General features: G+C 33.7%; 2 pseudogenes; both read right to left on the reverse strand.

Moving 5' to 3' along the window:
* Positions 1-6,237: 6,237 nt before the first annotated feature.
* On the reverse strand, positions 6,238-34,373 carry LOC101966066 (ankyrin repeat domain-containing protein 12-like; annotated as a pseudogene).
* Positions 34,374-34,517: 144 nt separating this feature from the next.
* On the reverse strand, positions 34,518-52,804 carry LOC144369650 (ankyrin repeat domain-containing protein 12-like; annotated as a pseudogene).
* Between the last annotated feature and the right edge of the window lie 19,285 nt (positions 52,805-72,089).

Raw genomic sequence — 72,089 nt, forward strand, 5'->3', positions numbered from 1 at the left:
CATTTATCAACTGACAGACATTTTGGGTTGCTTCTATTTTGACCATTGTGAATATTGTTACTATGATGAATTTGTGGAAACATTTCAAATCTTCTAGATATATATTTAGAATGGAATTATTGAACAATGTGGTAATTTAAAATTTCTTTTTTATTTGTTGATGGAAACCATACAAGTATACTTTTTATTTTTAAGTTGTGCTTAGGATCTAACTCAGTGCCTCATATGTGTGAAGCAAGCACTCTGCCACTGAGGCACAATCCAAGCCCAATATGATAATTTTTAATGGCTTTTTCTGTTCAACATTTGAGTAACTTCCAAACCCCTTTCCAAAATAGTGGGGCCATTTTCCCACTCCACCAGTAATGAATAAGGGATGGAGTTTTTCCACATTCATGTTTACATTTGTTATTCTCTGACTTTTTAGTTTGGATGTAGTTGTAAATGTTATTTCCTTAATGACTAATGTTGAGCTTCTTTTTGTGTGCTTTGGATATTTGTTTGCATTCCTTGAGAAATGTCTACTCACATCTTATTGAGTTATTGTCTTTTTTGTTTTGACTTTTAAAATTCTTTTTCTAATCTGGTTATAAGTCTCTTATCAGATAAATTATTAAAAATATTATCTGGATTGACATTTCACTTTGCTGATAGTGTTCTTTGAAGCACAGAAGGTTTTTTTTTTTTTAAAAAAATATAATATCCACTTGACCCACTTTTCTTTTGTCATTTGTTTTGAAATATCCAAGAAAACTTTTGTTAACCTGAAGTCATGAAGGTTTATGTCTATATTTGCTTCTACAAATTTTCTAATTGTCTACATGCTCAACATGTCGGTCTGTTACTCATTATGAGTTAACTTTTGTGCAACTTCATTCATTCACATGTGTGAACACATAAGTGTTCCAGCACCATTTATTTGATAAGACTATACTTTCCTCACTAAATTATGACACTTATGTCCAAAATCATTTGTTCACAAATGTAAGCATTTATTTATGGACTCTCAATTGTAACTCATTATTCTATGAACTATACTTAGGCCCATACAACATTATCTTAATTACAATTGTTTTAAGAAGGTTTTAAAATTGGAAACTGTGAGCTCTGCATCCTTGCTCATTTTCAGCTCTTCTGATATGTTAGGCTGGGTTCTCTAGAGGAACAGACACAAAAGGATGTAGGATTATAAATAGGGAATTAATTTGATTGGCTAGCACAACCAGAAGCTGGATAGTCCACAGTGGCCTTCTGCAAGCTGGAGAGCTGAAGAAACCACTAGCTATGCAGTCCAAGATTCTAAAGGATCAGAACTATATGGATCAACCCCAATCTGACACCAGAATCTTCTGGAAACTCCCAGAAGAATGACTGGCAAAATTATCTTTGAAAGAATAAAGGATCAGAATTCTGCAGCAGCAATTAAGAAACTGTTCAAGAAGAATCAAATTTTTATCTGGTGCTGCTTCCTTGTTCTTCCAACTTTTATTCCACCCAAGTATCCAGTTTAATGGACAGTGAGCCCACACTTAGGTAGGGTCTCTATTTTAGTTCACTATCCCACATGCCAATCATTCCTACATATCCACATTGACATACCCAGAAGCCTCTTAATCTTTGCATCTCTTAATCTAATCAAGTTGACTATTCTAATTAGCCATTACATCTGGCTACCTTGCATTTCCATGTTGATTTTAGGAATAATCCATTAGTTTCTGTAAAATTACAGCAGAAAGCTAGGATTTTGAATTTGGATTGGAAATGAATCCATACATCATTTTGGGGAGGACTGCTGTCTAACATTTTTCAAGCCTTTTGTATCCTTTATTTTGTTTGTTCTATATGAGCCTTTTAACATAGAGAAAAAGAATATTAATGTTAAAGTGTAAAAGTCTACTTGTCTATATTTCTTTGTTAATATGACTTCATCATTTTTAGCTACATCATCAAGTGAAAAAACACATAGAATTGGTACTTTCTTTTTTTTGAGGGGGGGGAGGTGTTGATATTTTTAATATTTATTTTTTGGTTTTCAGTGGACACAACATCTTTATTTCATTTTTATGTGATGCTAAGGATCGAACCCAGCGCTCCACACATGCTAGGCAATGCTTTATTGCTTGAACCACATCCCCAGCCTAGTACATTCTTTTAATGAATTGTCCTATGTTGCATTACATATGTTTTTCTTGCTTTGCAAATCTTTATTTTCCTGAGTGTTATTGTTGATAGTATATGGTCTTATTGTGTATATGACATATTTTTTCATGTTTTATATATAACCTATCTATATCCTTATATTCCTAGTAGATTTTTGAGAAAAAATATAGAGTTGTTTTCCTCTTTTTCTTTTTAATTAAATTTGACAACATTTATGTTTTAATCGAAATGTTTAAGACATTTATATTTCTGGTTGAATTTGCCAAATTTGCCTGCCATACTGCTATTTGCTTTCTATATTTTTAATCTCTTCTTTATTCTGTATTTTTTATTGTCATTCCCATAGCAAAGATCAGTTATTTATTTTGAATGACTCCATTTTAATCTAAATTATTAATTTATTTTAGATATATCTCTTCCTTTTTAAATATAACTTTATTTTATTAATTTATTTTTATGTGATACTGAGGATCGAATCCAAGTCCTTACACATGCGAGGTGAGCACTCTACCACTGAGCAATAACCCCACTCCTCTCTTCATTTTTTAAAAACTGGTTGTTAAATATACATCTCTAGCTTATTACAGTCACATTCTATTTTATCATTTCAACCATGCTGTGAGAATCTTCTAAGAGTATCTTCCCATTGTCCTATATTCCATCCTTTGAACTATTGTTTCCATTTACCCCACTAGTATATTTGATATAATCCTACCAGATAAAATATCATTTACATTTAAAACAATAAACATTTCTACATAGAGAAAAATGTGTTTCATATTTACCTGTTCATCTACAATTCTCATTATATCTTCATACACTTTCAATTGTAGTTGCATATATTTGGTCATAATGAACACTGGCCTTAATGGGCTGAAATGAATCTGAATCTGATGTACCAACATGAGACAATTCCCAGTTTTGTCTATTTGAGTTTAAGAAGAATGTGGATGTGGAACCTCACTGTCACTTGTGTTACACTGATATTCTGACAAGTACTTGCCAAATTCCACATATTCCACAATAATGAATACTAACCACATTGTTTCAAAATGAAGAAGGTGAACTTTGTACTGAAATGGGAAAAAGTTTCTAAATCCTTATCTGTGAGTTATGTGAGTAATTGTCTTCTGGAACCTCTCTCACACTTTACCTTTGACAGTTTCTGGAATTTTTTTTTCCAAATTATGCATTTTGGAGAGGTCCTGCCACTTGTATTTTGCTGGTGCTCCTGTAAACCATTTTCACGTTGCATATATTTGACCATAACGAGCTCTGGTCTTTAAAGTGGTGACATCAAGAATGCAAAATTTGTGCTATAAAATAGGCAATTTTCTATGACAAAGGGACAGTTTCCGAGTTCCTTTGGATGAATTAAGTGAAAGTGCTTCTGTGGAACAGCCCTGCCATTTATTTGTATTGCTCTTGTAATCTGTTTTCAAATTGCTCCTAAGCAATCATTATGAGTAATAGACCCAATCCATCAATATGAAGAATGTGAAGATGGTATTGCAACATGAGAAAATTCTCTAAGCCTCCTTTTTGAATGAAGCTTGAAAATTCCTCTGGAACTTCCCAGCCACCTGAAGTTCACTACTGCTCTTATGTCTAAAATAAAAAATGTGAAATGAAACTGTAGCAATGGACAATCCCCAGTGGCACCTTAGAGAATTAAGTTTGATACTGCCTCATAAACTTTTCTGCTAATCTCATTTTACTCCTGCTCCTACAAGCTGATTTCTTATTACATATATTTGGTCATCATGAATACGGACCCTATTGACCCATTTGAAGAATGTGGAACTAGTGTCACAAATGGAAAAAATTCTCTAATACCCTTTTGTGAATTAAGTCTGAAGCTTCCTATGGAATCCCATTGCCACTAGTATAGTGCTATTGTTCCTATCAGCCGTTTTCAAGTTATACATTCAGCAATAATGAACACTGACCCTAATGGGCCAATATGAAGAATATGAAACTGATGCTCTAGTGATGATCAGGTTCCTATGTCCTTCCTATGAATTAAGTGGGAACCTACCTCTGGAATCACCTTACCACTTGCATTTCATTGCTACACTTATAAGTCATTTTTAAAAATTTATTGATTTATTCTAATTTGTTATACATTATAGCAGAATGCATTCCAACTCATAGTATACTTATACAGCACAAGTTTTCATTTCTTTGGTTGTACACAAAGTAGAGTCACACCATTCATGTCTTCATACATGTACTTGGGGTAGTAAGACATCTTTTTAAGTGCACATCTATGGCCATAATGAACACTGAAACTAATGGACCAAAATGAAGAATGTCAACACAGTACAACAACCAGTATTAATTCCCAATGGCCTCTTTGTGAATTAAGTTTGATACTGCCTATTGACACTCCCAACCAGTACTGCTTTACTCCTACTCTAGCAAGATGTTTTCATATTGCCCATATTAAGCCATAATGAGCACTGGCCTTAATGGTTCAATATGAAAAATGAGAACCTGGTACAATAAAGAGAGATAACTCTCTAAACACCTTGTAAATGAAGTTTGAAACTGCTTCTGGAGCCTACCTGCCACTTGCATGTTAATGCCACTTTTATAAGCAATTTTCAAATTGCACATATTTGGGCATAATGACCATTCATGCTAATGAGCTAATATGAACAATTTGAATATGATTTTTTACTAAGGGACAATTTCTGATGCCCTTTGTGTAAGTTAAGTGAGAACCTACATCTCAAGTGGCCCTTCAACTTGCATTTCACTGAGGCTCCTAAAAGTTGTTTTCAAATTGAATATATTTAGCCATAAAGAGATCCAGCCTAATGGTCTGATATGAAGAATGTGCATTTTGTGCTCTAACAGTGAATATTTCCCAGTGCCCTTTATGTAAATTGAGATCTTTCCTCTATATCTGCCTTCAGACATGAGTTTTGTGGTTGCTCCTTTAAGTATTTTTTAAATTGCATATAATTAGCCAAGAAGATCACTGGCCCTAATGTGCTAATATGAAGAATGTAAACCTGGTACTGCAACAGGAGACAATTCTGTGTTTAAGATTTCCTCTGTCACTACCATTGCAGTGGGCTACTCAAATACTACAAATTGCACATATAAGGCCATTTTGAAATTATACATATGTGGCCATAATAAACACTGACCCTAATGGACAGAAATGAAGAATATGAACCACATACTGCAATAAGGGTCATTTTTCAATATAATCTTTGAGAATTAAATTTGATCCTCCATTGGAACCTCCTTGTAATTTAGTATGGTTTCACCTATAAGTATGGTTGCTCCTATAAGCTATTTTCATATTGCACATATTCAGTGTTGTAGTCAATTTTTTCTCTTCTGTGACCAAAAGACCTGATGAGAAAAATTTTTCAGTTATTTGTCTGATAGAGTTTTATAGGTCTCAGTTCATAGATGGCCAACTTCATTGCTGTGCCCAAAGTAAGGCAGAACATCTCAGTAGAGTTATCAGGAAGCAGAGAGACTAATCCTGGCTCACCAGCAACAAACACATGTGCTTTCAAATCATTTTCCCAATGATCTACCTCATCCATCCACACCATACCAGTCTGAACTTACAACCCAGTTAATTTCTATCAGGGAATTAATGCACTGATTAAGTTAAGAGTGCCATACCCAATAATTTTACCTCTAAACTTTCTTGTATTTTTTCATATTCAGATTTTTAGAGACACCTCATATCTAAACCATAACATTTTGCCAAAATGAGCACTTGCCATGATGGTTCAAATTGAACAATGTGAATGTGGAGTTACAACAACAAGTGATAATTTCCATTTTAGTCAGCTTTTTCGCTGCTATGACTAAAGAGTCTGACCAGAACAATTTTAGGTGAGGAAAGTTTATTTAAGGGATCATGATTTCAGAGATTATAAGCCATAGGCAGCCAGCTCCATTCCTCTGGGCTTCAGAGAAGGCAGGAACAATATGGCAGCAGAGTGGAAGAGGGAAGCAGCACACCAAGTGATCAGAAAGCAGAGAGAGAGAAAAACTCCACTCTCCAGATACAAAATATATACTCCATTGCCACGCCCTCAATGAACCGCTTCCTCCAACCACTTCAATTTCCACTCAGTAACCATAACTGCTTTCTTCTGATACTGTTTGGAATTGTTTTGGATGTTCACAAATGACCGATGGCATGCTATATTTTTGAACTTCTACAATAGGTCTCCCCTCATTAATAACTAGTTTAACATTTTCTACAGAAGATGACCTGAGATGGGATGCTGCGAGTCTATTAGCATATTGTGGTTTAATCCATTCTGGCAGTTCAGCAAGGCTGTCCAACTCCCTTTAGTGAAGGCCTGGAGAGTTGGCAATTGGCAAAAATGGTGACTGGGAAAATGATATTTGGGACTTGGAACCCTATAACATAAAGTCAGTGTTATATTCAACCAGAGGCCTTGGAGTTGTCATGGTAGTATGGCAGGAATCTTCTGAATTAGCAACAGAAATCATGGATACAGATCTGGAGCTGAAACCGGGCTTTTGACTTTCTGATCTAAGAGGCCTATTTAAACTACTGTCTGAAACAAAAGATGAATTCCCTAAAGTAATTACATTTTTTATGTCAACAGACTGTGATCTATTAGTTACAGTGTCTTTAGACTGTTTCTCTTTGGTATAAGCATCAACCAGTTTTGAACCCTTTGACCTAGTAAGCTCCTTGTTTTTTGATTCAACTATGGCATGTTTTGCTTTTTCTTTATTTTTCACTTTAAATTCTAAACAATTTTTGATTTCTTAATTGTTCCTTTTCCTTTTGCTTAATTTTTCCTTATTTTTTTGTGTCACTGTTCTATTCCTAGGTCTTTAAGGCTAAGCATTTGTTCAAAACTTGTCTGCATAAAATCATCATTCACTAACCTCTTTTCTTTAGGTGGAATGTCTTTTGATGCTAGAGAGGACTTATATTTAGACTTATCTGTTTCAGATTTTTATTTTGACTAAACTATTTAGTTGAATTTTATCTTTATGTTTGTCTCATTCTTTGTATCTATCTATCTCTTTTTTATTTTTTTCTTTTCCATCTGGATTTTCGAAGGTTCATCTTTTTATTTTAAGGGATGAAGTTTTCTCATGTTGTGCTTTACTACTACTGTCTACTGTACTTGACTTTTTCTCTCCCATTAAGTGTTTGGAGTTAGCTGTATTTATACTTTGTCTCTGGAATTTGCCTTTTTGTCTTCTTCCCTGTCTTTGTCTTTACTTCTGTCTTTTTCTGATTTAGTATACTCACTGTTATCTGATTGTTTATAACTTTTCTCCAAGTGTTTTTCTTTGCTTTTTGCTAAATGCCTCTTTTTCAGTTTTTTCTTTGTCATGTTTTCTATCCAAGTATATTCTACTTTTCTCTCTGTCTGAGGTTTTTTTGTTTGTGTTTTTGAAAGGGGGGGAGAGAGAGAAAGAAAGAGAGAGAGAGAGAGAGAGAGAGAGAGAGAGAGAGAGAGAGAGAGAGAGAGAGAATGTTTTTTTTTGGTAGATGGACACAACACAATGCCTTTATTTTTATGTGGTGCTGAGAATTGAACCCGGGTACCACTCATGCTAGGCGAGCATGCTCTACCTCTGAGCCACAATCGCAGACCCTGTCATGAGTTTTTTTTTTAGTAGTACTATTTTTTAATATTCTCACCTTTTTTATGGCATTTTTATGTGTGATGTGATTATAGCTTGTCCTTTCTTTTATTCTTTCAACACAGTCACTAAAATCTAATTTGTCTTTTTCTGACTTTTGCTCATATTTTATCTTTTCTTTTTCAAATATTTTTCTTTGTCTTTTCATCATCTTTCTCTTTAGTGGGAAATCCTTTCTCAGATTTTTTTCTTACTTTCTTTCATGTGCTTTTCTTGTTTATCAATGTCCATTTCATTTTCTATGTTAGTCCTACACATCCCTCATTTACAGTTAAACGTGCAGAGCTGAATTGTTTCTTTATCTGTAGGTACATTTTCTCTTTCTTTTATATCTTTTATCTTGTCTTCCTTGAAAGAATCTCACTTTTCTTCTTTAATCTTTTCCCTTTCTTCTTTAAAGTTCCTCTGTTTTGAGGTGTGCTTTTCCTTTGTTGGTTTATCATCTTTTATGTTTTTTCCAATTTTGATTTTTTTTCTAATGTTAAGAACTCATGCTCCATATTTAAAAACAGATCTTCAGTGTCATCTCTTTTAAAAATTCTCTTTCCAAAATTCTCTATCAAATTCTACATTCCTCTGCAGTTCCTTAGAGCCATTGCTATTTTTTTATGTTTTCCCTTTTCACCTTCAATTTCTTTTCTGTGATTTTCCCCCTATCTTTGTTTAAATTTATGTTTTTTCCCTATTGTTTTGCCCTCTTTATTCATTTTTCTCAGTGTGCAATCAGAATTTTCAAATGTTCGGCTATGATCTTTATCCTTCATTTTGGTATTTAATTTTTCACCAAATTCTAAGTAAAAATCTATCTGATGTTTGCTTTTTTCCTTATGCTTCTAAGATTACACAGGAACTCTCAGGCAAGAATTCAGATTCTGTATTTTCATATCAAACAAGATCAGACTATAATGACAATTCAGCTTCCTGGAGATAAACATGTTTTACCATGTTCTTGTTTCAGTAGTGTTGACTGTTTTTCACTCAATCCACAAGAATGTTTGGTTGATTTACCAGTGAAAATATGAAATAAATGTAATGAAGTATCATCTTTTGGACTAAAAGATTTCCTGAAATCCCCCTCTTCTCTGGTCTTTTCTTAAAAGTCTAGTGCAGTAGTAACTGTCAATTTTGTTACTGTGGAATTTACGTTTTCCTCTTTTTCTTCATTTAGCTCTTGGTTTTCTTATTTTTGTTCTGGTTTTTAAATTTTCTTTTGACTTTGCCTTTCTGCTTATATTCATATTTCTTTTTGGTTTGTATATCAGAATTTGATGTTTCAGGAATAGAACATGCAGTAAAAACCTTTTTGTTCTGAAAAACTTCATCAGTACTTTCAGTACTAAATACAACCCTAGAGGACATTTTTTTACTTTTAAGTGATTAATATAGATTGTTTTGTAAATAAATTACTCTACAATAAAATTGTTTTGCAAATAAACTAATCCTTTCTGCTTCAGATTCATTTTCTTTTTGTTGTTCTTTCCTAAGAATCTGCCTGTTATCAATCCTTTTATCTAATTTCTTCATCATCATTGTCTTTGAACTCATACTGATCTAGGGCAGATGGAAGAGGTGCTTTAGTGGGAAGAATCTGTTTACTTTCACAGAGGAGAGAGTCCTCTTCTGTTTCAGAGTCAATAAGATCATCAACACTAGACGGATTGACAGATTGAGCCTCTTCAGAATCTAGAATAAGAAAAGTAAAGTCTTGTTGGTTAAAATACAATTATGAGAAAAATAAGACAGATGGAGAAACATAGCTTATATAGTAAATATTTTAAATAACTCAAGACAACACCCTTTCAGGTTTACAAGTACATCATGCAATAAAAGTATGCAAGAACTCTGGTACAGTATTGTAGAACTATTTATAGAGAATGTCCTTTATGATGTTTTCCTTTTGACCTTTCTACAACAAGTATACGTTAAATTCAAAATATATAAAAATGCATAAAATCAAGAGGACTCTATACTCAGGGCAATTGTTAACTACCAAAATGATAAAAATAAAAATCTGCACATATCTTTTCTGGAGAAAGAACAATTAACTTACATAAATCTTTTGAATATGAAAAGAGTAAGAACTATCAAAGGGTTTAAGTAAGTAAACAAGATAAATTATTTTGTGTGTGTCAAAGCACTTGTCAGTAAAAATGTAAATGATCACATGATTCCTATGAAGAACAATATTTTATAAGTAAAGGTTAAGTTTCCTCCCAGTGCTGGTGATTGAACCCAGGGCCTTGTGCATGCAAGGTAAGTTCTACCACTGAAATACACATGCAGCCATAGGAAAATGGATTTAACCATACCAAAACATGATTCTTGGGGAAAACAAACTTTGAAAAACTAAAAGAAATAACCTCCAGTTCATAATCAAGATTGTAATGGATAAATTAGATTGTTATATCATTTGAAAAGAGGTACTCTGTTCCTTAATTTGTTATCTACAATTTTGACAGATACTAAGAAACATTTTAGTTCAACAGGATAAATAATGGGCTAAATTCTTATGTATCTTTAATTACTTGAAAGCTTAATTTTATTAAATTACATCTAGCCTATTGTATAAATATAGCCAAAGTCTTGCTAGATTCTTTTTTATTATATTTTCTTTAACAAAAAAGAATGATTATCTTCCTGGGTTGGCAGCTTTTCTTACCTCAAATGTATTCATGGATTGTAACTGAAAAGAGAATTTAGGACTCTAAGGAAAAAGAAAACTGAGACCTGTGACAGGGGGAAGTTCCCTAAATTCATCACAATAATAATTAAACATTTAATTTACTGATATCATGTGTATGTGTTCTGGGAATAGAACTGAGGGCCTCACACATGTCACTGAGCTGTATCTCTAGCTCCTGGCTTAATAGTTAATAATACAAAAAGTACACCTTGTAATTTTCTCTTCAAAGGAAAATTCAAATTCTAGAAACATTTTTGAGTATCCATAAGGTACCAGGCACTGTATTAGGATCTCTGTGAGATCACAATCTTTCTTTTGAGGACATAGTAACATTCCAACACATACCATTATAACGTATCTTTCAATGATGTATTTACTCTATATGTACTCATTTATATGGTAAACAAAATTGGAATTGGAACTCTGCATACATTTAAAATGCTATTTTTAGTCATCAATTGGTGCAATCATTCTGAAAAGCAGTTTGGAGATTCCTCAGAAAACTTTGAATGGAACCACCATGTGACCAAGTTGGAACTGGAGACCATCATGCTAAGCGATTTAAACCAATTGCAAAAAACCAAAGGCCAAATTTTCTCTCTGATATGTAGATGCTAATACACAACAAGGAGGGTAGGTTTAGGGAAGAATAAGAAGTTCTTTGGATTAGACAAAGGGGAACAAAGGGAAGGGAGGGAGAATAGGAATATGAAAGACAGAAGCATGAATCAGACATTGCTTTCCTATGTTCATATATGAATATATAACCAGTGTAACTCTAAATTATGTATAACCATAAGAATGGGATGTTTTACTCCAAGTATGTATGATATGTCAAAATACATTTCACTGTCATGTTTCAAAGAAAAATTTTAAAATGCTACTTGCAGTCATTAAAATTGCAATATGCATTATGAAGTCATAGAACTTTGTCCAACTAATTTGAACATCTATTTAGGGGCTGTATTTATGTTGGTCCTTGAGAAAATGAATCAAAGAATACATATGTGAACATCTTATTTATAATCTGATCTTGAGAACATTCCTCCCCTTGCAATTTTCAATATTTAGTTTTTCATGGTTTCTATTCACCTTATTTCTCACTAGATTATTAGCTTTCCTGGAAATTGGGATCCCTTTTTATTGTTCCATAAAACACAATGTACAATGCTCTACATTAGACTCAGTCTTGGGTAAGTATTTATCAAGCTCCACTAGGCTGAGCGCTAGGTGCTAAGGGAAGGTAAAATGAAAAGATCACAGTCCCTGCCTCAAAAAGCACTGTACTTTTAAGCGAAATAACACAATAATTGTTAAAATGGCAGTAGATACTATGCCCACAGGATGCTCTCAAGAATGAGCAGCTCAGGAGGAATGGAGAATGAATGAAGTTTTCTCAGAAGTAGTACTGAAATATGCACAGGAATTTCAGGAAAGATTTAAAGGCATGAAAATAACTATGATGTAAACAAGCAGCTGAAATTACAGTAGGTACCATTCCCCTCTTTCAATAGATTGTGGACACTTTGACCCTGTATTTTCTTTGCTATTTTAATAGCTGCATATTACACTTAATAACAACTTAAACTAATTTCTCTATTGAGGCTATATTTAGGTTGCTACCCATGACTTGATATAACAGATATTCAACAATGGAAAAGAATTTTAGGGTGTACTGTTACTTGGAAAAAGCAGAATATCAATATTTGCAGGTATGTAAGAAAAAAGGAACAAGAGAAACATATTGAAATAGTATCTGCAGGAAACTACTTGGAAGGATTGTGACTTTTCTTCTTTAGGATATTCTACATTTTCCACATTCCTAGCACAATAGATGTATTATCATTAGGAAAAAAATATTTTTGAAAAGTTCATGGTTATAAAATGTTTCTATTAAATTTTTAAATTATTGTTATGGCTTATTTTTCCATGTATGTGTTGTTCTTTTTGTGTAATGTCACTTTGTAATTTCCTCACCTCTTTTCGTCTGAACATTTTATACCTATACATATCAGAACAGCTCAATTATACAGTACATATGTTACAATACTTCATTGAAAATATCATAGTGTTTGAATTTTTGAATATATGCATTAAAGTTTAAACAGAAATTCTCTTAAGGGAGTTACTCATACATGTATACACTGAGAGATACATAGTTTGTCTTTTATGTTCTTGATTCATCAATTGAATGTATGTTCTTCAGTGTAAATATCCTGACTCCATCCTCCTAATGGTTCTTTTAAAAAAGATATGTCCTGTTTTAAAGAAAAACTATAAGGTCTAAAATTATCAAGTTAGCAATTTCCCTGGGTGAACGAACTCAGTCTGACCTAGAGTACCAAGTTACATGCTTACCAGCCACACTCTGACAGTTCCTCTGTACCATCTGTGATGATCTTATACTGCTTGCAGAGGCAGAATCTGATCACCAGCCTCTGAACCTCAGCAAAGATCATCACCTCCATGATGTCCTTTCACTTGTGAAATAGACTGAAATCCTTTTCCTTCCTTGAGTATTCCTCAATTTTTAAAATCTACTTTAATCACTGAGAAATATAGTAAACATCTATTTAGGGGCTGTATTTATGTTTATGTTATGATGAACTCAGGTTCTGGATTCTAGTGGAACAGTAGTTTTCAAACAAATAAACAAACAAACAAAAAACATTTGTCCTGCTCTTCTTAGTAGATGGCTGCTTAAGTGAGAAAATCATCTGTCTCCAAATCCTCAGATTCCTATACTCTAAAATGGTCATGGTCATTATTATACTAAGCTACTATTCGGTCACACTTTTAAAAGTCTTTAACACCTGTTTAACCACTATATATGAACTTGTACTTAAAATAGCTTATAAAGTTACTTCTAACAAGAGGCTGGAGATATAGCTAGGTGGTAGAATGCTTGCCTAGCAGAGGTGAGGCCCTAAGTTAGCTTTATTTGCAAAAATAAATAAAGTAACAAAAAAGAACCTTTAAAAATTTTTAATGTATATCATATATCAATTTACTCTCAACAATCCAATAATCATATTTGGAAAACTAGGAAAGATAGTGATAAATAATCAACTGTTATAATGTTTCATTAAAATTTTGTTAAATAATTTATTTCCTATGAAAAATAATAATTAAGCTCCATTTATTACTTAGCAAATATACTTAAGTATATTTGAAAGTTGCTCTTTTATAACTTATGACAATTTTAGATATCTGTGAGTAAGACTGGTGTCATTTAAAGAATGGTTAATGTTATAGGAGATCCCAATTGTTCTTAGGCTTGACTGAATCTACCATGAATTTTCATAATTTCTTGCATATCAAGATCCAAATGTGACCAATTTTGGGAGATCACAATACACATAGTAAATCTATCCCCTTGAAATCTCTCTAAAATAACATGAAGAGAGGTTTTGATAGGCTTTTGAAACCATCTGCATTGTACATTACACATTTATAGGAAATTAATTTTTCTATTAACATTCACATACATTTCAGGAGGGTGTGATTTTGACACAATACTAAATATACCATGATGGTAAAAGTACAGTTAAGTCCAAGTCTCTACCTCCCATTTTTCCTCTGACATTCAGCCAACCAACTGTCTGGACTCCTTTCAATTACCTCAAATTCAAGATTAAAAACATTAACTCATTGTTTTTCTTCCACAACTACTTCCACTTGCTGCTTAAGCCAATCTTCCCTACCTGCGAAATACAAACAAGAAAGTTACTCAAATTAAAAAAAAATCCCAGAGGAATTTTTTTTATTTATTAAAATATTATTTTATTTTTTTTTATTTTTCCAGAGTCATTTTCAACTGTCTCATTTCCTCAACTTCCAAATTCAACCATTCAGTTTCAATCTCTGAAATATCTCTGAAATCCATGTTTTCTTTATTCCCACTGCCTCTGTTGCAGCTCAGGTTTTCACCAGTTCTTGCCTAGGTAAATAGTTGCCTTAAAGCACAATGTGGCCAGCACTACAGACCATATTACATCTTGTCTTATTTGAGCCGCAAGTTAGTATAAATCTTCCCAAGATCTAGACTACCACCTTTACTACTACTAAGTAGTAACTAAGAGCCCTGAGATGAGAGAAGAAACCAGCAATGCATCAGCCATACAGTAAATGATGGCTGAAAACTATATAAAATTACATAATGAATAAATTTATATTTTATGTTGTTCTGTATTCTAAACAAACAATATCTAATATTTACAGTAGCTATTTTAATTCCATTTTAAGAGACAAGCAACAGCACCATTAAGGTTCAAGCTCACCTATTGTAGGATGTAACCCAGGGTATATGACTTCATAGTATGTTCTACATTGCCCCCCCCATGTTTCATTACTTCTTGCTATACTAGGATAGTATTTCATCTTCCTCAAATTTCAATGCATATATATGGATTCTCAATCAGTTGCTTCTCATAATTTTCCATCTGCTTAATCATGACCAGGGAGAAGTCAGTTTAAAGATTTTATACTTGAGAAGGGTTCAATCCCCAGTACAAAACAAAACAACAACAAAAAAAGAGAATCAAGGGCTGGGGTTGTGGCTCATTGGTAGAGTGCTTACCAAGCATGTGTGAGGCACTGAGTTCAATTCTCAGCACTACATATAAATAAATAAAGTCCACTGACAAATTTTTAAAATTTTTTAAAAATACAGAATCAAGAAATCATCTGAGGGATAAATTAATTGGAATGTGATAGATATCATTATCCAAGGTACATGTATGAAGACACAAATTGGTGTCAAGATACTTTATATACAGAGATATGAAAAAATTGTGCTGTATATGTGTAATAAGAATTTTACAACATTCCTCTGTCATTTATTTTTTAAAAATGACAAAATAAAAATAAAAAAATTAGGATAAGATAAAAATATCAAATACAAATTCATTCACTATGTAGTTCTGTGTTGTTTTCAGGTCACAACTATAACATTCATTCTAAACTCATTATTCTAAACTCAGCAATTAGAAGAGATGGCCAACAACTCACATGTGACATGACTTCCTGTGGAAGTACAGTTACATTTGATTAGTTTCATAAGCTACCTTCAGCTTCCACACAACCTGCCCTTTCATAAATTATACACTGAAATGCCTATTTTCCTTCATTGAGATTTTGATTTTATATATCAATTGAACTCAGCCACAAGTTTATTTTATACAATAGCACCATTTTTATGTAGCAGTGTTTATAATTATTTGTATGAAATATTATGAAAATGAAATAAAATGCTTATTCTAGTAGAAATTAAGATAAAGGGGAAAACTGATAAAAGTGTTTAATGTGAAAGAAAGGCACATTGGAGAACCTACATGAAATACTGTATCTATGCATCTGTCTACACAAACAGGTAGGTATAATACTGCATGAGAAAGTACGCTGTACAGAAAACATCAACATTTATAAAAGTGATAAAAAGTGAGGTTTGAAAAGTATGGGCAAAATTAACATGTAAATGATTTTGAGAATGCATATAAGATATTTCTGTCAAAATTATGTGCTGAAAATCTGTGCAAAAGAAATCCAATGTTTACCTCAGTTCTTGACAAAAATTACAATTGATCAGAATAAGGAAAATTAACATTATGATATCCTATTCAATTGTCATTGAAATCTTGCAAAATCATCACAGGAAAGTCTTTTCTTCTGAACACTAAAGTCACCATATGCAAACAGAAAATTTGAATTTGAAAAAAGCAAATACTTTAAAACACATAACTCTTTAAATCACACTATGAATTTGCAATGAATAAAATCTGGACACTGGCAACATTTGCAGACATGATTAGGTTGTTTCAACTAAAAATTGCATGAACATAAGAAGGAAGGATGTATGGATACTCACTAATGTGCATGTATTAATATATCACAGTGAACTTCACCTTTATGTACATCTATAAAGCACCCATTAAAAATAAATAAGTGATTGGAAAGAAGACAATATAAGAGAAGACAGAGATTAGGGGAAGGAAGAAAGGGGAAAGAAGGTGGAGCTTAAGGGACTGAAAAGGAGTAAATTAAATCCATGCATTTATGATGTCAAAATAAGCCCAATTATTATGTACAACTACAAGAAACTAATAAAAGCATAATTGCTTATCAGTCTTTTGGCTAAGATCAGGTATAAAAGCATTACAAAAAAAGACTGGAGACACATCAAATTCAATGTAAAGGATTCATTTGGATTCTGATTTTGAAAAAAAATTAAAAATATGTAATTGCCTTTATTAACTTGCCAAATAGTGGTATATTTAAGTAGGTAATTAGGGAGATTTCAACATAAAGGTTGTCCTGGATTCTGTAAGTTCAGTCAACCTTGGATCATTCAAATTAATTTTTACTTTTAGCAACCATTGCCACTAATTTACATTAAAAGTGTACTGTAAACTTGGGTTCAAAGCAGAATCAGGCTATTCTATCTTGAGACTGAAATTCTGTGATGATGTGACTAGTGAGAGTTCTGATTTGTCCATTCCTATATCATCTTCGTTTCACCATGGTATTCACATGATTAAATAAATGACTATCCAGAATGAAAATTGTCCAGATTATTCAGATATAGTCATGTAGCAGAATGTATGAATAGATAAATAAAATCTAACATAAAAATTCCAAAAACATTCAATGAGAAATGACTTGACACATAGGATTTCAAGAGCTGGCATCTGTTAGCTGTTATTTGCAAACATGGTGGGACTTAAGCAATGGAAAGAACAGTAAAATTTATCCAAATTCTCTTTCTTGTCCTCACAGAATAATTTCTGGACCGATATGGTGATACTGTTTTTCTTCTATATTTCTCAATGAAATATATTTTTGGTTTCTAAACATAGGATCTACTTGGTTTGAAATCAGGTGGTTGGAACTCTGACTTATCTCAAGCATGCTGTAGATTCAATATTTCATTGAAGGTGGTTTTGGTTAACTTGATCTGTGTCATTCTGTAAATGGGAACAGCACCTAATGTTTTTTACTTGCTCTGGTTTGAGAACCTATGCTCAAGGTGGATTTATATTTTAAAGAGTTTAATTAATTTACTTTGGTACTGGGGATTGAACCCAGAGGCTCATTATGTATTAATAAAATGTATTCGCTCATCATGGATTTTATATAATTGATAGTAGTGTCTATGGCAAAATACAAACCAAGAAATACACTAATTCATTTCATTTTTGAGTACGCTTGGGTACAGAAAGTGTTACGTTTGTATACAAAATGAAGAGACTAGTCATGTACACTTCATACTGTGTGATTAAATCAAGTAAATGTACAATTACTAAACCATACTTCAGTTATATGCTTGCATCAAAATCATCTGACTCTGAAGTTCCCATACAGAGTAACAAACAGCCTGGAACAGTAGAAAAACACACAGGTTCTGGCATCAGCCTTAGGTTCAAATGTTTTCTCTGCTACTTAACAGATCAGTAATCTATTATTAGGGATTAATATTTGCAGAGTTGTCATGAGGATTAAATGAACTAATTTATGTGAAGTGCTTGGGACATACCTGGCACATACCATGTGCCAAATCTAATCCCATAACTTTTCACATTTGTTTGATTTTGAACTATCTACTAAAGGGGTAGAGGGTAAAAAAAGAGAGAAATAAAGGAGTAGGGTGTAATAAAAATGTAAGACTTTCATTTGCCAACTACAGTATTGGCAAATTATATTACCTTCCTGCCTAGGAAAAAATGTCTAATAAAAAATTATGTAACATACACTTCTGCCAAACATAATGAAGTATATGACAATTTAAAAAACCCTAAATGTAATCCCATAACTTTTCATATTTGTTTAACTTTGAATTATGCACTTATTTCATTTATCACAGGGATAAAATGAAGGCAGTGGAAACCACCAGACATAATAAATGTAAGTAGATATGACCTTTTTTTCCCCCATGGGATGAAGCAGTGAGGGGAAAGAAGAAATAGAGTGAATCAAAAACATTATATTGATATTCAATTTTCTATGTATTAGTTTTGGTGAAATTCACACATACACACAGATAGTTCCTCCCAGTGGTGGGCCTCCTTTGTATGTTAGGTAAGTGCTCTACCACTAAGCTATACTCCTAGCTCCAATTCATATTTTAAATATGAAGTATTAGTCACACAACCACTTGTGTAAAATATATTTTAGTATTGCTTGAAGAGGAGAGAGTAGAAAAGATAATGAAAAGAGAGTAATAAAGGGGTAGATGGTAATAAAAATGTAAGACTTTCACTTGCCAACTATAATTTAATGCTAGTATGTAATGATTTTACAAATATTTTTATAACTAAATCAAAACTTTTATTGAAAATTAGCCTTGGTAAAATGAACACTGTATTTATACAAGTTCTATTAATTGTCTCACTTATCTGTCCATCTTACATGCTCAGAATGCTTCTATTTAACAAGTTAATACTATTAGTAGCTTTACTGTCTTAGATAAATTTATTAAGTAAAAAAGCAAGCTCTCCAAAGCCAAGTTTCTCTGATATCGGTACTCACAACCATCATCCTGCATGATTAACTGTACAAATGTCCACTAAAATGAGATTTCCATAAGCAATGAAATATCTTCTGTCTTTATGTCATAATATAGCATACTTACTATAATCAATTTACATGTAAAGTGCTTTGGGGAAAAGTCCTACAAATTAAACATATCCATCTGAGGCTGAATTTCAAATATGAACTTGCTATTTATTTATCATTATCTTGATTTTGAAATGTTCACAACTCAGATATAAATGAGTTGGTTTACCTGAATGCATTTTTACATACAGACAAAAATAACTCATTCATCACTATTAACAATTCTTAAAGGAAAATTCATGCCTTGAATACTTTAAGTGACTTAAACTAGTGAATCTGGATGAAATTTTCCATTTCTATAATGATAAATACAAATGACATTTTAAGTTTGAGAATATTAAAGCTGAAAACACTATGTATAATTACATTTCCTTTTAGATAAATGTCTAATGTGATAGCTTATCACTATTTTTAAAGATAATATGTATTAACTGCGAATGCTCAGTCAAGTTTTCATGTGTCCATGTATTAACTCATTGAACTATTACCACACTTCCACAAGGTATCTATGTGATCCTTATTTTATAGATATGGAACCTGCGCACACACAGGTTAACTGATTTGCTCAAGATCCAAGAATGAAGGATGAAACCTAGACAGTCCAGGAGTGCTAAAATATGAGCTCTTACAGTTAATATAGCTCGTTTTTAAACGCACAGTGGGAAAAGATGGCTGTTTGAATTATTTCCATTGTCAAAATCCCTACAACATAAAGTTTGTTCATATGCATGCATTTAAGGCACTCAATTAAGATTTATGTATTCTTTCAATACTACAAATAATAAGAACAAACTATCTTTACAATTGGAATGGGCTAGTGCTTAAAAAGTCATAATCTATACTTCAAGTGATTTTTTTGCTTCATTTATTTAAAAACAGTATATATTGATGTGTTTGTTATAAAAATAAGACAGTTCATATTAGAAAACCATAAAAATAAGAAATGTGTTAAGAAGGGAATCAACCACCACCCTAAATAATCTCACTACCCAAACCAATCATTTTTATAGCTTATTTAAAAGAATTACACTTCAAGATTTGTTTGAATTTACTTAGAACTAATAAACAACTTATTTATTTATTTATTTATTTATTTTATTGTTGGTCGTTCAAAACCTTACACAGTTCTTAATACATCATATTTCACAGTTTGATTCAAACGGGTTATGAACTCCCAACTTTACCCCGTATACAGATTGCTGTGTCACATCAGTTACCCTTCCATTGATTGACATATTGCCTTTCTAGTGTCTGATGTATTCTGCTGTCAGTCCTATTCTCTACTATCCCCCCTCCCCTCCCCTCCCCTCCCCTTTTCTCTCTCTACCCCTTCTACTGTAAATCATTTCTTCCATTTGTATTATCTTGTCTTACCCCTCCATTACATAGTTCTTGATATATCATATTTCACATTTTGATTCAAGTGGGTTATGCACTCCCATTTTACCCCTTATACAGCTTGCAGAATCACATCAGTTACACTTCCATTGCTTTACATATTGCCATCCTAGTGTCTGTTGTATTCTGCTGCCTTTCCTATCCTCTACTATCCCCCCTCCCCTCCCCTCCCCTCCCCTGTCTCTACCCCCCCCTACTGTAATTCATTCCTCCCCCTTGTATTATTTTTCCCTTTCCCCTCACTTCCTCTTGTATGTAATTTTGTATAACCCTGAGGGTCTCCTTTCCTATCAAATGCGTCTCCTGTAGGCAGCATATTGTTGGGTCTTGTTTTGTGATCCATTCAACTAGCCTGTGTCTCTTAATTGGTGAGTTTAAGCCATTAACATTTAGGGTTATTATTGAGATATGGTTTGTTCTTCCAGCCATATTTGTTTATTAATGCTGCTAAACCTGATTTGTTTTCCTCTTTGATTATTTTCCCCCCTTTACTGTCCTACCTCCCACTGTTGGTTTTCATTGTTGTTTTCCATTTCCTCTTCCTGTAGTGTTTTGCCAAGGATTTTTTGAAGAGATGGTTTGCTAGCTGCAAATTCTTTTAACTTTTGTTTATCATGGAATGTTTTAATTTCATCTTCCATCCTGAAGCTTAATTTCGCCAGATACACGATTCTTGGTTGGAACCCATTTTCTTTTAGTGTTTGAAATATGTTATTCCAGGATCTTCTAGCTTTTAGAGTCTGTGTTGAGAGATCAGCTGTTATCCTGATTGGTTTACCCCTAAATGTAATCTGCTTCCTTTCTCTTGTAGCTTTTAAAATTCTCTCCTTATTCTGTATGTTGGACATCTTCATTATAATGTGTCTAGGTGTGGATCTCTTATGATTTTGCACATTCGGCGTCCTGTAGGCTTCTAGGATTTGGGGTTCTGTCTCATTCTTCAAGTCTGGGAATTTTTCTCGAATTATTTCACTGAATAAATTGTTTATTCCTTTGGTTTGGAGCTCTGTGCCTTCCTGTATCCCAATGACTCTTAAGTTTGGTCTTTTGATATTATCCCATATTTCTTGGATGTTCTGCTCATGGTTTCTTAGCAGACTTGCTGAGCTGTCTATGTTCTTTTCAAGTTGAAATACTCTGTCTTCATTGTCTGATGTTCTATCTTCTAAGTGATCCACTCTGCTGGTAGTATTCTCAATTGAGTTTTTAAGTTGGTTTATTGCTTCCTGCATTTCTAGGATTTCTATTTGTTTGTTTTTTATTTCCTCTATCTCCCTGTGAAATTGATCTTTTACTTCCTGGATTTGTTTATGTAGTTCCTTGTCAATGTGATCTTTCATTGTCTGATTTTGCTGTCTCATGTCTTCCTTGAGACTCCAGATCATCTGAAGCACGTATATCCTGACCTCTCTGTCTGACATTCCATCTGTTGCAGCTATTACCTCTTCTAGAGTTGAGTTGACCTGCATTGCCTGTGGTCCTTTCTTTCCTTGTCTTTTCATACTGCTGGCGTTTCTTTCTGCTTGGTGAAACTGTTGTGTTTTTGAAATTTTCCCTCTATTTATTTATATTGCTCTTGTATAGTTTAAAAGTCTCCCTTGCAGGACAGGTGGTGGCTGTGATCCTCCACCAATTGGTGCGATCCGTCTACCATGCTGGCGGGCCCTAGGTCTGCTCTGCTGGTCGGTTGAAGGTCCGCCTACCCAGCAGGCGCGAGGGGAACCTCTGTCTCTCCACAGGTTGCTGGGCCTAACCTCCCGATGGGTCCCCGGTACGCCTACCTTGCAGGCACTGGGGGTGGGGCCGGCTCCGGCCTGCAACAAGCCACTGGGCCTGATCTGCCGGTGGTCACAGTCCTGCCTACCTTGTAGGCACTGGGGGAGGGGACGGTCCTGCCCCTCAGCAGGCTGCTAGGCCTGATCTGCTGGTGGTCACAGTCCCGCCTACCTTGCAGGCACTGGGGGAGGGGACGGGCCTGCCCCACAGAAGGCCGCTGGTGGGTCGCAGGACCGCGTTCCCTGCAGGCGCGTGTGTCAGCTCTGTCTCTCCGCAGGTTGCTGGGCCTGACCTGCCCATGGGTCGCTGGTTCTCCTACCTTGCAGGCACTCTAATAAACAACTTCTAAGCCTCAGTTTTTACTTCTAGGTCCTTCTAAATTATCTCAGCTACTACTGTCATTTCAGAAAGCACGTTCATATATGCCTTCAGCAACAAAATCATGCCACATTCAGCTGTTTCATATTTACCCCATGACACAGTCATTTCCTTATAGTTTTTGCCATTTTCCTTTCTCATCAAGAGACAAATACTTTTGTACCATCAATAGCATGACATAGTGAACTCTGAGAATCTAATTTACACATTGTGTATAAGGGTTCTGGTTGTGGATATGTACAAGGCAGCATTCTTTTGGTGAGCAAACTCCTGGAAGATAACAGGTGCCCTATTATTCACATTTGGGATATTCTACAGTTCTTTTCTGGAACTAATAAGATGACTAATATATGCTCAATGCCTAGCTGCTGTAATAATGTCCTTCAAGAGGAGGCTCTGTGCTAGAGTCTTATCAGCCTTGAAATCTTAAACATTCATTTTCTGGGAATAAAGGAACTCTCTTAGACAACACAAATATGTTACTGGAACTAAACCTGCCCACATAACAGTGACTTTATACAATGAACAAGATGTACTAATGATGTCAATGACCTAATGTAGCCTATGGATATAAATAAAGCTGGTAGCTCAGATGAGCCACCCCTTTTACTCTGACCCTGCACCTTGCTTATCTCTGTCTCTCTCTCTTTTTCATTACAATTGTGTTAAGAATCTAATTTTTCCTTGAAAACATTTTCCACAAATTATGATCTTCTATATTAAAGTAAACCAAGTGCTTATTGCTGCCATTCTTGATTTTTCATCAAAATCCTGAGTTTGTCAACAAATCATTTTTGCTTTTATTTCTAACATTTCTGTTTCAACAAATTTAAAAATAAATCCTTATCCTTAAAGTTGTGATTTGTGTTGTGCATTTTTCCCCCTTTGGTCCCCCTCTCCTCTTTCATGGGGTAGGGGAGAAAAAGAATGAAAAAAATTCCTTTTGACTTGAAAACATACATCTTTCTTCAGTTAAATGTCACTTTTCACAAATTAAATTTTTCTTCATGGTATTTGTTCTTTTTGGAATGTGAATAAAATATGTTCTGGGTGGGTTTAGTTTAGTTGGTTGTTGTCTTTTTTTTTTTTTCTGTTTTTCGTGTCGTTCCAATGTTTTTGTTTTTGTATGTTTCATACACTCTTCTTCCAGATCTCTTATTAGATCTTCAGCAATGTCTGGTCTAATCCTCAGTACTGTATAGAATATTTATTTTAGTGATCATATACTTGAATTTCAAGGACTTTTTGGCCTCTTGTTACTCTCTTTTACAGCAGTCTTTTCTTGATATGGTGGTGGATCTACTGTTTTTTGTTTTCTCAAGGACATTGACAAATTACCTTCAATTTTTGGCTTTAATTTAGTCATTTTCCTCAAATCTTGGTATTTCTTTTCAAATGGATAAAGACAAAAAACCATTTGCTGAAGCAGTTAGTTTATGGAGGAGTATCTCATGAGTTAGGAGGTTTGTGGTTAATAATCTCTAATCCTAGTCTTCCAGCTGAGACTGCTCTCTAAGCAAGATTCTTCTACTAGAAAAAACAGATATAATAAGAAAACCTGAGAACCTTAGTTTAAGAGATTTTCTCTGGGAAAAATGTTTTACAACATTCAGCAGTAGGACCCCCTTAGTTGATTTTTCCTTTGTTCTGCAGTAGTTCACTAACCAAAACTACTATATTTATAATTAAGAATTATATAAACATCGCTATTAGTTACATTAAAAATGCATCAGTATTTAAGAAAGTAATATTTAAAAAATGCATCAGTATTTAAGAAACAAACTTTTACAATTTTCACATCCCCAAATTGAGTCATGTAGCTAAAAAAAAAATAGAAAGGTAAATAAATAAAGGGAAATTAGATAATTTAATACTGTCTCTTCTAAGCTTACATCTGTAAACCTCAATTCTCCATTCTTCAGAATATTAAGTGTTTTATTGGCAAAAAGTAATTACACTTCTCTTTGAAAATAAGTATGTCATGTGAGCATTTATTTTGATTTATTTTCATTATAGTTTTATACTAATAGATATTGGCAAGAAAATTACAACTGAGAGCATAGGTGTGAGATGGAGAGGGAAGAGAATATAATCAATAGCTGAAAATATTAAGTCTGAAAGTAAAATCTATGCATGAAATAGAAATAAAAATCAAGACCCACCATACTCTATTTACACTAAAATTGTTCTAACACAGAAATTCATTCCACAAACATTAAAGTTTTCCTTCTTGAAAATAGGACAAGTAATAAAACAGAAATTTTGATGTCACCAAAGGAAACTGACAAAATCAACCCATCCTCAGATATTTCATCATTAATGTATAACATCACATGGGAATCTTTCAAATTATGATGATAAAACATTTTTCTGCAGGCAGGATGATGGAGCTCAAGCTGAACTCATTCAAATGTAAACACATATAATTAGTGTTTTAAAGCAAAAGAGTATTTAGGGTTCTGCCCAAATATATCCTTTGTATAGAGTTTTTTCTTAAACATTCAGCAATATCTAACTATACTAATTACGTGACAGGCTCACTTTTCATTTCTCACTGATAGAAATTCAGTTAACCATCAAGTTAACATTAAAAACAACTAATCTGGGTATTTGTGATAAATAACTTTTGCATTTGGGGGGTAAATATACTTGACATTTCTATTATTTTAACATGAACTTCCATATAAACATGTACTAATATTTGTATTTTCATAGCATCTGAAATATGAAACTGAGGAAGCTTCACAAATTATGACAATGTATTTGTGGTAAAATAGTACAATTTACTATTTTAACATGGAACAAAATGAAGATTCAAAAATACTGGTTGTTCTGTATATTTTAGGACACACAAATCACTTAGTGAACACCAGTGGGTAATAATATATCACTGTTTTTTACAGGTCTCCCATCTCAAAACAAAAAACAAAATTAAAAAAACAGCTTATTTATTTATTATAATGAAACATTTTGTTACTTAAGGAAAGTTTATAGCAGCAGTTGTTTAAGAAACAAGGCCAGATTGTTGGCAAAGATCAGAAAAAGAAGAATAGCTCTTATGACAATCACTGGCATTTAATGTTTGTACAATGGACATTGTTTTAAAATAATAAAACCAGTGTCTGGAAAAGTTGCTAACAAAACCTCTACTTTGGCAGTTAGTAAGTATCAGAAATTATGTGGGGGCGTTATATGACAGAGAGTTACCCATTTTTCCATTATCATAATTATGGTTTATGAGTAAGATCAGGCTTCTAACTATGAATTCTCAGAATGGTAGCATAAGGAATTATTGGTAACAAACATTTTTATTAGATAGAATTTGCTATAGGAAGGTATTGTGGAATCAGACTATGGGAAAAGACTAAAGAGAAAATGACTACAGAAGTATGCGAATTTAAAAGAACCACACATTTTATACAAATAGGCTATATTAATCAGGGCATGTGTTCCTGTAACACCTTCAGGTCTGATATACATGACATAAAACTTCTGCTCCAAGTGTGGTCCATGGAATGAGGTCACCTGTAAAATAATTCTTGCTTAAATACTAGTAATTCTGAATTTAGAGTGAAAGAAGTTTGATAAAGTTAAGTCTAATAAAGACCTCATGTCAACTAAACTTTCATTATTTTCATGAGTCTTTTTAGCAACTCCAAAATTTTTGTACGATACTTACTGACAATTTCTACATCATTTCTTGAGGGGCTTTGGTTAAGCAATAATTCAGGCATAGTCACCAGGTAAAAAGTAAATATTTGGAAGATCAGTTGATAGCTGATGAGCACAGATAATCATTAAGATCAGTGAAAATCCAAAAGGTTCTAAAACATGTGTTCTGCTCCAATTATACACAGAAGTTCAAATAAAATACATTTGAGAGAAAATATTGTTATAGCACTTCTTTCTATGGAAATGTTTACAAAAGCTTTATGCTTTGCACAGTGCCACTTTTCCAAAAAGACCAAATTAAGAGTTCATAGGTATAATAAATAGAATAAATATGCCATATTACAAATGTTGTAGGTTTTAATCTTATTTTTTAAATTTCTCATGAAAGAAAATGCAATTTTATTTTTATCTCTAAGGCAACAAATCCAAAATTTATTAAATTGTATCATGAACATTCTACAAGCAAATCTAATATTAAAAATCTATTTTTATTTATTTATGTATTTATTTTTATTTCTTACATGACAATAGTGGAATGTATTACAATCATAATTATCCATTCATCATTACACAAAATATATGTATGAAGATGTGAATTTGGTATCAACATACCTTATATATAAACAGAGATATGATAAATTGTGGTATAAAGGTGTATTAAGAATTGTAATGGCAAAAATAAATAAATAAGAGTGCTCGTGTATAATGGCATAATTTGGTGCGAACATATTTTATATACAGAGTTCAAAAATTGTGCTGTGAATGGAAAATGCAATTTCAGATAATATAATCCTGGTTCCACATAACACAAAAAGTGTTAACATTTATTTTCTTTCTTTTTAAGTTTAATGATAGCTACAAACTTTCAACAAATATAGCACTATTTTGGCCTCAACCTGTAAGTACTAATGGTTATGTATACACTATCTACAACACTGAGATATTCATAATATGCTGGGAAAACTGCTGCAGATTCCAAGTAATACTATATTTCTGTCAGTTTTACCTTATATTTCTGACAACTTTATGTTTTACATATTTTGGACAGTACTACTCAGTACTTAAGAAGGCAACACAATTTAATCTCAGGTTTGAATTATATGTCCTTTATTACTACAAAATTATGATCTTTCTGCCATGGATTATTTCCTAACTTTCTTATCTAATGTTAAATATGGTAATTCTTGCATTTTCAATTGCAAAAGCATTTGTAACTGATATTTATTCAATCACCATAGAATAAGTCATTATTATAACCTTCCCTATTTTAAACACAATTTTACTAAAATTTAGTGTCATCTCTTCTCGAAGGTTTTAACTTGATACTTAGATTTGATTTTTTTCTTATGTGATCTCACATCTATAGTCAATTCGATATCTATAGCTACTATTTAAATATCTCTATGAGGTAAATGCTCACTGCTGAATCTCTTATTTCTGAAAACCTTTATTCTATTTATCATAATTTGGCACAATCCTATTCAGTTGGGAGTATATTTACAACTCAGTTTTGTTTAGCAATCAATAAAGATGTATTGTTCAGAAGGTAGGTTCTTTTAGTTGTCTATCAGGTGAAAACTAAAGTTGTGTTGTATCATATAAAATAAAAAGTAGAAATTCTGTGCTTCCAAGTATAGATGCTTTCCTATTGCTTTCTCAAGGGAGATGCAATTCAGTAAATCATCTAATTGTTTACAGGAATTCTCTAAGATTTTATGAGGATATGGCCATAGATTGAAAGAATTCTAATTTTATTGGGGAGGAGGAACTGGGGATTGAACTCAGGGATACTAGACCACTGCGCCACATCCCAATCCCCTTTTGAATTTTATTTAGAGACAGGGTCTCACTGAGTTGCTTAGTAACTCACTTTTGCTGAGGCTAGCTTTGAAATCTCCATCCTCATGTCTCAGGCTCCTGAGCTGCTTGGACTACAGGTGTGCACCACAGTGTCTGGCTTAGAATTCTTTTTCATTGACCTTTTTCTAAAATATGACTGAACCTTTTCTGTTTATGCACAGATTTTCTTCAACAAAATTTTAAAAAATGTTAAATTCTTTTAGTTCTTTCTTTTTTTTTTAAACCATTTTTAAGGAGATCGCCCCTACCCTACAATAATGTCCAGAGTGAAGGACTCATTAATGCCAGAACAGGACAAGATTTGGTTAGTAGGGAAGACTGAAAATAATACAGAAGACTGAAAAGACATCATGGGAGAAGCTATGCATGGGGAGAGGTTCTCTAATATGCTTGAATGTAATAAAAGTATAGTTTAGTAATTTGTGGGAGAAAATACAGAAAAAGGGTGAAAAGCACTATGACGCCTATCATACAATGTATGTGTAGCAAAAACCTAGATTACTAACTACATCATTCTTAGGTAGCTAAGATTCTAGTAAGAGCTAGCAAGCATTATTCTACAGTATTTAAACTTTATATATTAAAATATTAATCCAGAATTAGCTACCAAGTGCTAAACAATTGAATATAAATGATCTAAAAGCACTTGTATAACTTTTATCATCATCAGACACAGGCACCGGTCTTTTTAGTGATAACTCCAATTCTTTTGTTTCTGCTACATCACTAGGCGCTCCCCATGTTTATTAGCTTGAAATGGGTTTCCACCATGATGAAGCAACAGTTTTACTATCTTTAACATTAAGTGGTAGGAAGATTTAGTCTCTTCATAGTTAATATTATTTTGATCATTCTCTTGATAACATAGTGTTCTTCTCAGTGTTATTTCTACTCTGCATCCATTACTTGCATCCTATTCTATATTATTATTTTCTTCCAGTTCCATTTTCACTGAAACCTGCTTCCATATACTGTTTGGCAAATACTAAAATAATCTTCCACCTTTAAATTTAAATAGGACCATTTTATTGCTCAATTTCATTGTTTTCTTCCTGTTTTATCATAAAATCAGCAAGAATTTGACTATTAGTAAGTACTATTTCAGGTTTGGATAAATAGCAGCAAGCTCCATAGCCTCTTGAATTGTGCATTCTAGTAGAAATCACAAAGGAACTATTTCCCTTCTGTTTAGAGCTAATACTACTATGAATGTATTAATGCCCTAATTGTCATTTCTTCCTTATCTCCCAGGAATTTCATCTGCCCACAGGACTTACTTAGAATTAATGAAGCTTAAACTTCAAGGCCTTTCACTTTTATAGGATCTTACAATTCCCTACATCTTATTTTGTATTCATTACTTTAAATTTTTTCTCAAAAGGGACCTCTTATTCCCATCAACATATAAAAACTTCAGGAACCATAAAACCAGGATCTACCCAGTTAGTCATCATTTCTTTTCTATTCATTTGTATATTCTTCCTTTTGATATTTTTGAACCCCTTTTAGTTGTCTTCTATGTAGAAGACAATCTTTTCAGTTCATATTTATTCCAACTTAAAAAAATAATGGCAAGAAAGAAATGAAACACAGGCAAAGAAAAAACTATGTTCAAACCTATATTCCCAATCCTAGATGCTTGGGAGTCTGAGGAAACAGAATGGCAAGTTTAAGGTCAACTTGGGAAACTAAGCAAGATTCTGTGTCAAAATAAAATAAAATAGTGATTGGTGGTGTATCTCAATGGTAAAGAGTTTGCCTAAGATGTACAAGGACCTAGATTAGATCCTTGAAACTCAAAAAAAAAAAAAAAAAAGAAAAGAAAAGAAAAGAAAGAAAGAAACAAAACAACAACAACAAAATCCAAATTTCACCCCAAGGCCATATTTTCCTCCTCTAGATGAATCTTTCTTTAGTCAAATTCCTGAAAAGATGTTTACCCTTGCAACCTTCACTTTTAGAAATAGCTCTTCACTCTTCTACCTGCATGCATCAGTCCTATGAAGAACCTGTCCTGGTCTACTTTTTCAAGCTTTGATATACATCTCTTCTTAGGGTTCTCATCTACACTGACAGAATTTGATCATTCTACAATGCACTCATTCATTTTTGTTCTCTTGCTCCCTTAACTCTAAACCAACTATTCAAATGCTCATTGGATGTTTCAATACAAATCAGCAAGTTTCAAATGAACTTCATTAAAATTTCTACCATTAACCTTTCCATTCTTAGCAACTGGCACTGAAAACTACCCATTAACTGAGTTGGCCAACTGTAATCAATTGTGCCTACTTACCATCTCGCCCTGTTTTGATCTTTTACTTCCACTGACACTGATGTGTTCGATGTGACACAAACCTACATTAAAATTTATTAATATATATTTCCCCCTTATTCTATACTTCCCATCTTCACATGGGTTCAGGTTTTAAATATATTTCTCTCTGTATTCCCAACACTTAACTATGGTGTTTTTGTGAACTTAGAAATTATACCTTCTGAAAGAATCTTTAAACAAATAACATGAACAGATGAGTATTAACTACATTTTGCATTAAAATAATGATTTAAAGATAATGTAAATCAAGAATTTGAAACAAATTATATAAGAATGAAGATTTGCAATGAATGATATGAAAAAATTTTCTTAACTGCTTTGTAGAAAATTTGAAATGTAAGATTGTATAAAGATAATAATTTACTTGTGAATCCAAAGGCTAATATTTTATTTATGTTTATTTTTATTAAAACATCAACTAGCTTTCCAAAGTTGTTACTGAAGGACAATTATTCCTAATCCTTTGCTCCATCTGGGAAACACCTACCAAGGTAGAAGTGAGGTCATCTGGCTATATAAGATTGGGGAGGGCCTATAAAGTAAAAAACAAACAAAACTTTCATTCAATCACATTGTTTGCAGTCCAAACAGGAATTCTAGAGGTAAGTGGTGTCATCAATTCCTGAGCTTCAATTTCTCTGCAATTATGTGTCATAATGGCTTTGTTTCAATGTTCTTATCTCTCCTAAATCACAGGTAGACAAATTATGGCCTATGAGTACAATAATTTTTATATTTTTAAAGTTTTGTTAAAGAGTAAACGGAACAGTGGAAAAAAGGTGCAAAGTTTAAAATTTTTACCATTTGACCTTTATAGTAAAAGTCAGACAAACCCTGTACTAGGTTAGCAACTGTATATATATTATCTAATTTCCACTTTCTAAAATCTTGGTTTTCCATTTCTTCTTATCTTTGTCCTTGTGTGTCCATATCTTTTAAAATCTCACTTAGGAAAGACATTTGAGAAGGTTAAATGAAGTTAAAAAATCATTTAATCATTATAAATAACAATGTAATGAACATTTTAATGATATGAAATATTTTGCATTTTAAGGTTTATTTTCTTAGAAAAGAGCCCAGGATGAGAAGCTAGCAAAAAGGATCTTCACATTGCTTTCTGTTCATCAGGAATTGATCGATGAATATTGAATACATGTCTATGATGATAAGTCAGGTACAGATTCAAGCATGATGTACAAATTCTAACAACCAATATTTTGCACATCATTTTCATATGCAGATACTTATTCTAAAAAGGACTTAAGGGAAATAAAAGTTATTATAACAGGCAACAAACTAGAAGTAGGTAAAATGATAAGACAAAAAATGATACAAATCTAAAACAAATAGAACTAAGGTTGCTATAAAATTATGTATTGTGAGGTACAATTCACTTATATAGCAGGTCAAGGAATAGGTTGTTTAGAAGTTAGGTTAATCTTCTCTTATTCTAAATACTTTAGACCTTGCTACAAAACAGCTATATTTTTGCTTCTTCTACATTAGGGATGTTTTATGGATGGTTGAAGTTGTCATGGCTATCAATGAGTAAAAGAAATATAGTTCTTTAGGGAGAGGCTCCTAAGACCTAATGCATCTATATGCAGAATTGAGAGATTTTGATTCTTCTTAATTCTCTTTTCCCTAGGCTCAAGTCAAAGAAAAAGAACATAGCTTGTTGCTAGGAGGAAAAGCAAACATCTTTTGAAAACAGCATGCCAATCTTGCTCAGAAAGAGTCTGAAAACAATGTTTCAATCTGTTTTAGTATATGAGCCAAAGGTCAGCTTCTACAAATATTTTGCAGCAATGTACATATTTAGAAACTTATACTGGTGTAAAGAAATATGTCTTATTCACAAGACATAATTCTTTCAAATTACACTTGTAAATCAAGAAATCTTTATATACCATGTTTAAAAGAAAGTTATTAATTTATGATAACTATTAATAATGCATTTTTAAAATTCTAAAGTATGGTATTAGCTAGAAAACACATCTCTTCTGATAAATTCAGAGGAAAGCACAATGCCTCCTATAATTTGTCAGGCCTTATGTACAAAGCCTTTGCCCTTCTGCCTATCTTCAGTTATCTATCCATCCAGGTATCTATGCCAAATTTAGTATTTCTTTTGCAACACACATTTCCAGAATCAGTAACAGAAAACACCAAATGTCTGTCCGAATAGTATTCACAGACTAGCACAGGAAACATGACAATAGATAAGTAAAGAGGAAGAAAAAAGTTCTATCCACAGGTATGTACAAATTGTTGATGCATCAGGAAGTTAAGAATGGTTCAATAGTACACAAGAGCAGTTTAGAGAAAAAATAAGGATTACATTTTCCTATTATTAAAACTTAATGAGTAACTTGGAAAAGTATATTATAAAATTATAAATGAGAAAGATAGCATTTTTAATCTAAATTTTAGTTCCTAAAATATTTGGATATATTTAAAATAACATTACAGGTAAATTTTGAAAAAAAAGATAATGCCAAATCTGACTGTGAATTAGTAGTTAGAAAAAATAAGGGAAAATAAAATACACATGAGTTAGTCAAGCAATGAATGAAATATGACACAAGATCATACAACAAAGAACTAAGCTAAATTTTACTGTGATGTAATCTATGATAGAATTGCACATTATTGATTTCTTCTATCGTACTTACCTCTCTGTGCCTACTACTAACAGACTCATGGTGTGGCATGTCATCATCTAATAATCCTTGTGTGTTAACATCTGGTCCAGCTGCTATAAGTATATTAGCAACATCATTATTTCCAAGATTGAAAGCTTCATTCAGTGGTGTCCAACCTAAAGTTAGAATAATAAATAATAATTAAACATACAATTTTAAAATACATACACCAGTTCAAGATATATACAAATTTATAAGAAACATTTACTACCATTACTGATTATGGATATGAAAATTCAAATTTTTTCATTATTATAATAGCAATTAAGTTAATGTCATCAAGTTATAGTGACAGACTCTTGATTGTAGTATAAACTGATACAGGATCTTATTTTGGTGGGAATCTCCCATTACAATTTCAATTCTACTGAAACAGTCCCAAGTTACTCACAACTATGGTTTTATAATAGTGTTGACTATATTAATATTATGTAGCTGTTAAAAATGAAGTAAATTTACCTATATGTATTGAAAGAATTTACCTGTAATTACAAACAGGCCGAAGAACAATAGATGGAATAATAATACTTTTTTTAAGCCTATAAGAAAGTAAATGTTCATATTTACATATGATCATGAAAATACAGTGAAAGAATAACCTACAAATTATTAATGACATTTCTGTGGAAGACAAAAAATATAGAAGTGAAACAGTACTGTGAGATTGAAATTAAGGAGAATTTCTATATTATTCTCTGTCAACATCTATTATTTGAATTCTTCATAGTAGAATACATTAGCATATTATTTGAATAATTAAAGTGAAAATAATGCCACTCTCTTACAATCTTCAGGTTCAGGTTAATGTTTCTCAAAGAATTATGAATAAATTAACTGCTTTGAAATATTATGTACTCAAATTTACTTTGGACAGAACTTAAATTTAATAAAGAATTATGTAGATGGGGCTGGGGTGGTGGCTCAGCTGTAGAGCACTCACCTAGTACATGTCAGGCCTTGGGTTTGATCCTCAGCACCACATATAAATAAATAAATTAAATAAAGGTATTGTGTCCAAGTACAACTAAAAATATTTTTAAAGAAATTATACAGTAATGTCAACTAAAATATAAGTTTAATATGAAAAACTGTAATTATTGACAATACAGCAGAACATGGTTTTATGCACATACTCCAAAAGTTTTATAAAAAATATATTATCAGAACCCTTCTATTCCAGCAAAATTTTTAAAAAAATGAATAACACTGTAACCAAAATCTATTTCAATATTAGTTCCCAAATATTAGTCTTGAGTTTAATCTAATCTACAAAATCTTTCATGTTCACATTTCTCTCTAAATTTATTAATTCTTTGACTTGTTTCACATCTCCTAAAATAGCTGCCATGTGTAAAGGAGATTCACTATGCTCATTTCTTTTGTTAACTTTATTTTTTTGACAAGATGAAGATCTGGGAGTTTTCTTTTGGGCTGTTATTATTTGTGATAGATAGTTTGGTGTGGACCTATAAGAAAGAAGTTCACAAAAGTCCTTGGCTAAATACTGTACATACTTACTAAAAAGGTTCTCCATAATAATGTGTCTATTTCTGAAACTTTCTAACATCACAAAACTTGACTTGGATGACACATCAATAACTTGACACAAGTATATAGAGTAAAATTTACTTTAGGATTATCAATGATAACAAGTTGACTAGAAGCCTTTTATTCTGTCAATTTATAAAACTGGTTTAAAATGATAATAATAAGTACTTGACACAAATATATAGAGTAAAATTTACTTTAGGATTATCAATGATAACAAGTTGACTAGAAGCCTTTTATTCTGTCAATTTATAAAACTGGTTTAAAATGATAATAATAAGTATCAAGTATATACCTTAAATGTATCTGCCTAATGAATAATTCAAAGAACTGAAAACAAATGGTATTTTTTTCCTGGGTAGTTTATACTATTAGTCTAATACCTACATAAAATTAAATGAAGACCAGAGTTTATACCTCTGACCCAAAAGCATTGGAGTTTTCTACTGATGATGTGTACAAATTAAGTTAGAGATGATAGTAGTATGAAAATAAAGCCAAAGATCTGAATTAAAGGCACATGGAAAAACTCTCATAGATATTAGACTTTGCTTTAATCCCAAACTTGTGATTTTTGTTCTCATTTTTATGTCAAAATCCGAAAAGTTAAACTAGATTATGACCAAAGCTCCACTCTCTCTTTCTAGAACCACAGGGCAGGAAGAATGAGGTAATGTTTTCTCAATTAAAGGTATGACAATACTAATTAATTCTGAAATTTTATAGCTATTTAAAAGAGTTAATGCACTAAGAAAAAATAATTTGGAAAATAATTTTCTATCATCATTATTGCATACTGACATCATTAGAGTTCTTAAAGCAATATCAATAAAAAATTAAAAATTTATACTTTGGATTTTAAAGTATGTTGTCTCAGTAACAGTTTCCTATGTATTTCTAGAATGTATTTCCATAAGAGTAAGAATTTCTTATCTCTTATTCATCAACTTATCTCTCAACTGTCTAGAAGACTTCTTGTTACATAGTATAACTCAATAAAAAGTTGCTAAATGAATAAATTTTATTATACTCTTTATACTAAAAGAATAAACAGGTATCTTGTTGGTTTCCTTAAAAGCTAAAGGACCTAATTAATGGATAATCAAACCTAAACTCCAAGTACCTCTGTTTGTTGACACAGCTTAGTTTCAAGCTTTCTACTCCAGTTATGTACATACTAATAATCAAAACTGACAAGGAATTATCCTGAAATGAAAAGGGCCAATGGCACAATAATATTATAGTATAATTGTATATATAGTGGAAAAAAATAAAAAAAAATATGTCTATATGTTTATGTGTAAAAAATTCCCTGGAAATATAGATAAGAGACTCTGAAGAGTGGTGCCTCTCAAAGGGAGTCACTGGAGATACAGATGACTTCTACTTTTTTTCTTAATGTAATAATTCTTTAATATTCTAAGAACAAAATTTCATGGCGTAAGAAAGCCATTTTTTACAAAATAAAAGCCTTTGTAATTCAACATTTTACAGAAACATTTCAAGTTGTAGCAGTATCTAATAATTTGGCCACTTTCTGCCCCAGTTAGTGGCAGAAAAGGTTAGAAAATCCAAAATCACACTATTTGGAAAAGCACAAGGACCTACAATATTTGTAGGAATAAAAGATATTAGGTATGCTTATGCTTTTATTGAAATCAGGATATTTAGAAACAACAATAATTTAACTATAGTGTCCTCAGGTGTTTTTTTTCCTCCAAAGTCAGCATAGGAGAAGTTCACTTGAAAAACTTTCTTTTTCAATACATTTCAACAGTCTTAAATCAACATGTCTTAAATTTGGGCCTCAATTTTTTTCTAGATTCTTTTCCCATATCAGTCAGAGAGAAGCATGTACTAATACAACTAACAATTTATCAGCAGGGTAGCAGTAGACTGAAAGCCTAGAAAACATTTTTATAGAATCTGGGATAAATCTTCAGTAAGATAAAAGCACAATTTTGCCATGAAGTTCCCATGTTGTTAACTTATTTCTAAATGATTCATTTTATTTAGCATTTATCTACTTATGCACAGTAAGGGTAAAAATCCCTACTCTTATTTTTTTATTGATTTACAAAAAATGACAGTGGAATGCATTGCAATTCTTATTAAACATATATAGCATAATTTTTTATATCTCTGGTTGGATATAAAGTATGTTGACACTAATTCGTGTCTTCATACTTGTACTTTGTATAATGATGTCTACCACATTCCACCAGCCTTATAACCCCCTACCTGCTCCCTTTCCCTCCTATCACTCTGCCTTATCTAGAATTAATCTATTTCTCTATGCTCCCACTCCCTACTCCACTATGAATCAGAGACAACATTTGCCATTTGTATTTTTGGGATTTGCTGACTTCACTTAGCTTTTTCTTCTCCAATGCCATCCATTTACCTGCAAATGCCATGCTTTTATTCTCTTTGCTGAGCAAAATTCCATTGTGTATATATACCACATTGTTTTTATCCATTCAACCACTGAAGGGCATCTAGGTTGGCTCCACAGTTTAGCTATTGTGAATTGTGCTGCTATAAACATTGATATGTTTATAGCACTGTAGTATGCTGATTTTATATCCTTTGGGTATAGACTGAGGAGAAGGATAGCTGGGTCAAACTGTGATTCCATTCCAAGATTTCCAAGGAATCTCCATACTGCTTTCCATATTGGCTGCACCATTTTGGAGTCCCACCAGCAATGTATGAGTGTACCTTTTTCCCTACATTCTCACCAACACTTATTGTTGTTTGTCTTCATAATAACCGCCAATCTGAAAGGAGTAAGATGATATCTTAGAGTAGTTTTGATTTGCATATCTCTAATTGCTAAAGATGATGAACATTTTCTCATATATTTGTTGATTAATTATATATTCACTTCTGAGAAGCATGTGTCCAGGTCCTTGGCTTTTATTATTGGGTTATTTGTTTTTCCCTGCTCTTATATAGTTTCTAATCTAGGGGAAGAATCAGATGATAAATTTTCATACAAATAATCATAAAATTAAAAACTGATGTTACAAGTAATTATGATGAAATCCAAGAAAGGATAAAAATTAAAAGCAGTTAAAAGTAACTGTCAACAAAAGGCTAGAATATAATATAAATTAATTCAATGATGATAGGTATCCTGGACTGTTGTCTCTTGCAGTCATCTGCATAAGAAGTGCCATCTGCTTTCCTTCAAAGAGTGGATAATGAAAAAGTATGCTAACTGTTGTGGGTTTCTTATTTCCAATTTTGTCATGTTTTCTTCTTTTCTGAACCTTCATTCTCTGAATTATTAAATATGTTAGAATATGATTAAAAATGTACTCACAGTAAAACATAAGACAACTTTTTTGATAGCTGCTATAAATGTATATGAGAAACAGTTATAATATATAAACTGGTAGTTGCCAAAGAAAAGAGTACTGGGCCTTTAAGTATAAAAGCAATTTCCTCACTAAATGCTTTGGAAAATTATATTCTTGTTTTATTTATTTTAGGCACTTAAAAATTTATAATTTTTAAGATTTATGTTTTAGTGATTTGTTTGTTCTACTAAAATTTAACAACTTCAAAAACACTTCAAACATTCCTTAGTACAGTCATCCCTTAGTATCTGCAAAGGATTAGTTCTATGACTTCTTGCAGACACTAGAATCTGGTGCTCAGGTCTTTGACATGAAGGTGTAGAATTTACATATAATCCGTGCTAATTCTCCCATATCCTTTAAATTAGTTCCAGATAACTTCTAATACCTAAAATAATGTAAGTACTATGTAGTTATACTGTAATGGTTAGAGAATAATGAAGAGTAAAAAAGTATATATGCTATCATAATAGAGCAATTTTTAAAAAATATTTTCAATCCATGATTAGTTGACTGTGCAGATAAGAGTGCTAATTTGAATATCTTTGAAATTTTTCTTCATTATCATTTTATTCTTATTACTGCTAAACCTACATACCAATGCTCTTTCAAATTACTTTCCTTTTTTTCAGTAAAGATTTGCACAATCAGCCAAGAAACTAAGTAAGTAAGAGAAGTCTTATCACTCAGCAGTTAATGAAATAAAGGCATCAAATTAATACATTTGAGTCACAGGACAGTGGAACATGGGATGGTACTAATCCAAGCTAAACATGTGCAAATTAAGGATTCTGTGTGTCTGCATAAATTAAAAAAAATCCTACAAAGATTCAAAACTTTCTAAGGCCATTTTCAAAGAGATTCCATCTATACAAGGTCTGCTTTCAGATTTATTTTTGGAAATTCTTTGGCAATGCAGCCAGCATTCTACCTACGTGCCAGGGAATTCAGACTGAACCAGAATCCAAAGGTAAAATATACAAATGTTTTTTTTTTCTTTCGGAATCCTCTGGAAGTGAATGCAGATGCTTTGTGTAAGTGAATATATATTTCTGACTATTGTCTAGGCAGCTACTTCTTGGAAAGCCAAACAAAAATATTTGATATTGTGGGGTTTTAGGAGTACCTGTTAAGTGGAGTTATAAGTAAATGAGTTCAAAAATAAGTAAAAATGAGTGGCAGAAGGGAAGGCTTAGTAGTCAATACAGTGTTGTTGGTTTTTTTCCCCACCTTCCATCCCCAGCAGAAACTGCAGTCAGCAAGTAGGATTTTTTGAGATAAGCATTTATTACTCAAGTTAATTCCAGTAAGCTAAAATCTGGCATTAGTAATTGTGAGAAATTAAAGTAGTGATGGTTCAAGCATCCCACCTCAGTTAAGATGAACTGGCATCCTAATGGCTTAGAAAAATTGGGGTATAATACTTAAACTCTGATGCCCAAAAGTCACCCAAAATTCAGTAATTCCTAATATAACCATTTTATTGAATTTTATTTTACATAAAATCACACATTTCAAGACATTAAAATAACTTTTATTCATATTTATAATATAATCTTTCATTTTCATATTTCCCATATCATTATCAATAATGATCCAATTTAGTATAAATCCAATCTCAGCACAATATTTAATGTATCACTTAAATTATTTGCAGCCCTAAATAGGTCATTGAAACAGGCTATTGTTTTTCTTGAAATGTATGCTCTTTCTCATCATAATTTTCTGTATATTTTGGTTCTCTAATGTTTAGGAAATAACTACTATTATTATTGTTATTTTCATGGTTTTTTATATAAATACCAATTTTTAAATATAATAATTTAAAAATTATTATTAAAAATTAAATAATTTAATATTGCAAAATTTTTACACAAAGCCGAGACTTTGTTTCAAAGAAAAGAAGTAAAATCCAATCATAGGCAGAAACAAAAAATTCTTAGTATCTATCCTTAAAATATTTACTAAAATTTGGGAGAGGGAGTAATTTACCTTTTACTTTTTTAAGTGACGAAATGGCTAACTTTTATATGCTTTCTGCATTGTAACGTAATTTTAGAAATGACACTAAGATTATATATATTTTACAGAAAAACCACAAGCTCATTAATAGAATTCCATTCTGTCTAATAATCAAATATAAAATCATTATACTCTGGAAAAGAATAAGTAAGATGGAATACTCCAAACATTTAAGCAGAAATTCAAATTAGATTCCTGAACATTAAAAAGTATAATTAGATGCATGAACTTTAAAGGACTGCCCTTAGTCTGAATTCATGTTTTCCATAAAACAGGAAAAGGTGGTTAAGTGAACAGCAGCTGGTGTAAGGTAAATGGGTATGAGATCACTATACGATTCGAAATTTTTAAGTGCTGTAACAGTAAGAAGCAACACTCCTACATCACTTATTTTCAGTTCAAAATTTGACTTCCATGAACTTGAATCACAATGTTTGTTCTGAGTGTCAAATCTACTCTGAAGACATAAGAACACTTTGGACTGTAGTATAATCTAAGACCAAAAACCTTTCTATCCATTACAAATATTTCAATAGAATGAAATACTAGAATCACTACTGAAGAATCTTAGGGATAAAAAGCAATCAAAATAAAAACAAAGTCTATTAGTTAAGAACATAGAATTCTGTTTGACAATTTATGACAGAGAAACAAGAATATGATGAATTGACTGGTGATTTGGACAGAGCAGATATTTTAACATTTAAATAATATGGCATCTTAACTTACAACATTATTATAATGAGCAATCATATTCTCAGTTTATGAACATATACTTTTCATTCCAGGGTCATTCTGATAGACAGGATTCATGATTTCATTTATGTGTAAATAAACAAGTGTTGAAAAACACAAATTTAGCAAACAATTAATCCCTAAAGAGGGTATTCGAAAATTTTAGAGATAATCCTAAAAGTTTAGTGATGAGAAAATTCATTCATTCAAAACAGCAATCATTAATAACATTTAGACCAATTCTAAAGTAAGTAGCTAAATGGACTAGATTATAAGAACTTCAAGGAACTTTATATTCCAAAATTGAAGGCATTAATTTAGTAAGCACAAGAATTCTATGAAAATAGTATTTTACATTTCACATGAAGATAAGCAAGAGACTGAAAATTGCTTCCATACATTCAAAGCAAAGAAAAGGTGGCAACCAATAAAATTACATCAACCAGATTAAATGTTATTGAAAGCAGATTATGTTTTTAAACAAGTTAAAGCACAATGGATAAAATGAATGTTCAATTATATTCATTAACAGAAGGAAGCAGTTTAACAGTTCAACCAACTATTCCTTTAAAAGTAACCAATCACTATGACCTCATACACTCTACTTTAGTTTTCATTTGAATAAGTATGTTTATACTTGGCGCACTCAAATATGTATTCTATTAAGATTTACTTCAGGAGCTGGAAAATAAAGCTTCCACGTCCTGTTCCTTTACTATTACTTTGGTCCATGTTCTACTGAGATGAGGTTGTATGAGACTACTGCTATTTGTATTTGAGGCAAATGTAAAGCACTGTTAGGGAAAGCAATTCTCTCACCCTAATGACTTCAGGTTAATATACTCTGCTTTATGAGTACAGTAGCATGGGAGAAAAACATCAAGAATGATTTTGAATGTCTGTACTACAAGTTGGAACATTTTATAATAAAACATTAGGAAGGGGGCAGGAGTTAAGTCTAATGTAGTATAACATTTGACTTTATCTGGTACCTTAACACAGTTCTCTATTTAAAATTGTTCCCCTCTGCCAATTTATTTGAATCTCATTAATTAAGGTAAATCCTTTAATGGCATCTAAAGCCTCAGGAGAATAGAACATCTAAAAGTGGATATATGGCTAAGAAAGTTAAAATCTTATGAAATCTCAACATGCTCTATAACTGCTCTCACAGACTTTGGGAAAAGATCATACTGAGTCTCTGAATTTTCTCCTATCACATTTTCTAAAAATGCCAAAAGAAAACACTATAGTAAACAAATAATGGTTAGTAAGAGGAGACATTTATTAAAGAAAAAAAGTGAAGCATATTATACCTTTCTAGGTATAATATGCTTCACTTTTATGAACAAATATGCAAATTAAAATGATGAAATACTCCTGGTTTATTTTTATAGGACATGAAATGTATCAAAACTAAGGGAAAAACATACTTCCCAATACTTAAAGAACACTGAGTTGAAGAATATTCATATACTGATGGAAGCTTTTAAAACTTGGTAGTATTATTTTGGAGAAACATGAAGAATCACAGAAATGTTCCCATTTTTAATAAGGAAATAGTTCCAAACAGGACAAAAACACAATCTATAAAGATGGTCTCCATGACATCATTTATATTGAAATAATTGAAGTTTAGTTTGGAGCCCAAGAGGAGACTTTCACGTAGTTCCCAGAAAGCAGCATAATATTTTTACAGGAGGGATTATGACATCATGTTAAGGGATTATGGTTTTTCCAGATACAGGAGATAGGGAACGAAATATGATTTTATGACCGACAGTACAAAAATAAATTTCATTAGATGGAAACCTTAATTGCTAAAGTTAGTAGTTATTTGATTAGATTTTATATACAGTGTAGTAGCAGATATTGTAATCTGCAAACACAACATTCATTCTCCTCCTCTAACCAGAATACCCCAATGAATATTAGGGTGACTTTTTAGATTCCCTTGTAAATACAGTGGCCTAAGCAATGAAATGGACATGGTTTTAGAGAGGTTGTTTTATCAATAAAAAGGCCAAGTTTCATTTGAAAAAAGACATCTTTGTTCTGGTATTTCGCCTTCTAATTTTTGTTAGGAAAAAGCAGCAATTCTGTGACTACAAGTCAAAATTCTCAAGGACAGGAGAGCAGAGAGATGAATCCAGTCTCAGTTACTGTTATTGAGCTGCTATACTGACTCTGGATTACCTATGTCTAGTGCTCTCATTGTATTAAATTTAAAATGTTTTAAGATAAATTTAATTTGTTTAAGATGGTGTTCATCTGTTCTAGTGTGTTTAATTAACCTATCACAATGGGAATTTATGCATTATGTCACTTAAGGGTCACAATTTTCTCAGGATGTTATTACAAGCAGAGGTGGAAACTGAGGCTCATTAAGAAGTAAAATTATCTGGCCAGTGTTGATACTGGTCAGATTTCAAAATCTTCAAAATTAAACACTATTATCATTTATCTCCATTATAGGTATAAAAATTTATTCTATATCCAAAGTTTGGAATAGGACAGAATGAAAGTATATTTCAAAAGCTAAAAATAAGCAATGAAGCAAGTTGATATGGGAAGCATATCATCTACATCCATAGTAGAAGCTTTTAGGCTTCCATATATTCAACGGGTCTATTGGCTTCTTAGTATTCAATAAAACAAAAATTGTGGGAATTTTCTCACAGGATAAGAAAATGTGGATAGATACTGGAACAATGTAACCAGATATGTTGGTGATTTTTTTAAAGAAAGTAATTAAGAATAAAAGGTACTATCATGTAGCTAGCTACAAGGGCCCATTGAAAAGACTTCAAACTGTGCTATAATTCTTTCCAACATTTTACCTGTCTATCCAACCACCTACTTTTCTAGAAAGACTTATCTTTTCAAAAAGTTAATATTAATTAATTAAAAATTTGCAGTTTTAAACACACTGGGTTATCATAAGACCAAGAATTTCTCACTTAGTTGATGGCATTATTTGTGATTTGTGGGCCCCTTGGCCTTCCCTGGATAATGATGCAAATGTTTTTACAAAAGATAACTTTATTTTATAAAAGTAATATATGCTTACTTTTACAAAATACAACCCACACAAAAGAGTACAAAAAAGAAATTGACAATGGGGGCTGGAGATGAGGCTCAAGCGGTAGCACGCTCGCCTGGCATGCGTGCGGCCCAGGTTCGATCCTCAGCACCACATACAAACAAAGATGTTGTACCCGCTGATAACTAAATAATAAATATTAAAAGTTCTCTCTCTCTCTATCTCTCTCTACCTCTTCTCTCTTTTTTAAAAAAAGAAATTGACAAGCATCCTAAGCCCTGAAAATAAACTAGAACATTTTGTGAACATCATGCCAAGGATCCCTCTAAATATATTCAAAGACACAGGCACTAATGGAGAAGACAAAGGAAGAAATAAAATTTATGTAAGAAAAGGCAAATAACATACATATATATACACAAACATAAAAATCCTTAAGATTAATTTTATGTTACTCCAACATAAAAGAAGCTAAATAAATTGCTTTTATTCTGTTAGAGATATTGTATACTAAGATACAGACAAATATACATATAACCTTGGTATAAGAGCATATGAGCCAAGTAGTATTATTAATACTTTCCATTATTCACAATTTTTTGTTCTTTTATTATTTCAAGTCAGGGTTTAAAACCTTTATATTTTGCTCTGGACCCAAAATACACCCACCAACATTAGGCTTAGTTCCTACAGTGAAAATGACTTTCATATTTCAAGTCCTTATTTTATCTTTTCATATGTGTGTTCATATGTTGTACACATACATATATGCATATAAATACACCAATGATTTTAATGCAATGAAATGGTACACATTATTTCCTAAACCTGATTTTTCACTTCCATTAACATAAATGTCTTCCCTATCATTCATTCTGCAGTGATATTTTTCAGTGCAAAAAACTATTGAAGCATGAAGAGCAAAGGAGGAGGAATCACAATATCAGACATTAAATTATACTACAGAGTTACAATAAAAACAACAACATGGTATTGGCACAAAAATAGACATGTAGACCCATGGTACAAAATACAAGACACAGAGACAAACCCATATAAATTCAGTTATCTCAAACTAGACAAAGGCATCAAAAACATACATTGGAATAAAGATAGTCTCTTCAACAAATGGTGCTGGGAAACCTGGAAATCCATGAGTGACAAAATGAAATTAAAACCCTATCTCTCAGCCTGCACCAACTCAACTCAAAATGGATCAAAGACCTAATAATTAGACCAGAGACCCTGTGCTTAATAGAAGAAAAAGTAGGCCCAAATCTTCATAAAGTTGGCTTAAGACCTGACTACCTTAATAATACTCCTAAAGCACAAGAAATAAAATCAACAATCAAATAAATGGGAAGAATTCAAACTAAAACGCTTCTTCTCAGCAATCAATAACGTAAAGAGAGTGCATACAGAATGAGAGAAAATCTTTACCACACAGACATCAGATAGAGCACTAATTTCCAGGATATATAAACAACTCAAAAACCTTAACATCAAAAGAACAAATACACCAATTTATAAGTAGGCTAAAAAACTAAACAGACACTTCACAGAAAATATACAATTGATCAACAAATGTATACAAAAAGTCCAACATCTCTAGCAATTAGAGAAATGCAAATCAAAACTACTCTAAGATTTTCTCTCTTTTCAGTCAGAATGGTAATTCTCAAGAATACAGGCAACAATAAGTGTTGGCGAGGATTATGAGAAAAGGTACACTCATACCCTGCTGGTGGGACTGCAAATTGGTGCAATCACTATGGAAAGCTGTATTAAGATTCCTTAGAAAACTTGGAATGGAACCATCAGTCAAACCAGCTATCCGACGTCTCAGTTTATACCTAAAGGATTTAAAATCAGTGTACTACAGTGATGCATACATGTCAATATTTATAGCAGCTCAATTCAAAGAAGTAAAACTATGGAACCAACCAATATGCCCTGAAACAGATGAATGGATTAAAAAATGTGGTATATATACACAATGGAATATTACTCAACCTTAAAGAAGAATGAAATTATGGCATTTGCAGGTAAATGGATAAGCCAAACCCCAAAAAACAAAGGCAGAATGTTTTCTCTGATAAACAAATGCTGATTCATAATTTAGGGGAAAGAGACCAGGAAAGAAAGGAGGAACTTTGGACAAAGGGTAGTGAAAGTAAAGAGGGCACATGGAGATAGAAAGGATGGTGGAATGAGATGGACATTTTATATATAAATATATTATAATTAATACAATTAATTAAATTACATTAATTAATTAAAACAAATTAAAGAATTAAAAATAAAAAATTTTTAGTGAGCTCATGTAACTTTTCTAAAACAAACTTGTTCAAACAAAATTTTTAAACAAATTTGTTTGTTGTTCTTATTCTCTGCTTTTTAAATTTTATGTTATGACATGCAATAATAAAATCATGGAAGCAATAATTCCATTCATAAGATAATAAAAATAAACATCATTACATAACAAAAAATATTTTATTTTATTTTATTTTATTCTTTAGTATCAGGGATTAAACCTCAGGCAAGGTAAACCAATGAGCCCCAACCCCAACTCATTTTTTTAAATTTTTTAATTTTTTAAATTTTGAGATAGGGTAACACTAAGTTGCTCAAGATGACTGTGATCCCTCTGCATCAGTCTCCCAAGCCACTGGGATTTCAAGTGTGTCTCATACAACCAGGTATTATAAAATGCTCTTAAAGACAGCTGTAACATCATCCCATTAAATGGAAATAGTGGAAACAATTATCAGGGAAACAAGTATATAATTTGATTCAAATATGGATCAGGTTATGTTTAGTTAGTGAGGTTAGTTTACTTCTGTGTAACATTTTTTCATCTCTTCCTAAGTAACATTTTCTCTTTAAATGGTTATCTGTATTTGAATTTAACAAACTCCTGTCTTAAAAATAATATTGAGAAATACCACTGTCTACCAAAAGGACTTCCAAAAAGAAAATATAAGAAGGGTTAAATCCTTAATAGGTGTCTGAAGACACATACAGGTATATAACACTTAAGGATAGGGATATGCTCTGAGGAATGATTCATTAAGAGAGTTTACTCTTGTGCAAACTTCATAGAGTGCCTATATCCTTGGCAAAATGGTACATTATCATTAGGTGATATATTCTTATGGGATCATCATTGTACATGCAGTCTGTTGTTAACTAAAATTTTATTATCATATTTCACTGCATAATAATCATCACTGCATTGAGATATATTCACAAGTATTCCAGGCATCCTCCTCTTGCACAAAAGACAGTTTTGTATTACCTACATGATTTGTAAGTAATATTAGTACATTTTTTCTTTAAAAAAACCATAAAAGTGCTAAGCCAGGCATGGTGGTGCATGCCTATAATCCCAGCATTTTAGGAGACTGAGAAAGGAGGAGAGTGATTTCAAAGCCAGCCTCAGCAATAGCAAGGTGCTAAGCAACTCAAGTGAGACCCTGTCTCTAATAAAATACAAAAATTGGGCTGGGTATGTGGCTCAGTGGTCAAGTGCCCTCAAATTCAATCTGCAACTTAGTTATACCCTCCCCTCCTAAAAAATACATAAGTCTTCACACCATGTCACACCACATTTCTTGCAAAAAAAATTTTTTAAAGGCATAAAATCAGCAGTCTTAGTGCAGTGAAATACAGTCTCTGGCACAAGACTTCTTGTCTACCTGACTAGTGATAGCTTTAGAATACCACTTAAATAGAGTTGGGGTTAAAGAAAAAGGTTCCTGAATCTCTAGAAAAACCAGTGCAACTTAAAATGAACTAAACACATAATTTCTTTATTGCTACAAGAAAGAATAGACTTTGAGGTTTAAAAATGTCATGACTGAAAACAATTTCTAATTCAAACTAAAGAGCAATGAAATACACAGAAGGAGATCTATTTACTACAGTTGTACACTAAAAAATTGAGTATTTACTAAAGCTATGCTAGCTCAGGGTGTTTCAAAATTGTCAGAGTATTTTCATAGTTTCTAGAGTTATGAAAATTTTGGTATTTATTATTAAAGATTGCTAGAAAGATATCAATATGATATAATCTCTGCACAGCAAGCCTGTAATTCCAGTGGCTCAGGAGACTAAGGCAGGAGGATCGCGAGTTTAAAGCCACCCTCAGCTAAAGCAAGGTGCTAAGCAACTCAATTAGACCCTAACTCTAAATAAAATACAAAATAAGGCTGGAATATGGTTCAATGCTCAGTGGTTGAGTGCCCCTGGGTTCAATCCTCAGTACCTGCCTCCCCAAAAAAGTCTTTGCACATAAGCTCAAAATGGAACACTGACTTTCTAAAAGTAAAGCAAAAACATTTTTAAAGAAAGTTTATTAACATTTCACATAAGAACAGAATTCCTGTGGCAAATATATTGAAGTTGACATTAATTTAAAAAATACTAATTAATAGTTTTTAAGTTTAGTTCAGGGCTAAAGAACAACCTGGTAACTTATTAGATAGTAATAATATTAGATAATGGTTCTCACCTATTAGGAATAATTTGGATTGATTGATTTCAAATTTTGAAATACAAAAGTTCTATGAATAGCAATTAAGCAGTGAGCCTCCTTTTATAATAATACATACTTCCAATTCTTTCTGAATTTAAAATGCCTAAAATTCTTTTGTGTGTTCAATCAGTACAAAAAACATTTTTTTTCTAAATATACTATATCCTAGTGGATACTTATTATCTGAGAAAAATTTCATCTTTCTTAAGAGAGTAAAGAATAAATTTTTTGTCTCTGGTGAGAAACACATTTGCGTGACAGATGAATTTCTGCCCCCGAAATGATAAATCTAACATACATATATTTCTCTATAAATTGGGGTATCCAAAAGAGTGATTCATATAAAAGAAATCACAGTATGAAAATAAGTAATATTTTACCAGAAAATAACAAGTTATTTTACCTTGTCTGAATCTCATTCTTCATTTTGTGATGGGCTAATCGTAGATGAATCATGGATGATTTCTCCTTCATCTCCTTGCTGACCTCTCTTTGGTCAATTTTTGGAGTTTTTCTGTAAGATGCAACCTTGTCTTTATTAAAAGATCAAGTATGAATAAAGTTATATCAACATTATATAAAGACACTGTATTTAAAAACTACTCTTTAAGGAAATGTTCAAACAGACAAAACTAGGTCTTCCAAACAATCATTGTATTCAATATACTTATGACCCAGATTCATCATTTTTTCTAACTTCTTTCATATCCTCCTGCTTTTTATTTAATAAAAGGGCTTTAAAATAATAATAAAATATCCTGAATATAACATAGCCTTACATAAATTGAACTCTATCAAATTAATAAACATATAACTCTGAAAACAGAATTCTGTACTGAATTAAATAGACTTGTGTTAGAATACATATATTCTTGGCCTATTATATCCTTGAGTTCATCATCTGTAGATTAAACCAATCTCAGGAAAAAGAAAATAGAAGAGAAAATTACATCTCTATTAAACCTGCAATTTTTTTGTCATTATTATCTAAACAAGAGTATAATAACTATTCATACAGCACTTAATGTTGTATTAAGTGTGATTAAGTAATCATCAGGCAATTTAAAGATAATGGAAAGAATATGTATAGGGTATCTGTGGGGAGTCTTGGAACAAATCCTCTAAGATAAGTTACCACCCAATCATCTATACCAATTCTTAGGGGATGCTAGACTATCAGCATCACGCATCACCTAGGTACTTATTAGAAATTGAAATTCTCTGGCTGTATCCCAGACCTACTGAATTATAATGGCTAGGGACCAGTGATCTATTTTAATATTCCTCTCAGTTTGAGAATCGCTGATTTTAATCAATAAAGAAGAAAATATGGAGATCAAAGGACTAGAGGAAGGGTTCATACTTTCCAGCTGTCTCAGGGCTTGGGATTCAGCAAGATGGGTGATAGAATTCACTGAAATTCAAATCAGATAGTAAGAGATTACTTATAGAGACCCAGAATTTCAGGTGTTTTGGACAGAGGACAAAAATGAGTACACTGGTGCCAAGTAGCCAGTAGTAGTGCTGCCATTTCACCACAGAAGAGAGGCACAACACAAAGTAGAGAAAAATACAGTGGAAAAACTTGGCATAGGGCAAACTATAGAACAGACCAAATTTAGCTGAACCAGATTAACACAAGATGGTGTTTGAAAAGTGCTCTATGTTTCTCAAGTGGCAAGTGAAGAGCTGTAGCATGGAGCTATCTTGAACAGCTCATGATGCAGCTTGTTGATGTAGAAGCCCAGGAAATTAGAGCAAATATTGCCATACCCTTGGCAAGGACCAACTGTGCTGCCTAGGGTGTACCTAGCAGAATACAATGGAAACAAGCAGAGAGAAGACTTTACCCAGGGTTATTCAGGTTAAAGATATAGAGGGGAATGCAACATGCTTCCCTTTGAGTCCTTCTGGTCCATAAACTTAATGGGCAAGCACAAATACACAGACTGTAAGCCTGGGAAGGCAGTGCATGTGTGGAAAGTGTAGTGATACCTGTGATGGATTGGTTATAAGTAGAATTCTCAGGACACCCCTGAGATCCAAACACCCAGAAGAGATCAGCATCCTCTTAGTCCTAGAGATGCGTTGATTTACTCTCTCAGGAGCAGATACCATCCCAACAAATTTTGCAAGGGATATGATCAGAGCTAAAACTTAGCTGCTGGAACTTCCTATTTAGAACTCAGCATCATCCCCACACAGGGAGGATATCAACCTAGTCTGTTCACATGAAACTGTAACGGACAATACATTCTATCCTACTGGTAATCAGGGAAGCTGAAGGCTATTTCAACCCAGTTTGTGTTCCATGTAACTCCAGCTGGCAGTTTGATAAGCAACAATAAAAAATAGCAAAGATTTAAAGTTTCTCAGTTCTTGTTCTAAGCGGTGCCAAGCCAAAGAAGAAATAGAAAGAAAAGCAGTCTGGCATAGGCAGTGAACTTCCATCTTTGTTCTTGACAGTTTTGACCACTGTGGTGGAGATAATCCTATTTTTCCCCTTTGGTTTTCTCGCTGTGCTGATTGATTAGTTCATGAATAAACACACATACATATTCCTTTTTTAATTTTATTTTACTTTTTTCTTCTCTCTCTAATAGCCAAATTCTCTTGTTCTCTATTAGCCCCTACCATCTTTCTCTTTTTACATTTTGAGTATTTCTTTTGCTCTCCTACCCCATTTTCTTTTTTCCTAATGAATTATAATTTTACTATATTTTACACTTCTTTAGTTTATATAATTTCTGCCAAATCCGTTCACTTTGTCAGAATTATTAGTACTGTGGATGGTGTAGTTGATGCCTGCTATTTGTTTTAATACCTGACCTAGTTCTTCATCATTACTGCTGTTGCTATTAATGGCTCACCCTGCCATTCTTGTTTTTGTAGTAGTGTTATAGATGTCATAGGAGGCAATAGATATTTATTTTAATGTTGCTTATTATTCACTTTGTGTGTGTGTGTGTGTGTGTGTGTGTGTGTGTGTATAGTTGGGATTCTACTTGGATGCTATGAGTTCACAGGGTAGAGACTCTCTTGGTGAACTAAATCCAGTTAAGAGACAGCACACCTTGCTCCACACACAAAATACCCCTGGCTTAAGCTTCAGTAGTCCTTTAACACAGAGAATAAATACAAAAGCCCAAAACCAATAACCAGGTCACAAGTGAAAAAGGCTATAGGAAGGTGAGCTTGGATCCCACTAATGGAAATCTGTTTCTATTACAAAAAATAGAGAGAGGCTACAACACATCATCTCAAAGAATATATTGTTGCACAGCTGAATTACATCAGCAGGTCTGTACTGGTAAATTGAGAGCCACTGCAGGTTGAAACTCATACTTTAAGATAAGCACATGTGTCAAAGCTAAAATATACCAAAAGCACATGGCTTATTACAACAGATACTCAATAAAGGACTTCTTTGTAATAGAGGAAAAGAACTTCTTTTCAACAGATATGCAAGTACACACACCAAATTTATAATCACCCAACTAAGAAAATACTGAGGATGAAATTCCAGATGGCATCTATAAAACATTAATTATTGAAATGATTAATAAGTTAAAAAACAGATCTAAGGAGCAAATTAAGAGAGGAAACACAGACAAAAGGCCATTTCTAAAGATAGCAAAACTCATGGAAATGAAATACATAATAAATCAAGTAAACTTACCTGAAAGTATCACCAATAGATTAGATTTCACAGAAAACAGAACTTCAGGCTTCAAGGTATATAAACCTGAACACTTACACACAGTAAATAAAAAATAAAAAAGTAATGGCAAGAATATACAAGAATGCTGGGACAATATGAAGAGATAAAACTTGAAGGTCACTGGAATTTAAAAAAGAATGAAGATATAGGCTCATTTTTAAATAAAAAAATAATAGAAAACTGTCCAAACCTAAGAAATGATATTAACATTCTTATATAGTATGCATATAGAACCCCAAACAGAAAAGATCAAAAAAGAACCTTTCCAAGAGAAATCATTATCAAAATGTCTACCATGTAGAAAAAGAACAGAATATTAAAAGCTGCAAGTGAAAAACATCAAGTCACATTTGGCTGTAAGTCAATAACTCTTACATCTGACTTCTCAGCTAAGACTCTAAATTCCAAGTGGGCTTAAATGAGAGAATCCAAGCTTGGAGAAAAAAAACAACTGTCAAACTAGAATGCTATCTTCAGCAAAGCTATTATTTGGAACTGAAAAGGATATAAAAACTATCCAATGTAAGGATAAACTAAAAGAATCCATGATTACTGAGCCAGCACTACACGACATGTTTAAAGATATACTATACATGGAAGAACACAAAAACAAACCTTAAAACTAACTCCTGAGTGGATGACACTCATAAGAAAAGAAATTAAGGAAATGCGGATTAATATATGAAATAAAGCAAAATGTCAGGAAACAGTAATCACCTCTCCATAATAACTGTAAATGACCTCAATTTTCCAAATAGAAGACACAGCCTTGGTAAAGTGGATTAAAGTCACAAATAAATGCTGTTTGCAAGAGACTCATGAAAGGTAAAGACATGTACAGGTCAAAATAAAATAATGACAAGCCAGGCCAGCTGCAGCTTCTGTCCCCCGCAGGACCCGCGGCCTGGAGCTAGGAGACCCAGCGCATGCGCGAGAAGATGGGCGGGGCCCAGGTGGTGAAGAACCTGGCCAAGAAGAAGGGCGAGTTCTGCGAATCCTGGGCCCCTGGGCGCTAGGAAGAGAGCGGCGGCAGCGCGGGGGCGGGCTCAGCGCTCCTGTGGGCCTGGCGGCGCCAGGCCTTGGCGACTTACCCCCAGCCAGTCGCGGGGACCCGAAAGGCCGCTGGAGAGACCCCGCGGGGGAACTGGCAGATCCCCTCAAGAAGAAGGGCGCAGCAGAGCAGGGCAGGAGGAAGAAGGCCGAGGCGGGGGCGGCCATGGCGGTTCCCGACAGGCCCAGCGCGGCGGATGAGGAGGCCCAGCGGACCCTCCAGGATGAGCAGGTGGCGGACACGGACCCAGGTAAAGGTCGCTTCCTCGCGCGCATCTGTTTCCAGGGTGATGAGGGGGCCTGCCCGACCTGGGACTTCATAGTGGGCGCGCTCATCCTGCGCTCCACCAGCAGGGACCTGACGGACATCTTCGCTGCCATCCCTGGCAGCCGCGAGTTCGACGTGAGCTTCCGCTCCGCGGAGAAGCTGGCCCTGTTCTTCCGCCTCTACTAGGAGAAGAGTGAGCAGGAGGATTGCTGGGAGGACTTTGTGGTGCTGGGTCAGAGCAAGTCCAGCCTGAAAACGCTTTTCAACCTCTTCCTGAATAAGATGGTGGATGTGGAGGACACAGTGACCTGACTGAAGCGCCACTGCAAAGTGCTGGCGATGTCCCTGAAAGTGACCAACAGGTTTGGGATCTGGACCCGGGAGTACAAGATCGAGCTGCGCCAGGGGGAGGGCAAGTTAAAGTACTTATACTCTAGAACACACATTAAAACCTCCACCAGAGGGCATATAGAGCTGATAACTCAGCAAAGTAGCAGGATATAAGATCAACCATCAATACCTTTCCTATACTCCAAGAATCAATCTGCTGAAGAAAAAATTAGACAATTTCATTCACAATAACCTAAAAATACAATCAAATACTTAGACATAAATCTCACTAAGGAAGTTAACGACCTGTGTAAAGAAAAGTACAGAACACTGACGAAGGAAACTAAAGAAGACCTTAGGAGATAAAAAGACCTCCCACGTATTTATTAGGCAGAATTAATATTGTCAAAATGCATATATGACCAAAAGCAATTGACAGATTCAATGTGATTCCCATTAAAATATCACTGACATTTTCCACAGAACCCAGGAAAAAAGTCCTAAAATTCATATGAAAGAATATAAGACATAAAATAGCCAAAGAAATACTAATCAAAAAGAGTGATGATATAGAGCCAGACACATCACCAGTTCAAAGCCAGCCTCAGCAAAATAGAGGTGCTAAGCAACTCAGTGAGACCCTGTGTCCCAATAAAATACAAAATAGCATTGGTAACTTGGCTCAGTGGTCAAGTGCCCCTGAGTTCAATCCAGGTACCCTCCCACCTCAAAAAAAAAAAGTGATGACAGAGGCATCATAATACCTGATCTCAAATGATAACACAAAGTGAGAGTAACAAAACCAGCATGTTACTGGCATAAAAACAGACATGAAGACCAATGGATCAGAAGACACAAGAGACAAATCCACATCAATTCAGTCATCTGATCCTTGAATAAAGTGCTTAAAAATTGTAGAAAAGTTTACCTTTGTAACAAATGGTACCAAGATACTGGATATCCATTTGAAGAATGAAATGATGTACATTCCACTCATGCAGGACGAAGATGAACTCAGTGCTTCAAAGACCTGAGAATTAAACCAGAACACTGCAAGTGCTAGGAGAAAACAGTGTCAACACTCCCCATATATAGATATAGGCATTGGCTGGCTTAGTAAGACTCCTGACTCTCAAGGAACAAAACTGAGATTTCAGTAAGTGGGATGGCATGAAATTAAAAAGCTTCTGCATAGCAAAGGAAACAAAGGCATGAGGAAAGAGCCTACAGAAGGGGAGAAAATATTTTCTAGTCACTCTTGTTATAGGGGATTAATATCCATAACATAAACCAATCAATAATATATGGGCAAACAAGCTAAATTGACATATCTCAAAAGAAATACAAATGACCAACAAATGCATGAGAAAAATCTCAGCAACTTGCAGACAGGGAAATACAAATCAAAACCATACTGAGATTTCACTTCACCCCAGTTAGAATGGCAATCAACAGGAGTACAAATAACAATTATTGTTAAGAATGGTAAAAGGTATAGCTGTGCAGTGTTGGTACAATTGCAAATTGGTACAATTGAAAGGTTAATAGAATAGGTACTTGTCACTCTGTTTTTCTATATGCTTAACAAAACACTGTTGAAATCTTGTTCCCAGAATGTGCTGTACCCAACTGCCAAACGGCAGGATGCACTCCCTCACTCGGTTGCAGGCAAACTGCCCACTCGCCTTGATCCGTCAATGAACTTCCCTCCCTGCCCTCTCCAAGAAAAGTATATAAGCTCTGCTTAAGCTGTTCTCAGGGCTCTTTCTCTTTGCTCTAGTGAGCACTGAGCCCTAGCATGCTGGTCCTCAAATAAACCCTTTTGCTGTTGCATGAGGCAGTCTCTTGATGGTCTCTTCCTCTGGTCCCTTACACAATCACTTTGGAAAGCAGTATGGAACACCTTCAAAAGTCTAGGAATGGGATGCACCCATGGGACCTAATATACCACTATCTGGTTCTTTAGAGAACTAAAATCAGCATACTATAGTGATACACACATAGCAATGTTTATAGCAGCACAATTCACAATAGCCAAGTTTCAAACTAGCCCACGTGTCTATGAAGAGATGAACAGATAAAATGTGGTATACATACACAGAGTAGTTTTACTCAGCCATAAAGAATTAAATTATGTCATTTGCTAGTAAATGGATGGACCTGGAGAACATCGAGTTAGGTGAAATAATCCACACTCAGAAAACCGAGGGTAGAATATTTCCTCTTGTGGAGAAGCTAGAGAAAGAGAACCAATCTCAGAGAAATCGAAAGGAATCCAACAGAGTAGAGAAAGGCAATCTTGAAGATGGGAGGAGGGAAGGAGGGAAAAAGGACGATCTCTGCTTTCAGTCACCTTGAGGTAAATTTTGTTACTAGATATGCTATGTCCATGTGCCACTATACCACAGTGAATTCTGCTTATGTATATAATTTGGAAGTGCTAATTAAAATAATAACAACAATTAGAGGAATATCATTAGAGTAGAGCAAGCAGATGAGGGGGGGAGGGAAGGAATTAAGGGAGAGAAAGGAAACATACTAAAGAAAAAGACTGATCAAATGATGTGCATGTACAAATATGGCATAATGAATTCCACTATTATAATTCACCATAAAAAGATTAAATATTAAAAAAGGAATGAAAGTCCTCATTAACAGATATTTTATATTAGATATTAAACTAAGTTCACAGACATGAGCAACACATGATTTTTAAAAATATTTGAACAAAAGTTTTAAGAAAAGTAAATATATTTGGATGGAAGAGACTAACACACTTGTTACATCAGAGAAACAAAAGTTAATTTCTAATTTAACTTGGAACAAGAAAATATATTGAATATAAATTTTATGTACCCACCCACTCAGGTCAAGTATCCTATTCTGCTCTACATCTAAAAACCGCCATCCAAACAGTACAATGCATCTAAGCTATGAACACTCTGTTGTGAAAAGTAACCAAAAGATTATCAATAAAAGCAAAGGTTATCCTAAAAGAACAACAGAATAAACAAACTTGTGGCATTTTTAATGTGAAAATGAGAGAAGAGGAAAAAGGTATCACACTTAAATACAACTTCAGAGTGGATATTAAAGTTTCAAAACCATGTTGCTTCTTCTTCATACTACTTAAAAACTGAAGGCTGGAAAAACTGATAATTTTCTTAGAAAACCTGAATCACTAAAAACTGACTTATGAACAGAAGAGAAAACCTGCACTCCAAAGTTTCATGGCTTGCAGAGGTGGGACTTTTGGGAAGTGACTAGCTCTGACCTCAACGATGGGTTTGTCCACTGATGGAGCCACGACAGAATGGACTATTGGAAGGTGATGAAATTTGTAGTTGAAAGGAGTGGGGCCTTGAGAACATGCCCTTGGGGACTATATCTTGTCCATGGACTCTTCCTCTCTAGCTCTCTGCTTCCCAGTCACATGAGGTAAGTGGATTTGCTCTACCATGCCCATCAGTCATCATAATACTACACCTCACCATGGGCACAGAAATAATGAAGCCAGCTGACCATGAACCAAAACCTCTGAAAATAGGAGCCAACATAAATCTTTCCTCCTTTGTCTTCTCAGGTATTTTGTCACATTAATGGAGTGCTATCTAGGAACAGGCTCAAATGCCAATGTTCTGGCTACTGTTATTTCTATTAGGTGTAATAAACTTTTCTTTGTCTCTCCTCAGGAATCCTGTGTCATCTGCCAGCATCCATAAAATTGATCAGCTTCCAAGCGGGTAAAATCTCAGATCTCTCATGGTTTTCAATAAGGTAAATTCTATTTTCATTATTATTACATGTATTTTGAAACTCTTCCACAATAAACATGTATTATATTACCTAAATAATAGAATTTCTTTGTAATTATTTGAATAGACAATCAAGGTCTTAACCATACTAATAATTAAAGGATATAACTATTTTATTCAGAAGGTTAAAATTATTAATATTCTCTCCTATTAGGAAAACTCAGGTTTTAGATTATCACATGAAGCTTTTTGTAAGATTCTCTTTTATTAGTTATAAATATTGATTAAGCTATGCCTAATTTAAATGCATTTAAGAAGACAAATTTTGGTACAAAAGCATGCATAAGCAGATTTTGTAAAGGCAATTGTATTTTACTTGCTAAGCCTGTCTATTTTATAATTCCTTGTATCCATCATCATAATCCTCATTGATTCTGTTTGTACCAGACAGCTTCTGTTATGGTTTAGATCTAGAGTTTCCTCCAAAGCCTCATGGGTTGAAGACTTCCCAAAAGCATTCACATTCAGAGGTGGGATTTTTGGGAAATGATTGGATCCTGATGGCTCCAATCTCATCAATTGATGGAGTCATTGATGGAATCATATTTTATGAAATTATTGGAAGGTGTTTGAAATTGCAGGTGGTGGGACATAGTTGAAGATATAAGGTCACTGGAAGTGTGACATGGCATATTTCTTCTCGATAACACCTCCCTCCTCCTCTCCCTTCTCCTTCTCTTCTCCCTCCTCCTCCTCCTCTTCCTTTTCCTCCTCCTCTTCCTCCTTCCTCCTTCCTCCTTCTTTCTTCCTTTTTCCTTCTTCTTTCTTCTTCTTCTCTCTTTGTTGGCTATTATGAGCTACTTCCTCTGCCATGCCCTTCTGCCATGCAGTACTACCTCAGATCAGGCCCAGAATGAGTGAAATCAGCAACTATGGACTAAAAAAATATGAAACTCTGAACCAGAATAAATCTTTCCTCTTCTAGGTTTATTTCCTCAGTTATTTATCAAGGTGATGGAGCATTGACTAGCATAGCTTCTATTTTATGTGGGTATAATTTTAGAATATTATATAGTTCTTGCCCCAAATCTAGAATGTTTAATAGAAATTAAACAGGCATATAGTCAGAACAAGTAAACCCATTACCTTTCCACCTGCTTGATCAAGACATACCAATCTATAAATAATCAGTATCCAGCCCTCTCACCACCCCATTTCCTAATTCAGTAAACCACCATCCTATCTAGAATTCTGGAGTAGTTTAGTCATTTATTTTATTTTAAAAATAATGCTCTTAAAATTTATTTTAATTTATTTTGTACCTCTTTAAGACTGAGTAATAGTCAATTGTGTACATGTACCACATTCTCTTTGTCTGTTCATCTGTTAAAGAGCATCTACATTTGTTCCATACTTTAGCTATTGTGAATTGAGCTGCTATAACATTGGTGTGGCTGTGTTACTGAAGTATGCTGTGTTTAAGTCTTTGGAAATAAACCAAGGAGTGGGATACCTGGGGTCAAATGGTGGTTCCATACCAAGATTTTGGAGGCATCTCCATATTTCTTTCCAGAGTGGTTGCATCAATTTTCTATCCTACCAGCAATGTATGAATATAGCTTTTTCCCCACATCCTCACCAATCCTTATTATTGTTTGTGGTACATGCTAATTTAAAAGAGCTAAGAAAAAATAAACCATAAAAAATAGATAACCAAATTCAATATGTACACATATAGTGTAATTATCTTGCTATTTTCTGTCCAATTTTTGGTTTGATATTTTTACTATGATTTGTTCATTAACATTCCTGGATATTGATTTTTTAAAAAATGGGTAGTTTTCAACCATTTTTTGAGTAGTAGTTTCTGTTCCTGTTTGTCTCCCTCTTTCTAATAGTCCTAATAAGTATATGTTGAGGTACATATGATGTCCTATGTTTCTCTGTAGTTCTATCTATTTTTTCACTTTCTCCCTCTTTTTCACATTGTATAATTTCTATCAATCTGTCTTCAAGAGTTTTGGTTGTTCTCCTAATTGTCTATTATGGTTTAGACATGAGATATCCCCCCAAAAGCTCATGTGTGAGACATTGCAGGAATGTTCGAAGGTGAAATGGTTAGTTTATGAGAGCAGTAACTTAATCCATTTGATAAATTAATGATTTGAATGAATTAGTGATGTTAAGGTGTGGCTGGGAGAAGTAGGTCACACAGGGTGTACCCTTGGTATTGTATTATGGCTGAATCCTTGCACTCCAGCTCTCTGCTTCCTGGCTGTTGTGAACTGAGCAGTTTTTCTCTGCCTTTCCCTTCTCCACTCCATTCTGCCACATTTAGTGCCAGAGTAATGGAGTTGGCTAAGCATGGACTGAATCTAAGCAACTATGAGCCAAAATAAATTTTGAAGTTTTTCTTCTCAGAAGTTTTGGTCCTTTTATGACAAAAAAATCTGACTACCATATGGTGTAAATATGTTAGGCCCCTCTAGTAGATTTTTAAAAAATTCTTGTCAATTCAAATTCATATTTTTTTATTAGTGCTGGATATTGAACCCAGGACCTTGCACATGCTAAGCAAGAACTCAACCAAATGAGCTATGTCTCTAGCCCCTCTCTAGTGGATTTTAAAATTTACTGATTGTACTTTTTCAATCACAGCAATTTCACTTGGCTCCTCTTTTGCTTCTTTATTGATTCTATTTGATGAGACACTGTCTCCCTGCCATCCCTTACTTCATTAAGCTGAGTTTGCCTCAGCTCTTATGCATGTATACAATGGCTGCTTTGAAGTCCTTGTTTACCAAATCTGACCTGGTCCTCCTCACTGGCAGTTTCTGCTGCTTGCCTTTTTGCATATATGCTACCCATTACTATTTCATTTTGTTGTTGTTAAAAACTGGATACGTAGCTTTAAAGAAGAATGAAATTATGGCATTTGCTGGTAAATGGATGGAGTTGGAGAAGATCATGCTAAGTGAAATAAGCCAATCCCAAAAAATCAAAGGCCAATTATTTTCTCTGGTATGATGATTCTAATTCACAATAGGAAGTGGGGCACTAGGGAAGACTAGATTTAGCTTAGATTAGGTACAGGGCAGTGAAGGGAGGGGAGGGAAGAAGATAAGGGCATAGGAAGGATAGTAGAATGAAACAGACATTATTACTTTGTGTACATACATGACCACATGACCGACATGATTCTACAACATGTACAATAAGAAAAATGAGAAATTGTACCCCATCTATGTATACAAACTACATAAATGCTTTCTACTGTCATGCATGATTAATTTAAAAAATTAGAAAATTTTTAAAAAGACTGAACATTTTAGATTTTTTGTGCTAGCTTTGTATACTTACTTCCTTTCCCTTCTCTATATTTGTTGCTATTAGCTTGTTTGTTTTGTAGTGTGCCTAGGCTGACTTGTGAATCTGCTCTCTCCACAGTATGAAGCATTATTAATGTGTGGTGGTAGTGGAGGGCAGCCTTGGCCATGTGCACAGTCATCCTACAATGTTACTAGTTTTGTCAGGGTTCCTTCTCACTGTCACTTTCCCCTATCTTCATTGTGCTGCTTGCTTCATTTGTTGTTATTCCCTCAACATGCTCCTGTCCTTTAGGTTCACTAGTTACTCACTGATTTCTCTATTATTTTCAACAATACTCTTCAGATAAATTATTCAGCAGTCTGATCCAATTAAATTTGGGCAGGGGTAGTTTTGGAAGCCAGTCATCAATTGGTTCTGACCCCAGAAGGGCTCTTTCCCTGGTTCCCTTTGATGAAGCAGCTATCCTGTAGTTCAGTTTGTGAAGGACATATTTTCTAGAACTCTTTGAATGGACCGTATAAAATCTCTCCAAAAGAGCACCAAAGTCTGTTTTCTTATAAACTACCCATTTTGTGAAAACTGTCTAAGTCACTAGTTGCTCAGTTGGAAGTGACACTAGTCTATGATACTCTGTTTGCTTCTCCCCTGCAAGTGAGTTACAGTGAAGGCTGCCAGAGCCCTCATAGTCTCAGACTGCCATGCTGACAAGTCACACCTCCACCGTGTGGGTCCAGGGGTAGAAGGAAGGCTCCAGCTCCTTAGTCACAGTCACAAGGCATTTAGCCCCTTAAATTTAGAGTTGAAAAGGATAAGAAAGGCTGGTGGGCTACCCATCCTGAAATGTACTCTGAGCCATACCCACTTTGAGTGGAGCTTCCTTCAAACTGCTCTGAGTGTTGGAATGGGGAAAGAGGGTGCAAGGTCTAGCTAAATGCAAGAGACTCATTGTTTACACTGATATTTAATTGATTCTCTTGAATAAATATTTTATAGGCCCTTTATAACAGTTTTAGAAATTAAAAAAGGAAAAAACAAAAACAAAATAAAAGACTAAGTGTTTCTGTCAGCTTTTGCTTATTTCCATGAGGTTGGCCCATGGAATTTCTAACAAGTTTCTGTGTATTTATCTGTCAATAAACAAATTGGAGTCCTCACAATAGAGTTGGACATTTTGCTTTTAATAAAATATTAGAAAACAAATTCAAAATATTCTGTTAACATTATTTCCTTTATAATATTAAATATTTTTAAGTCACAATTTTTAATGGTTATTTTGCCATTCCACCCTAGGAAGGTACAACCAATACTCTAGGAGCCTATTAACTCTTCTTGCTACCACATGTTGCTCCTTTTATTTTGCTCCTTTCCCTTTCTCTCTTTGTCTCCCTCCTTCTTTTCTCCCTTGATTGTCCCTTCTTACCTTATTGCTTCATTCCTTTCTTTCTTCTCTTTCCTTTCTTGGTTTCTCTTTCCTTTTTTCCTTCCTTCCCTATTTCATATTTCTCTCTCTCCATTTTCTTTCTCTTCTTCTCTTCCCCATCCTCCTCTCATCCTCTTCCTGATCATCATCATCTTCATCTCCTCCTCCTCCACCTCCTCTCCTATCTATCTATCTATCTATCTATCTATCTATCTATCTATCTATCTATCTATCTATCTATCTCTTTTTTTGGACAAAATTGTCAGGGCTGGCCTTGAACTGCTGGATTCAAGTGATCCAACTCAACCTCCCAAATAGATAGGATTATAGGTACATTCACTGTGCCTGGCTTTCTGCTGACAGTTTTCCCTGCCATCCTATGTTCTTTGAAAAGAGAACAGGTGGAATAATAGTTTACCTGTATGATAATGACATTTTTTCTTCAGATACCCTTTCCCATAGTCCCACTGTTTATGGAAAAAGCATTGCACATGGTGACACAAGACTTGGCAGGACATTCAGGATTCCTCATACAGTATCCCAACCAATTACTTAGGATAAGATTGCCTTTCAAAGTCTTGCCTCTGAGTTGTGTTTTTGTGTTTCGCTAACACAAATTTCTACCTCCCTTCTGTTAGAGAATTATTGCTTGTGGATCTTTCCCTGAACCTCCAGCAAAAACTCCTTGCATTTCCCTTATAGACTGCTCCTTCTTATGGGTATTTGCAAGGTAAATTTATTATAGGTTATAATCATCTCTTTAGAAATTTCTTTAGAGATTATTTGAGACAAATGCTCATTTTTTAGATACAAGCATCCTGATTGTCATTAATGAAAATATGTGGAGAGTGTTTTATTCTTTATTAAGTTGAACTTGCTTATTACTAGTACTTATTTACACTTTAGTAAAAATAAAACTTACAGAGAGGTGACATAAGGATATCAAACAGTGAATGGTCACTTCAAAAAATAGAATGAGAAAGGACACCATGGCATATGATATAGTGGGATATGGGTATGACAGCTTCCTTTTATGAAATTTTAAAACACTGTTTTTCTTTACACAAAGAGAGAAAAGGTTTAGAGACATATACCTTAAAAGAAAACTTTGTAACTATTAAATAACTATGAATATATTCTGGCCCTAGTTTACAGAGAAAAATAAGTAAGATTATAAGCCATAATCAAATTCATCTGCTTTCCAAAGGATCTCCTCAAAGAATACTTCTAGTTTGTTGTATTTCTGGCATTAATGGAAAGGGAAGGGCTGGTGAATCATGAAGCAGGGGCTAATTAATTATATCATGACTGCCATGTTTAGTGAAATCGAGCTTAAATCTTTCAGAATAAATTTATTCATTAATTTGAACTCAATTTTCATTTTCTCTGACCCTGTTCTGGCCATATTTTAAGCCTACTGTATCATTTTCTCTGTACAATCTGTACATGAAAATCTTGAAATAAGAGAAATGATCATGATGGAGGAGTTTTCTATTTACTCTTGGGATAAAGATTTCTAAGTTTTATCATCTTTACTCTGTTATTTTGAGTCCATATATATTTTCAATAACTAAATAGACTAATTGCAAAAGTGGCCAAGCGTAAAGAAGATGATCTATAAGATGCTCAGAGATGATGCGTTAGTCTGGTTGGACTTCCATGACAAATAGTGTGAGCATTAGTCTGCTTGGACTTCCATGACAAAATAGTGTGACCAGTGTGACTGAAACAACAAGCATTTATTTCTCACAGTTCTGAAGGCTGCAAGTTCAAGATCAAGGTACTGGAAGACTGGGTTTCATGTTAGAGCTCTCATTGTTGCTTGCAGAGCAGCACTTATTGTGTCCTCACATGGCACATAGATGGTGAGTGACCTCTGGTTTCTCTTCCTTAAAAAATCAAAAAAAAAAATAAGGACACTGATATCATCATGGCAGAACTTATCTTCAAGAACTTACCTAAATCTGATTTCCTCCCAAAGTCCCCATTTGTAAATACCAAACCTGTAAGTGTAGGGCTCTAACAAATGAATCTGAGGAAAAGTGAGTGCTTGATATACATTTACTATATGATCTGAAGGTAATAGTGGAGCCCTTTCCCCCATCTCTGTGGGCATATGTATTCCTACATATCAGGGAAAGGGTTGTCCTGGATACCCTGAGAATCCCTGTTTAGCAGTACTCTCAGAAAATATAGTCACATGAACCATGCAGGAGTATGTATTTTTTTTCTTTCTCCCTCCCTCCCTCCATCTTTTTCCATATCAGTTGTTTTGGAAACACAATTCACATGCAATTAACCTTTCTGATATATACAATTTAATGGAAGAATCTCAGTAGGTAGGTTTCATGCAAGGATAATTCTTGGAATAAAACAAAAAATATGATAGAGAATGCTTGATTATCTTTCACACATTAAACCAATTAGTGGCAGAGCTTCAACTAGCTAAAAAATAAAGTATGCTTAGGATATGGATCTATGACATTGAACATCTACATTATTTATTGAGAAATGCTTCATGGACAATTCTGAATGAATGCTATTTTTTCTTCATTTATATACAGGTCTCAGTCATTTGTATAGTTGGTGGCTTCTTGTATTCAATTCAATTGAAAGTGAGTTTATTTTCACTGTAACAATGTGAGCAATAATTTCACTAGAGTCTAACATTGAATGAAACAAGTAGAGTAAATTTTATAAAAGGAATCACAAAGATGGGATGAAGGAAGGGAGAGAGAAAAAAGAAAGGGGCATAAGTCAATACTGATGAAGCCTCTAATAGGAAAGCTCTGTTCTTAATAAGGGGTTTTTGTAAAGTGGGATGTAACTTCATTGAGCGTCTTGTTTTGGAATTATGTGTGGAGCTGGTGATGGTCTTCTTCCCTGTGCTTTGTGTGCTGGCACTACACATATAGGCAACTGCAGTGAGAAGGTATAATAAATTAGAGCTGAGCTCATGGCAGGAGTTACAAATTATTCAGGACTCTCATACAGGGACTTTGACTAAGAATATCCAGGTGCTTCTGTGACCAATCTCCTGGTAGAATAACTGCTGCAGCCTGTTAAGAATGAGAGAATGTAAGGCTATCTCAGAATCTTGCCAGAATAACCTCATGGTAGATGAAACCTGCAAAGAGACCTATTGATGAAACTCATGAGTGAAGGGATGCTTTTCAGGTCACTTCTTCTGGTGCAAATTTTGAGCATATTAACTGAATCTTCCCTCATTCTAATAGAAGTAATTGCCATAAAATAATCTATGAAGACTATTATTTGTCAGTTTTTGTCTGTTATCATGGTAAGCACATTTAACATGAGAGGTATCTTCCTAAAAAACTTTTAATACACATTTTACCATCATTAACTATTGGCACAATATTGTGTAGCAGATCTCTTGAACTCCGCTGAAAATTCATGCCTATTAAACAGAAACTTGTATTTTCCCCATTCTTCTCCCCCAACTTCTGGCAACCACCATTATACTCTACATTTCTAAGTTTAGCCACTATTGAAACCTCAAAAAAAGTGGAATGTTGCAGCATATGTCCTTCTATATCCAGCTTATTTCACTTACATAATGTTCTCCTGGTTCATCTGTGTTACCACATATGGTAGGAATTTCTTTCTTTTTTAGGATGAATAATATTCCATTGAAATCAAGTGCCACACTTTTTTATTGATTTATTTGTGATCAGATCAATAATCAAAAGCTTCATAACAAAGCAAAGTCCAGGACCAGTTTTCTTCACAGGCAAATTCTACCAAATATTTAACCAATTAATACCAATAATTCTCAACTATGCGAAACAATTGAAAAAGGATGAATACTTCTAAAGTTATTATATAAGACCAGAATTACCCTGATACTGAAGATTCACAAAGATACTATAAAGATAAGAAATGTAAACAGTCCCTGATAAGTAGAGATGAAAAAATATCCTCAATTAATACTAGCAAACTTAATTCAATAAAACATGAAAAGGATTATGCAACCAGAAACAAGTGGAATTTATTCTTCATGTGGAAAATTTAATGAATACACCACATTAACAGAATGGAGAAGAACATAAACAATACATGATCATCTCAATAAACAATACATGATCATCTCAATAGCTAGCAGAAACAGTTGGAAAGCTCAATTACTAACCCAAGATCTAAAAGGCAGAATCTCAGGACTATTTACTTGATGGTTGAGGATCTCTGTAAAATGCTATCCCAGTTATGTCACTGTGTTAAGGCTAGTTACATTCAGTAACACCAACATGAGGTTGGATGTTATGTAGGCTTCAATCATTCGAAGCACATGCTGATTCTTCTTCTCAAACAGCTGGAGCAGATTATGCTTAGTGAAGCTAGCCAATCCCTAAAAAACAAATACCAAATGTCTTCTTTGATATAATGAGAACAACCAAGAACAGAGCAGGGAGGAAGAGCAGGAAGAAAAGATCAACATTAAACAGATACACTAGGTGGGAGGGAAAGGGAGAGAAAAGGGAAATTGCATGGTAATGGAGGAGACCCTCATTGTTATACAAAATCACACATAAGAGGTTGTGAGGGGAACGGGTAAATAAACAAGGAGAGAAATGAAAATACAGTAGATGGGGTAGAGAGAGAAGATGGGAGGGGAGGGGAGGGGGGATAGTAGAGGATAGGAAAGGTAGCAGAATACAACAGTTACTAATAGGGAAATATGTAAAAATGTGGATGTGTGACAGATGTGATTCTGCAATCTGTATTTGGGGTAAAAATGGGAGTTCATAACCAACTTGAATCTAATGTATGAAACATGATATGTCAAGAGCTTTGTAATGTTTTGAACAATCAATAAAAAAAATAAAAATTAAAATTAAACACATGCTTGCCAAAAAAAAAAAATAAAAATAAGAGGAACTGAATGAAGCCAGCTCACATAGGAAGGAAAGGTGATCTTGGTTTACTAATTTTTTCTTCATAGTTTCATATTTCATGGGCTTTCTGCAGTTAAAATTCATAGAGTTCTTTAAAAAATATTTAAGACATCATTACAAAAGTGCAAGAACATTAATGTCATAACAATACTACCTCAGTTTGATTCTACTCACACCTGCAAGTCTTTGTTTCTCTTCTTCAATGCTTGGTTTGCTGTAGGTTCTGAATAATGACAAAATGATAGCCATAATAATCATGTCAATGAAGTAAGAGATGATTTTTATTTGTACAAAGCGCTTCCAAAGAATGAATCAGTTCATAAATATTCTTTGTGAAAATATTGATACTTAAATTAATGTTTGGAAGAAAAACTTGTAACCTTTAAAAACTGTTATTTTAATTACTGGTGCTAAAGACTTTGACACTCTTCCTAACTCTCTGATTCAGCCTTTAGAAAAATTCAATAAAGACGTGGTTGAAAGATGTGTGAAGCTAGTTAAAATTTCGGATATTGAAGTTCAGACTGATTATCAATGTGTCTTTTCTGCCTGTGGAGCTGTGGGCAAGGTGCCTATGGATCTCTGGAAGAGACTGCTGTGAAGGCTGGTCCTATACATCTGTATCCCCTGAGTCAGTGAAGGATTTTTCTTTTCTTGAACGTATTTTAGAGAATTGCTCTCATTCTGAAAATATATCAAAATTGCTTCCTGGCTGTTTATTTTTTAATAAATAAAACTTTATTTATTTATTGGATGGTTTTATGTCATATCTGCATTTCTCCTATAAGATGAAAGTCATCTTGGAATGAGCTGTGATTTAAGAACTTTCTGTGTGGAAACAATTTTGACTTGATAAAAATCAATGGCACGAGTCATGTCTTAGATAATCTACTTCAAATTTACTGAACAGTGTTTTCTTATGTAACCAACATTGAATCAACTAGGTAAGGAAGATTACTTTTAAGGATAGGAAACCATTTGTGGAAAATTCCATGCACATGCTATTCCAAATCTCATTATGTACATTATACACACAGGTTAGTTTTAAACATCATTCTTGTATGATTATCATTCTACTTACTTTAATTATTTTAGTATTATAAATTTAACTTAATTATTTTTATTTTTTAATTGACTTAAGTTTGATACCAGGTATTGAACCCAAGGATGCTTTACTATTGAGCCACATCCCTATTCTTTTTTGTTTTTATGACAGAATCTCACTATATTGCTAAGGGGCTTGCTATGTTTCTGAGACTGGCCTTGGACTTGTTATCCTCCTGATACAACCTCCTGAGTGATGGATTACAAGTGTATGCCAGGCTGCCTGGCTCTACTTCTCTTTAAAATAAAATGATGTTCAAGCTGGGTGAGTGGTGCAAGACTGTAATCCTAGTAATCACAGTGATTTAGGAGGCTGAGACCAGAGGATTCCAAGATTTGAATTCAGCCTGAGTATCTTAGCTCAAGTTTGAGTTCAGCCTTAAGCAAATTATCAAGATATATCTCAACATGAAATAAATAAAATAGTTGGGAATGTAGCTCAGCAGTAGATTGCCCCTGGGTTCCATCTCTAGCACCAAATAATAGTGATGATGATGATGATGATAACATCTTCATATTTCCAGGATGCAGACACCAACATGAGAACATGAGAAGGCTGTTGCAATTTCCCTTTCCTAAAGGCCCTACCTTAACTGCATGAATATATTACAAGTATAATGTTTTTTTGGATTACATTAAAGTGCCAAAAAGTGGAAGGAAACAGGACTTTGTCCCTGACAAAATGATGTGGATAAATTGATAGTATCATTTATACTATGCTTTCCAAAATTAGCATGATTTATACTTTGAGCTATGCTGTTTAGGCATCAAAAATTTCTTATTCTAAAACACTCCAGTTACCCCAAAATACATTCATCACAAATTTCTGTCCCAACACTGTCAATATTGAGTCATCCATAAAAGAAACCCAAAAGAAAGCTCTAAAGAGCCCAGAGCCCTCTCTGAAAGTAATGTGATCTCTTTATGCTTCCATAATGGCATGTTGAGATGGAAGTGCTGTGGCCCCCACAAAACAAATGGCTGGGTTGCATACATGTTTTTGTTTTTGTCTTAATTCTGAAATACCAAATATTGACACTGGGCAAGCACTGTACCCCACTGATCTGTATCCACAGCCTTGTTGCACATGTATCTATGTTTAGGCATAGTCCTGAGGAGACATTCAGATATGCAGAAAAGAGCTAATGCAGTGCTTTCCTTTGTGTTTTCAGCCTGTGGAAATTTTATAGAGAATATAAAATGTTTAAAACTTGATTATTTATTATTAACCACTCTTTCTAGATCTTTATTTTTATTTCTTTTTAGAATTTGTTGGGCAGTTATTGAGTTCCTTATTTTTTCTACATTTTTACTAAGATTGAATGACACCATTCTGAGAATGCACAATGGGTGAAAGAGAACAGCCTATCCTGTTTGCACATATGCAGATACTTTTTTCCCCTACCATGTCAGGTATTTCCCAATTTATGGGCATTATTACAGTGGTAGTATTGATGAATCTCCAAATGAAAAATGAGATTAGTTGTGTCTTTTGCACAACTATTCAGTGTTCTGCTCTGAGCTCTGTAGATAAATGCCGAATGAAAGAGGACAGTGGGTATGTGTCTAGGATCACAAACAACTAGGAATCACTCAACCTTAGATAAAAAGCTTTTACTTCTGGTCACTGCTTGGCAGGTGGTGGGAAGAGCTGGCCAAGCGTGCTGCTCCTAAATAGCTCCTTCCCACACTCTGTTTCCTCCACTGAGTAGAGGTGAATCACAGCAGGTCAGTGATGATCTTTGAGAAGTGAGGTGAGGCTATGAGATAGCCCTATTTCCTTATACAGACTCTTTCCTTATATAGTAAGAGAAACTTGCTGAAAATTAAAAATATATATTTTCTCAGTTCTTGAGCTTGTTCTATGTGTGGTATCTGCTCATATCCAAGCATGAATTTATACTAAGTACTTTTAATAATATTACTGGGAAGATAGATAACAGCTATTCTTTCTGTCTCCTTACACTGGGAGTGACATTAACACAATGGAATGCTAGAATTTATAGATCCATTTTTATTCCTACTAATAGCCAAGTCATTGGTAGTAGCCTGTAAATTGCTGGGTACTTTCAGCATTAAACTTTTTCTACATTCAAGTCAAGATGAAATATCACATGAGGGAAGAAAAGAGAAAATTGGGGCAGAGAGAGAACAGTAAAACAGGTGTGGGTAAAATGGAATTGCTTTCCAAATGAGAATATTATGGTTCACATTTTGTGTTCTCAGTTTATAATGCTCAAAGTATTTTTAAGGACATTTTATTTGCTTAAAATTCAGTTACTCCAATGAATATTTAAATATTTTACTTGTATGGAAATCTCAGTTATTAGAATGCTTTCATGTTTATAGTAGTCCAATTTTTAAATGACTTGGGGACATGGGTTTGACTGGAATTGGTGTTGGCTTGGATCTGGAATATCCCCGAAGGCTCATGTGCTAGGCAGCACAGCAATGTCTACATATTGGTATCTATATTAGTGGGTTAAGTGATTGGATGGATTAATGGTTTGCATAGACGACTGGGTAGTAACTATCAGGTGGGGCATGGCTGGAAGAAGTAGGTCACCAGGAGCTTGACCTTGGAACTTTATCTGTTCCAGGCTCCTTCCTCACTTTCTGCTTCCCAGCTGCCTTGCCCTGAGTAGCTTTCCTCCATCATGCCCTTCTTCCATAATGTTCTACCCTACCTCACGCCCAAAACAAAGGGGCCAGCCAACCATGGGCTGAGACCTCAGAAACCGAGCCCAAATAATTCTTTACTCCTCTAAGTTATTATTGTAAGACACTCTGGTCATACTGGCACAAAGATGACTAACACAATAAGACATGTGTGTGGTTGAGTAATGTATGTAAGGCACATCTGTGTATGTTTGTGTGTAGATGTGTGTTTGTATTCATGTACATACATGTGTGCAAGCAGGTATTTATGTACAAATATATATAAATGTTGACTAGTGATTGTTTAGTGCATAGTGTGCATGTGTCTACATGTGTAGGTATATAGGTATATGTGGTTATATTTACATGAATATTTATATGTTATGTATATGAGAGAAGTGTATATTATGTGCCTATGATAGTATATGTACATACTATTGTGTGTTGCGATTCTTTTTGTTCTGCAGCATGTACAATCAAAAGTCTCTAATGTGAGGAATGTTATAGCTATGATAGGATCCAAGAGTTCTTGTTGGTTATATTTTAGAGCATTACCATTTCAATTTTTCTTTATGATATTGCAAAATAGAACATCAGATTATGAAATAAATGATCTGGCTTTTACATTTAATTAAAAATATTTTATTTGTTGATGCAAATAGACAACATTTTTTCTTTTTTTCCATCAGACAAGTGATTTCAGAAAGGTAAATTTTCATTCTGAAGACCACACTAATTTGAATAGCATTAGTGATCAGGTTTGAACAAAATTTTTAATACATATGAGTTTCATTACTACTTTGACATGGTTTCTTTTGTTGTTTGTTGTAGTAGTGGTACTCATGATGTTAAGTGACATAATGACTGGAGATAATTTTTCAATTATCTGAAAACAGAATTAAGGAAAAAATTATTTGTGCATAGGCTGGTGAGCTAAGAAAATGTCTTTAGGTGTGTGATGTCTTCCTTTTAGTGTAAAAGGAAGAATTAGATTTTAACTCCAGGCCTAGTTATTTTGAATGGGTAAAAAC

The sequence above is a fragment of the Ictidomys tridecemlineatus genome, chromosome 13 (assembly GCF_052094955.1).
Source record: "Ictidomys tridecemlineatus isolate mIctTri1 chromosome 13, mIctTri1.hap1, whole genome shotgun sequence".
Classification (NCBI taxonomy): domain Eukaryota; kingdom Metazoa; phylum Chordata; class Mammalia; order Rodentia; family Sciuridae; genus Ictidomys; species Ictidomys tridecemlineatus.